The following is a 70,052-nucleotide window of genomic DNA, read 5'->3' on the forward strand; positions in this document are numbered from 1 at the left end:
AAGATCTGGAGTCCGAGGAAATCAGATAGCAGCTGGAAGTAAATGGCTTCCAGTTCTTTGGGCAGCAGCTCCAGGCTTTCTCTGTAACGGAAAGAAGGCCATGTAAGTGCAATGTAAGACAATCACTTATAAAAGTTAGGGGATTAGGTTCCTGGTTCCCGGCATCGGATTGGCGCGCACCGGCCCGTTGCGGCTCACTTGGGGAGTGAAACATCGGATGGAAGATCTTCCTCTCTGTCTCTCCTCTCTGTATATCCGGCTTTCCAATAATAATAAAATCTTAAAAAAAAAAAGTTATGGGAGTATCCAAGTTAGGGGACAGGGCAAATCACACGCTGCTCTTGGATGTCGCAAGGTGCCCCTCCCCCTCTGGTGCCAAGAAAGCCTTCTTCCTCCAGCAGGGAACCAAGACACAAAGCTTCCTTTCTCCTGCTGCGCTGGCATCCGAGAGAGTCACCCTGGGAGGGGGCACTACTGCATCACAGGAGGTCACCAGCCACCTGCAATGTCAGGAGAGCTGGTTGAAGGCCCTGCGGTGCCACCCCCGATCCAGGTCCCTGCTGATGTGACTGGAGAAACTGCAGGGAAGCCTGCCACCCACGTGGGCGCCCAGATGAAGGCTCCTGGCTGTTTGCAGCCAGTGGGAAATGCGCTTTGTGTGAAGGCGCTCTGCCTCCCTGTGCTTCTCTCGCGCTCTCTTCTCTGTTACTCTTTCAAATAAACAAATCATCTCAAAAAGTTTTTTAAAACCATCTAAAATATATGCTTAAATAAGATCCAGACTTTAATGACACAATATAAAAATGTTCATGGTTCAACAGGCAATGACTCATTATACCATGAACTAGGAAATTCATAAATTCCATAGAAAATAACAACCAATAGACATCAACAATCATGAAAACAAAAATATTTAGGATGTTTCTAACAAAAACCTTGAAGTGGCCATGATAAAAATGCTTCAGTAAGGCGCTACAAATTTTTTGTAAATAACGGAGGAAGTGAAAAATCTCAGCCAAGAAGTGCAAGACACACAGAATCAAGTGATTTTTTTCTAAGTGAAATACACAGTAATCAAAATGAAATGTCCGGAGAATGGACTCAACAGGACAGAGACAGGGGAATCAGTGGGTGGGAGAACAGATCCATAAAAATTACCAACTGAACAACAGAGCCCCTAGAGAAAGCAGCTTCACGCAGTGATCCTAATGCGCATAAGCCAACTGCCAAAAAGAAATGAGGCGGGCCTTGCAGCACAGGAGAGCCACAGCCTGCCCACACTGGTACCCATGTGGGCACTGGTTAGAGCCCTGGCTCCTTCACTTCCCATGCATGAGAACAGAGCCCTCATGTCCGAATCCTACTGACTTGACAAGAGACATGGAATATTTAATCAGAATAAAACATTAGCATTTCAATCACATGGCTTCAACATATGTGTATGTACAAGTGAGTGCTGAAAAAAAAATCTGAAACGTAGCATGTGCATTTTTCACAGCTATGTTTCTGTTTCCTTGCACAGTCAAATTAAAGCACACATGCAGAGCTTTCGGGTCCTGTGCACACACTTGTAGCTTAAAATGACCGTAAGACTCCATTTCTTAGTCTCATACATCTAGCAATCTTTTGGAAATACTGACTTGGGATCCTCAGGAAGTGTATGGTCGGCAGTAGAATTGCAGGCATGTTCATATTTACCTTTAACATTCTTTTTCAGACACTCCAACGCCGTGTGATTTAGTTCCTGTAAAGTCTTTTTTCCTTCAAGAAGCTGAGAATATTTTTGAAAGAAAACTGGAAAGGAAAATAAAGACGGCTCACTTTCCTCGTAGTATTAATTAGCCTTTCTTGTTGTTTCCTTGACTTGTTTACAGAACAAACAAAACAAAATGCCCAACTACGGGAATAGATGGATCCTGACCGGAAAGAAAAACCTTCCTCAACACTTAGTCAATGAATTCCTGATGCTGCTGTGATCGGAACTACACACGTGTCCAGCAATCTAGATCAGCAGTTGGTGTAGACAAGATAGGTCCATCACAGCGAGATCAGAGTTACTGTCCACTTTCTGCTTCAGGACTTCGTGTAAAATACATGTGGCTATTGCACCGTGGGGACAGGCCATTTAAGGTTTGTCTTTCAGAATGTAATTAGCTACTTCTGCATTCCTTTGGAAAATGGGGAATTTAAAAAGAAACCGAAATGGATCAGGAGAACATTAGCTGCTTCCTCTTCTGTGCTTTCTCCATGCTAACTGATTCTTCTTCACGTCTCCCCCGACTGCAAACGAGCCCAGGGATGGGCGTGGATGCAACAGTGCGGTTGCCACAAAGAATGCCCCATCTCGTATTGAAGTGCTTGGTTCAAGTCCCCACTCTTCTTCCCACCCAGCTCCCTGGGAATGCACACCCACCAAGGCAGCAGGTGAAGCCTCAAGTACTTCGGTTTCTGCCCTCCGCGGGGAGACCTGACTGAGCTCTGGGTCCTGGCTTGGCTGATTGGGTTCTCTCCTTCACTTTCTCGCATTCTCTCCCCCTGTCTCTCTCCTTCCCTTCCCTCAAATCAAATGAAAATTAGTAAATAATTTTTTTAAGTTAAAACTAGCCCACCTCTGTCTATAGAAACTGAGTTTTCGCTCTGTTCCCCTTGCCCCCATCTGTTCCTCAAACCACTGCATTGTGGCTTTTCTTAAACTGCTCCCCTAAAACCACATTGCAATTGATCGTCAGTTATTATTTAGTCCCCCCTAAAGTTCATATTGACTGATTTGGTTGTCTCTGTGGTAGAGTGGATAAGTGGGGTCCCTAACAGGTGCTTGAGCCTTTAAGAGAGGAAGTGTCTTTCTCCCAGGGTGTGTTCGTTATCCAGGAGCGGGCTGCTGGATGGCAGGTCCACCTCGCACTGTCTCCCTTCTGTACACACTCAGTCTCTTTTCTTCCACCGTGTTCTGAAGCCCTCAGCAGATGCTGAAGAGATGCCAGCCTCAGGCTCTCAGCTCTCCCCGACTCCAGCACCAGCTGCCCAAGTAAACCTCTGTTCCTTTTAGAGCATCCAGTCTCGGGAATCTTGTTAGAACGACAGGCAGTAGCCTAACACGATCAGTGTGTATCTTAGGGCCCTGTGTCAATAATCTTCTGATTAGACTTCTTACACTACTTGACCCCAACCGTTTTGTCTCTCAACTCTTGGGATCCTTCTCTTTCATATTTTTGTCTCACTTTCCTGGCAATTGCTTTCTAACCTTTTCTTCATTCATCCACCTCTTTTCAAATGGCAGTTCTCAACATCCCTTTCGTATGCTTCTCATACCATACCTTCCCTACCCCTTCTCACACTGTATCCCTTCCTGAAAGATGTCAGACATCCCGTGGAGTCACCTGCTTCCTGTATGTGAATGACTTCCGAAGACCTGGGTTGAAATCTAACCTAGCACATCTCCCACCATACACATCCCTCTGAGGTTTTCACAGTCACCTAAAACTCCACAAGCCCAAGCCTACCACTCATCCTACACTGCCTACTTCTTTGGAAAACGTCACAATTGCTGAGTTTACCCACAATTTTGAAATTGTTCTTTACTTCTCTGGCCACCTTATTTCTTATATCTCCAATTCCCTGAGTCTACCTCTTTCGCCATCCAAAGGATTTTCTTCTTATCCTTCAGTAACATAAGCTTTAGATCAGGCTCTGTTTCTCAATTGTATCATGAGTTAGCCTTCTAGGTTCTCTATTTGTCTCCAGTTTTGTCCTCATATAGCTATTTTCTAGACCTGTATAAAGCATTATTTCTATAAATCAAATTTGATTGCACACCAATTCCCTACTAGAACTGTAACATATTGCAAAATGGCCACAATGTTATACACTTTCTGGCTCAATACCCCTTTTGCAATGTAACTTTACATCATCTTCAAAAACAAAGCTTACTTCTCCACCACTTGGATCCAAGCTGCCTTTGGCAGTTGCTTTAACCAACAGAATGTACAGAAGCAACTCCTTATTCTTTTTCAAGCTTTCTTTTATTTTCATATTTATTACAACAATGAGGGGAGTGCAGACCCTGTGAGCCTCCTTGTCATCTCCAACCTGGATAGTCCATTGTAGCTACCCAGTGAGCAAGCCCAAGGTGGCCTGATGAATGATAACAGAAATAGTCCCTCTAACATTGCCTCCCTGGGAATCCGGCTTTCCTGTTACTGGTACTCAGCTGTATTTGTTGGCTCAGCTAATCCCCTAGCTCGGACTACTCTAAATGACCATCATGAGCTAAATACTTAGTTGTTGTTTTAGCTCACTAAGTTTGAGGTTGGTCGATAATTGATACAGATAACCTTTAGAAGCTCCACATTTTTCTGATGGCACACAGGGCTCCTCCTTAGCTGAGTCCTACTCATCTCCCCTTCCTAACACTGGCTTCTTAGTTGTCCAGTCAGCACCAACGTTCCAGCCACAAATACCAACATTTCTCCAAATGTTTCCATTCTCTCTTATGTCTGTCATTGTTGGTGCATAAAATGTACGTGCCAGTTCTAGATGCTACTTTTCCAGAAAGCCGAGTCTGGCCTTCTGTAGCTACCTCTCACCTGATGGGGAAAGAGCAGTCTGGGCCAGCACATAACACCCACCACACAATATTCTACCAATTGGCTCATTCATCCGTGCTGTTGCCAGGCTTTGTGTGGCAAGCCTAACATACAGATGACAGTCACACTGCTTTCTGAATGACCGAAGTCATAAATACAAAATCGCCCTAAACATACACTTGATTTTATACATTTTATAAATTCTGAAAGTCATATGCACAAATCCACCTATTTGCTAAATTGGCTTTTAGATCTCACATAATCTCCAGAAGAGCAGAAATGAATAGAATGAACATTTCCTGGAATATTTCTTTCCTTATCTTTCTTGTCTACCTGCCAATTTCAAAATGTAAGTATCTGTGTGCTCAGGTAGTAGTGATCTTAGAAATGCTATCCAAAGACACAGACTTGCTGCAGGAATATTGTCCTGCCCAGGTCAGGCGGCTGCTTGGGCAGCCCAGGAGCCAGCAGCACTGGGCAAAGCCCTCAGGCCACCCGGTGGCATGCTGTGGGGACTTGGAGCCGTGGCTTTGCAGGGGGCCTGGGGGATCACACAGGTGGGGGCGAGCAATGACCTGTGGGTTCATGCCCAGGTGAGGAATTACTGCTGAGGGACATCCATGAACAAGGCCACTGTTAGCGTGGGTAAGCGAGGGTCTGAGACCAAGTATTTTGGAGGGAGAGGGTCAGGCTTAAGTACCAGCACACAAGACCTGAGCTGGGGTAGTTAGCATCAGCCATCACCAAGCACAACTCACTGGCACACACTAAAGTCAAGGCAGGTGCCTACCAGTGAGAGTCTGAACAGGGGTCAGGTGACTTGGGATGGGCCATTACAATTGCTAGTATGTGAGAGAATCAGACTGGTAGCAGAATCTGTGGGAATATGCAAGTTTATTAGGTTCATTCTTGTGGAACTGTGATCTCTACTGGCATACCTGAGAGCTGAGGATGGGAGCAGGCCTGGCTGGGGAGCTACAGAGAAACTCCAGCTGGGTGGGGTTCCAACTGATGCAGATGAGAACTGGATTTGGAGGCAGTGGGCTGGGCTGGACATGGCTATAGCCTCCTTTGGCACAACTGTGGACTGGGTCTGGGAAGCAACAGACTGGGTAAGACTCCAGCCCCCACTGGTACTCATGAGAGCCCGGTTGGGTGTAAAATAGGTCAGACTAGGTCTTGACTCCCACTGAACTACACAAAAGCTGTGTCTTGGTGCAGACCAGGTAGCACTGGGCTGCAACAACCCACAAGAACCAGACTGGGTGTGACTGGTTGAGCAAGGCCACTGCTCCTGCCAGGACAGGAGGTGGACAGAGTCGACCTGGGCCAATGACCCACTGGTGTTCATGAGAACTGCCACTGGGAGGAGACCCAATAGAGGAGCTTGGGAAACTCCTTCACTGGGACACAGCCTCTATAGGAGAGCTCAACAAGCAAGGCAAGGAGCAGCCCAGACAGTGCCAGGTTACAGTACCCGCTGGCATCCACGTGGGTCAGGTCTGGGGACAGACCACTCTGGCCAGCACATAACAGCCACTGGCAGATCTGAGAACCAGGGCAGGGTGCAGGAGGGGCCAGGTTGAACCGTGACACCAGCCAGTTCACATTAGGGCCGGGAGAGCAATCAGGCTGGGGTGGGATAGGCTGCAGCACCCACCAGCAGGAGCTGGAACGGGCATAGACTAGACTAGTCCAGGTTGCTCAGTAAGACTGTGGATGCTGAGGTGAGCTGAGTCATGCCAGCCTGGACCCAGGCGGGGCCAGGTACGTGAGTCCCAGGGGCGGGGGATCTGACAGGGCTCAGGTCCTGGGGCTCACCTGCAAGGTGGGGGTGGAGGAAAGGTATGCTGTGTTTGTGAGCCCCGGGGCATAGGGTCTGGTGAGTCCCTGGCTCAGGCCCCTTGGCAGGCCATGAGGTAAGTGCCAGGTTTGAAAGCCCCAGCAGCAGGGGATCAAGTGAGGCTCAAGTCACCAGTGAGGCTCAAGTCACCTGGCTCAGGTTCCTGTGCTCACCTGTGAGGTGGGTGCCAGGTTCATGAGCCCTGAGGGCAGGGGATCTAGCAGGGCTTGGGTTGCCTGGCTTGGGTCCTTGGGCCCACCCACAAAGTGGATGCTGGGTCCCACCGGTGAGGTGGGTGCTGGGTTCATGAGCCCTGAGGGCGGGGAATGGCAGGGCTTGGGTCGCCTGACTCGGGTCCTTGAGCCCGCCTGCAAGCACACGTCTTCCTTGGTGAAGAGGGGGTGCAGCGGCTGCAGCCCCTGATCCAGTGCAGAATACCGCTGCCCATTTGGTACCGTAGCAGAAGAAGGAGAACAGACAAATTGGACAACTACCCCAGGCCAAGCGATGACAGCAAAAATCCAGGTGAATGGAGGCTTGAGGTCGGCCTTGTCAGCCAGTGGACATCGGGAGGGCTGCATCACCTTGCACTGGCAAAATCGACAGCATTTCAGAACTATCCCAAGCGCTTGAGCAAACCCCCGGAAGAAGCACTACACTGGGACCCTGGGTTGGTATCAGGTGGTTTCCCATCCCCGGGGCTGGGACATGCGGATTCCGGGTGAGGCTTCCCCCTTTACCGCTGCCCTTCCCCAAGAAGCAGAAAGAAGAAATAGCAAACTTGGAAACAATGTTTCATCCACTTTTCCCTAACCCTCGATCCTTCCCACCCTGATCAGCCATGTAATCGTCATCAAAAATTAAAAAAAAAAAATTTTAAATACAAGTTCGCGTTTGCTTGAGCAGTGTCTAACACAGATACAAGGCCCCCACAGATTCCACTCTGTAACACCAATGTGTGCACTCCTCAAATTGTGTTTATTCCTTTTTTTAGAGCAGCTAACGCCAAATCAATAAAAACTCCTCAGTGGAATCCCATGAATTATGCCTTCCTTCCTCACAATTCTAGGTAAGACTATCATTAAATGCTAGTTTCTAACGGAGACCTCTACTGACGAAGTCCGCTGGAATACTCACTAATAAACGCGACGAGGAACGAGATTGCCAACAGCAGGAGCAGCGCCAGCAAAGAGGCAGCAAGGAACTTGGGAAAACCAGGGTTACTTTTGCGAGGAGTCGTCGTCTGTCTGGGCGCTGAAAGGAAGACCAAGTTAGTGTTATAATGAACAGATGTTGGCTCCATTTCCTCTTCCAGCCTCTCTTCCTGTTTCTCCTTTGCTTGGATGGCACACAGTTTCCAGGAGGATGACATTTGAAATGACAATAAAATATCCATAGGAATAGGGATGAAAGCATAATGTTTGTTGTGGAAAGTTTAGAAAATACATAGAAACACAAGCTGCTGTCACTGAGAACAATTTTCGTAGTTTTGGTATATCAGTTATTTTTTTTCATTTTTTTTATTTTAGTTTTTTAATAATGGTTACATGGTTGATCAGGGTGGGAAGGATCGAAGTTTAGGGAAAATTCGGTGAATTCATTGCTTCCAAATTTGCCATTTCTTCTTGTTATTCCTGGGGAAGGGGAGAGACAAAGGGGGAAATCACTCATGACTTTCCACATGTCCCAGTACCCAGGTATGAGGAACCGCCACCTCATATCAATCCAGAGTCTCAATGTGTACATATTCCGAGGGTTCTGTCCAAGTGGTTTGAATCATTCTGGAATGCTGCCAATATCACTGATCCAAGGATGACGTCACCCTCCCAGTGTCCATTGGCTCCATTCACTGAGAATTTTTGCTGTCCCAATCTGTTCTTCTGCTACAGCCCCAAATGAGCTGCCATATTCTCCTTTTACAACAGGGCCTGTGTCCACTGCTCCGCCTTTTTCATTAAGTAGGACATGTTCTTGCAAGCGAGTCCAAGTTCCTGGGCCAGGTGTCCCAAGCATCACTGGCTCCCCCACCCCTGGAGCTCACAAACCTGACATCCACCTAGTAGGTGGGCCCCAGGGCAGCACGCAGCCCAGCTACAGGCACCTAACCTCGGGGATGGGGTGGTCCTGGAGGCCTGTTGAGCTTCAGCCCCACCAGGGATCCAGCGTGCTCAGCTGTATGTACCTGTGCCAGTATATCAGCCTCTAAAGAACACATTATGCAGACCTTCCTACGTAACTGACACATAATTAGTATTCTTCTCTTGTATACTTTTAGATAAAAATAGATAAGCAGTTCCAAATAAGACATAGACCTCCATTCATCCATGGGGAATCCTGCATCTGGGCTGATGGCTACAGAAACTGCCTAGTCTTTTGGCCTCCGTCTCTCCAGCCCAAAGGGACTAAGTCAACCTTTCAGCAACAACACGTTCTGCGTAGCAAACAGTGCTCACTGGTTCCTCATGTCTCAACTGTCCTGGTCGGCAAAGTTGAAGCTACCGGCTTCATTGTGAAATCTTTTTTCAACTGACTATATAACTACCTAACCCCTTCATGTTTTTCTACAGTTGGCTCACTCTTCCACGACCCCATGAGAGCTGACAACTTGCCTCGATCTTGTTTCTGAGCCTTCCCTTCATCCTTTGCCTCATAATCAACTCCAGCCATTAAAAAAGAGAGAAAGAGAAGAAAAAGAGAAAGGAAGAAAATAGTTTTTACCTGCAGCGGAGCCTGGATGGATGCCTGAGGCCACGGTTCCATTGTTGAACTTCACTTCAGCATAAGTGATTTCTGAAGCCATGTTTGACAAGAGATTTTCTGCTTTCTTCAGACAATGTCTCAGGCCTTGCTCAAAATACAATAAGCAAGAAGCACAGCGCTGGCAAGTGGTCGACTTCCTATGGTTCAACAGGGGAGAAGAGGTGCCATGGCAACCAGCACCCCCAAGAAATATGAGAACTGAAACCACAGCCGGGAGCCACTCTGTCCACACCGGCACTGGCTCCAGCCTCAGGACCAGCGCAGCATGAATCAGAGCCTTCAACCCCCTGACATGACTCTGCAAACACAGCAAAAGTGGGAACTCGGAGGGTGAGGGAAAGAAATAGAAAGGAAAGGAGAAGAGGAACCAAGCCTTCAAAGAAGTCTTGCCTGAGCTCTGCGCTTCGAACTTAGCATGAAATCTGCTTCCACAGGCAAGCAAACCTGGTGGCAGACAAACCCAGGCGAGGAAACACCCGCTGTTCCTCCAGTCATTGCTGGAGAATGGGATCGTTTCTTGGTCCCTCATTTGAAGAAGACCAGGGATGCGAAACTCACATTGCAACCATTAGACATTTGAGAGTCTCCATCCCCCAGCATAGCAGCGAGGGCAATGCCGGGTCTCACACACACAGAAGCTGCTGCTCTGTTGGCCCTGCCTTGCTGTGGGTTCCTAAGCAACTCCATCGTCAATCTCTCTGGCCACCTCCAGAACTCTGGAGATGACTTTCTTGACCATTTATTGGGGGAAGAAGCCATTCTGTAACCCCCGCTTCTCTGTCTCACCAATCCTCATCCATCTCAACAAAAGGCACTTCAGCTGTGAATGACTTTGTAAAATGTGTTCACCTTTATTTGCAAGTAAGAAACACAGAGAGACCAAAACAGAGAGCTTCCATCGGCCAGCTCACACCCCAAATGCCCGCAGCAGCCGGGGCTGGGGGAGGCCAAAGCTAACCTGGAACTCAATCTGGGTCTGCCCCTTGGGTGACAGGAATGCAGCCACCTGATCCAACACCGGCTCCATGAAGAGCAAGCTGGAACCAGGACCAGAACTGAACTGGATACCAACCCACACACTCCGATATTACACAGGAATGTCTCAAGCTGCCTCTTAGCCTTGGCACCAAAGCTCATCCCCATGTTTTTTTAAACACTTACTTATTGTTATTGCTATTTTCCATGAGACAGTTTTAGAGGTATAGGGATTCCTCCCCCACAGCGGAGCCCTCCCTCTCCGCTTCCTTCCTCCTCCTTTTACACCAATTCCTTGGGACCCTGCACCCATGTGGGAGACCCAGAAGAGGCTCCTGGCCCTGGTGAAGTGACAGTGAAGTGACAGAGATGTCTTTGATCGTTACTGAGTTCTTTGGTAACCGTCCCCCACTGCCACTGTATCTACCGCCACTGTGGCTACAACCAGAGCCCCCGTGACCACTTAAGTTTCCTACCTGAACAAACTGTTCCTGACCACAAACGCCATGGCCATGACCACCATCTCAGTGTCCGGGACCGCTGGGCCTCCAGTTGGAGGAAGCAGCAGCCATCCCTTGCTCAGACACGGCGTTTCCTGCCTTGACAGTGGTGGCCACTCGTGGTAGGGGATTCCTTAAATCACAGGCTTGTCACTGAGACCAAGGCTGCCGAAGATGACAAAAGCAAAGCGCCTCTTTCTGCCACTGCTATGGTCCGCCCCGATTTCAACCAGGCAGTGTTCCCAGGATTCAAAATAATCTCTTAGATAATGTTTGACAAGTGGTGAAGAAGCAAGAGCCAGAGAGAACGCACTCGTAGTTCTGTCCCTAAATGGCCGTCATGCACGATTGCTGGGGCTGGAGCCAGGGCACCAGGAGCTCAGTCAGCTCTCCCAAGCACGTGGCAGGAACCCAGCTGTAACGGGTTAGTTTGCAATATGGAAAATGTGTAGCACTGCAATACAGGGTTTTAAAGATCATTTCTGCACTCATGGTATTGATTACCAAGTCTAATCATCTGATCATGATACTGATTAAATCTGAAACAGAAAATCCATGCCATCTTAACTAGTATCTTGCAAATGATTAATGCATACACATACACACACAATGAGGAAGTAATTGCTGCTGGGTTTCTTACTGGTAGTTAAAGGCCATACAGGGGCTTCAGCAGCATTATGGCAACAGGACAAGGAGTGAAGTGTTTGTCACCATAGACCCAGTGCCGAGTCATGCAGCTCGGCTCTCCAAAGCCTTGTTATCCCTTAGTCTCCATTTCCTCATTAGGTGACTCCTCTCCTGTCTGCCCTGATCTAAGCACTTACCTCACGTCTGGCATGGTATAAAAGAAATGCCCATCATTGCCCTAAGATTTGCCACCAGTTACACACCCTGGTAGTGAGAATTAGAGTAGTGACCAAGGGGCCAGTGTTGTAGCACTGCGGGTTAAGCCGCCAACTACAATGTTGTTATCCTAGGTGAGTACCAGTTGGAGTTTCAGTTGTTGCACCTCTGATCCAGCTCCCTGCTAATGTGCCAGCCAGGCTCTTGACTTCAGCCTGGCCCAGCACCAACCACTGAAGCCATTTGGGGGAGTGAATCAGCAGGTGGAAGATTTCTCCCACTCTGCCTTTCAAATAAATAAAATCTGAAGTAATAATAATGATTGAAGCAGACTTTGACATGGAGCCCGCAAATACTGCATCCTATTCTAAGCGTTCTGATCATTAACTTATTTTTGTTGTTGCTGGAATACAGTGATGAAATACAAGGTTTACAACATTTGCCCTAAAAGGTCTAAAAGCCAGGACACCACGGGGCCAAATCGTGTCCCAAGGTCGTCTGTCTGCTTGGGAATGTGTGTTCCTGACCATTGTTCCTTACTGCCCATCAATGATCCATCCAGGGAAGCTGGTGCCAAAGAGGATTTCATTAAAATCAAGACATACATATCCCGTTCAAATACTGACTTAAAGCCTGAAGAGGCACATCCTCCTGGAATTCGTCCCTGCCCAGCAAACTCTGCATGAGTTATCAGTTTGGATGCCATTGGCAAAACGCCCCTGTGGATTTTCATTTCTTCTTCAATGCCTGCTGTGGGTGAAGCCTGATAGTATTCCCTACAATTGGGCCCAGCGGCGTGGCCTAGCGGCTAAAGTCCTCGCCTTGAACGCCCTGGGATCCCATATGGGCGCCGGTTCTAATCCCGGCAGCTCCACTTCCCATCCAGCTCCCTGCTTGTGGCCTGGGAAAGCAGTATTCCCTACAATTGCGCTGAAGTTGCTGGGGAAGCGTGCCCTCTAGTGGCCCCTTACTACTTTGCAGGGAGCCAGACGCAGCATCCATACAACCCTGTCTGTCTTGTTTCAAAGGCAGGAACAGGGTAAATCAAACCAAATCACATACGTTCTGGATCTGCACGCATTGCTGATTTTTTTTTAAAGATTTATTATTATTGGAAAGCCGGATATACAGAGAGGAGGAGAGACAGAGAGGAAGATCTTCCATCCGCTGATTCACTCCCCAAGTGAGCCGCAACGGGCCGGTGCGCGCCAATCTGAAGCCGGAAACCAGGAACCTCTTCCAGGTCTCCCACGCGGGTGCAAGGTCCCAAAGCTTTGGGCTGTCCTCCACTGCTTTCCCAGGCCACAAGCAGGGAGCTGGATGGGAAGTGGAGCTGCCGGGATTAGAACCGGCGCCCATATGGGATGCCGGGGCGTTCAAGGCGAGGACTTTAGCCAGTAGGCCACGCCGCCGGGCCCTGCATTGTTGATTTTAAGAGACAATGCGACGTGATCATCAGACTGATGGAGTCACACAGCAGGTCATATTGGACAATTACTGACTGATGCAGGTAATTCAAGCATGCCAAAACTTTAAATATATATATACTGTATCCACCTCTTAAGTCTTTCAAAGGTGAAATTGACAATTCTGGCAAAAATTGTAACTAAGTGCCAGACCATAAACTTGCTGTGAGGTCCATCACAAACTTATACATCCCCAGGATTAAGTGAGATGTATGAACTTTTATTTAAACTAGACCCACCAGTTTAAATAAAATACATCCTTTTTCCTTTCTCAAAGGAGCATGTAACTCACGGCCTCGGCTATGGACCACACACTTACACAATATACGTATTTCTTGTTTGGAGATTTACTTATTTTTATTGGAAAGACAGATATATAGAGAGGAGGGGAGACAGGAAAATCCTCCATCGGATGATTCACTCCCTAGGTGACCACAACAGCTGGAGCTGAGCCAATCTAAAGCCAGGAACCCAAAGTCTCTTCTGGGTCTCCATGCAGGTGCAGGGTCCCAAGGTTTTGGGCTGTCCTTGACTGTTTTCCCAGACCACAGGCAGGGAGCTGGAAGGGAAGCGGGACTGCTAGGACACGAACTGACACCCATATGGAATCCCAGCACATGCAAGGTGAGGACTTAAACACTAGGCTACCATGTCAGGCCCCACATTTATTTCTTTTACGTATAGTTAAGAGGTAATAAAAGAAATGGTTTTGTTAAAGCCCACCAAGGACCCAGTGCAATGGCTCAGTAAGCTAATCCCTCTCCAGGCCAGGTGCTTGGCCTGGCCTGACTTGGCCCACCTCCTGCCCTGGCAGGAACAGTGGCCAAGCCTGACCAGCCAACACACACTCTGGTTCTTACTGTTGGGTGCTACAGCCCAGCCATGTCTGGTCTACCTCCAGACCCAGTTCTTGCGTGGTTCAGCGGATGCAGAGGCCCAGCCCAGCCCATCCTACACCCACTCTGTCTGTCACAGGTGCTAGAGACCAGCCCAGCCTGGCACACTCCAAACCAAAATCACACCAGGCCAAGGTGTACTACAGCCATGTCCAGCCCCATTTGCCACCCCCATACTGACTTTTGCACTCACCAACAGGAACTACAATCCAGCTGGAGCATCCCCTTAAATTCCCAACCAGGCCTGCTCCCAGCCATAGCTCTTGCTCATGCTGGTGGTTGCTCCAACCCAGTCCGGCACAGCCCATCCCCCATCTTGGCCTTTGCCATAGGATGCTACAGCCTGGGGGCAAGCATGGTGCCTGGAAGGGTATTGGAATGGGAGCCATGAGGAGGAATTCCAATCACGGCAGCTAAGAGAGATGCCAAATACATCTGAGGGTTTGGGCTGGAGGAGCCACGGCCACGTTTCCGCCAAGGTTTAAGGTCCACTTCTCCGCGTGGCGGTACCCCAGGCTCGCTGTGGGACAGTGCAGGGACACGGTTCAGGCAGTCACCTCGGACGTGCTGCCTTAGTTCACCTAATGCTGCTGTAACAAAATGCCCCAGGTAATTGTTGAAAGATAGGATGACTGGCTCCCCGTTCTGAAGGCTGCGAAGCCCAAAACTGTGGAGTCAGGTCCGGCAAAGCCCTTCACGCCATGTCAGAAAACGCAAAGGCAAGACAGTGAAGCAGCCAGAGGCCAAGCCCACTCTCGCGCAAACTGCCCACTCGTGCGCAGCAGCCTCAGTCCATCCCAGTTCATTAGGCTTTGCCTTCTGACACTCCTGTGTTAGGAATGGGGTTTCCAGCACCTGAGTTTTAGTGACCCACTCAAACCACAGCATCTAACCTGGAAGGGTGAAGGGGAGAGGAATTTTAGAACATATAGAAAAAGCAGTGTGTTACCTAGAATACTTTAGTGTAGTCAGAATATATATATATATATATATATATATATACACACACACAAATATATACATACATATGTGTGCATGACTATCCACAAGTGTACTTAAAAATGTGTGAAAATGGATACTATGCAAACTCTATGTATGGATTTCAAAGCTTATTTTGAATTCCATTTTCCACACCTTGTTTGCATATCCTCACATGTTTGTGTGTTCTTGTGTCCAGCTTTATGGAGGCAGGACTGACAAGATTGCATGTTTAGGGTGTACAACGTGATGTTATGATTGAGGTATACATTGTAAAATGATTACCACAGCCAAGCTAATTAGCATGTACATCACCACATGTAATCATTTGTGTGCGTGTGTGTGTGGTAATATCTGGGAGCCCTTCTCTGAGTAAATTGTTACTAATATGATACGTTAACTGCAGGCTTTGGCTGCACCTTGGGACAGCAGCACCTACTGTGTGTGCCCATTACCTGCACATCCCCCCACTGTGTTCTCCATGTTTGACCTGATTACACATGCACAGGAACCCACGCAGTGTTTGTCCTAGAGCTTGCTCACGTCCTCAAGCGTCACCCACGTGGTTCCCTCCTCTTAAGGATGAATTCCATTGTACACAGGCGTTTTCTGGATCCATTTATCCCTCAACAAGCACTTGTGTATCTCGGGGCTTTGTGAAGACTTCTATGTGAAGCCTAACAGGGAAGATACCTCCTGGAAATCATGACTTATTTCCTTTTGACAAATTACTTCAAACTAAAAGATAAGGCTTTTTTTGATGCACAACTTAAAAAAAACTGCAGCTTTCATAATATGTATTGTCATACGCACGTTGAAGCTCCTTCATATAATCCCTCAGACAGACTACTGGCGCATCCGGTGGTGAATTTTTGAGGCAATCTGGTTCCTTATCCATAACGGATGTAACCAATTTAGATTCCCAGCAGTGTAGAGCTCGCATTTCTCCACACCCTTGCCAACACCTGTCACCTGAGCTTCTGGTACTCTCCATCCTTATAGGGGCCCACATGGCACCTTCTGCAGCTCTAATTTGCATGTCACTAGTAAGTACTACGCCCCAGGGCCAACCCCAAGCTTAAGATATTTATAATCTCCTTTTTCTTTCTTTGACCCTCTGGTTTAATGTCTATATTCTTGACAATTTCCCAGTTTTGCTCTTACTTAATTTCTAGTTCTTGCCATTTTGATAAGATGCTTGGTATTACAAGGGGAGTTCTGTTAGCAGAGCTACAAGCAGAGATCTAGTCTCAACTTCTTCCTTGAACAAAACCAACAGCCTGGGACGCCACTGCGGAGCAGCGGGCACAGGTAGTACCACAGGCCGTCGAGTTCCGGCTGCTCCACTTAGAATCCAGCTCCCTGCTAATCGCCTGGGAAAGCGGAAGACAGACCAAACACCCGGGCCCCTGCACCCATGTGAAAGACCCAGAAGCTCCTGGCTCCTGAGGTACCCAACTTCAGCCAGTGAAGCCATTTGTGGAATGAACCAGCAGCTGGAAATCTCTCTCTGCAACTCTACCTTCCAAATAAATAACTAAACCTTAAAAAAATAATAACAGCTATTAATGTGTTTTTATTGCCTAACATCCATATAGTCAATTAAATCTAAAAAGCAGTTCAATAAACAAAGTAAAAAACACACCATGGTTTTCCTTATTTTAATTACTATTGCACCAATACAGCATATGCTTTATATACATATATTTTAAACTTCAATTTCAATTTTTCAGCAATTCAAATACATAATATATTATCATCTTAAGAATACAAAGAAAACAACATGGAAGAAGACTGAGAAAATAGGTTCCCAACAGTTAGTCACCAGTGATGCTACAACCTTCCTTTAGTGTTCACTGGAATTGTAAATGTGTTGCCATGGCTCTGCAAGAGAGCTGTCGGGCAGGGCGGCAATGAACAGGATGGACCCAAAGGTAGCAAAAAGTTAACAAGGAAATCCGAAGAGTATATATATTTTAAACTAAATATAAGGACGCTGCTAAAGTGTACATACAGGTGCTGGGGGATGCTCCCGTTTCATCCTCACGGTTGCTCATTAGCAAACAAATGACACCATTCATGTGAGTAGGGCAGTTCTCTTCACAGCATCGTAAAATGGCAGCAGGGCAACGCGCGGGCCAAGTCAGTTGAGTGCTTTCAACCTCTCTGCTCTACAGATGTGGTTTTAGACTAAACTCTTCAACTTTCGGTCGAACAATGGGGCACAAATTAATGCTGTGCTTCAAACGCAGCAGCCGAAAAGGGCTGCGTGAAATTAAACACACCCGCAGACCGTCACTTGGAAAGCACGGCCACCTTGAGCCGCCTTCATCCCAGAAACGTCCAATGTCAAAGATGTTGCACTATTCAACCAACAGAAAGAACAGTGAAAGCGCCACCAACACAACCCTCTTATCACAGGAAGACGTGAAAACACACAGGGGTGACGTGGCCGCACCCACCGAGGATGCTCACCGAGCAGGGCAAGCCCGAAGGAGGCCCTATTTACAGCAGGGCAAACACGACTCTTCCCAACCCCTAGCTAAACCTTGAAATTGCAAATACTGAGTCAGCCTGCCCATTTGTGGGTCTGGGGTTGGTAAAGAAGGAAGTTCTAGGGTTCTCATCTCTCCTGAAATCGCTCAACAGGACTTCACAAACAGGCACACAGGGCCATGAGATGATTTTTTTTTGAAATAAGTTAAAGAACTTAAAGCACAGAAAACAAATGTACAGATGTTGCAGGTCACTTTCCCCTCAAATGCTCACTGGCCTTTGGAGCACAGCCAGCCAGGAGAACGGTTAACAGCCACGCTCCCCGCCCTGGCGGTCAGCAGGGCACAACACACACTCCCCCGGCTGCGCACGGAGAGCCAGCACAGGGACGGACCTCAATCAGCTCGAATGCAACGGAGAAGTTACGGAAAAGACTGTCCAGGAATTCGGTTCTTAGGAGGGAAGGGCTTCCTGACTTCCCTCACAGATTGATTGGTGCCCTCAAGGTCATTTTGATTCTTCAAGTCTGTCCTTAATGTCCTTCCAAAGCTGTTCAAAACTGGACCCAGTTGGATGGCTGTGGTGGCTGGCTTGGAACAGAGCTGCAAGACAGCAGAATATGGCCCACGGTCACCGTCCCATTCATCACTGACGAGGGTCCAAGAACTGCCGCCCAGAAACTTCCGGAGCTACACTTCACAGAAATAATACTCACCAGGGCCAGACAGACTCTACTCAGACCTCACCCTAAACTTTCCAATCCTACTCTCCCTAGAACTCCTATACGATGTCCTCTTCAACAGCTGCAAAAGACCTCTTTGCCTTTCCCACGGCAAAGCTCTCCTTGAGCAGGCATGCCTCCCAAAGCCCGTTACCTGGCCGCAGTGCTGAAGTCGCCCCACAAGTCATTGCTTGCAGAGACCGGTGCGGACGCCGGTGTCGGAACAGGCACAGGCGAATCCAAATCTAAGAGGATATCTGAGCAAAAGAGCAAAGAGACACAGGACTTGAAAACCCTGGAAATCAAACTGCACATTCACGTAGGAACCTGCAGCAGATGTTCCAGCAGCTTTAGTCAGAACTGTCAAATCCCTGGCAACAACTCAGAAGTCCTTCCACGGGGACACGGGCAGACACACTGTGGGGCACCCCATCACGGGGGATGCACTGTTCAATACATAAAGTGAAAACTTACAGATTCTAATATCTGCTTCTCTCATCTTGGGAAAATTCCCGAGTTCTACTGCTCTCACTCCTCAAATGAGAAGACTTTACTGCATCTGTTTATACTTCCACCAAACAGCACAGAAAATCTAAGCAGAGGCAGGAAACCAACTGTCCTCTCCCCTTCTCTCCAGCACCCTCAGGAAGACCCAGAAGAGGCGAAGCTGTCTTTCCTGAACAGCCACCGTATTCCATCACTGTGCCAGGTGCTGTCAGAGCACTCAATGCTCAGTCACAGAGCAGCCTCAGAGCTCCATGTTGTAGAGAAGGAAACAGACTCCCAGAATTCCAGCGGTGTTCACCAACCACGCTCGGACAGAAACCAGCAGAGCCCCAGTCAAAATCCGGTTCAGCCGAGTCCTCAGACCCGCGGCACTGCAGCAAGGACCAGGGAAGGGATGCTGCTAACAACACATGCTTGCTGCCAGAGACCCATCTGATCCCAAGACTCTGCACTCGCCCAAAGCCCTGGGATCCTTTGCCAGAGGCTACCAGAATCATCTCATCCATTCCTTAGCAAAAGCGTCGATGTTCCTAGTTAAACAGGCATTACCCAACTAAAATGTAACGGACAACTTCTCGATGGCGGGGTCCTCGATTTACCTGCGTCACTACCTCCGTGGCTGGCCTTTGGAATGGGGGGCGGGGTGACATGATTGCTGATGGCGACTGAGGAAGGCGGGGGAACGGTCACTTTGCTCCCGGGTGGGGGTGGCAGCAGGCTGAGCCCTCCAGTGCCTGCAGGCCTGGTCTTGGCAGTCCCTCCTTTCTTGGTTGTGATATTCTACAGAGGGATAAAAGGGAAATGAGAAAGAGATGCTGCCAGCTGATGAAAACACAGGGAAACACAGAGTTCTTGAAAAACGTACTCACCCCAATACTCAGTTTGATGGTCTGCCCTTCCTTAAAGCCCAGATCCAACTTGGGCCGACTGTCCAGTCCCTGAGATTCTTTGGAAATCTCAGATTCCTGTCTCACCCACCTTTGGGAAGAGTGAGTGATGTTAGCGTGGGGTTCCTGGAGCCAGAGTTGGACACTCACAGCTCAGTGTGTTTGGCTTATATGAAATAGAACTCTAAGGAGGAACACAGAACACACACCGACTCGGGGCTTCATCAAAGCAGGCCACGACAGCACCAAGTCCTCCGCCCCATGCTGGGGTGCTGCCTGGGGACAGGGGTGTCAGTTCCTTAGTCCTCCCAGGTGTCCCTCTGAGATGACTGAGGGACTGTTCCCAGCTCCAACAAAGCAGAGTTGGGTCTGCTACCAAGGCAGTAAACTGAAGGTGTGCCACAGCGCTCCAAGTGGGGGGCACGGCTGGGGGACCGCCGCAACAGGTGCAGCACGTGTCGCATTTGACTGGAACACAGGCAGCATGCGCCCCCCAGGCCCCAAGGACAACCCTGCTGCACGCCTCCCGCCACCTCCTAGACACGAGGCAAACCCCTCAGAAGCAGGAGCCAAAGACATGAGGGCTCTGAAACCCACCCAAGCTCTAAGGACGGGAACGAGACGCCGGAAGGAAACGGAAGGGAACAGGGAGATGCACTTTTGTAAGAAACTGCTTTCATAAATAATGACGCCAGGGAGCGAGAGAGCACGCCCCCCGAGAAGCCCCCCACCACGTCACTCACTTGAAGTGATCCTGCAAGGAGACATTGAAGTCAAAGGCATCCCCCCGATCTGAGAAGCCGATGCCAATGAACGCACTCCGCCCTGTGAAACAGACAGACCTCAGCAGGGCAGCGTCCTCTGGGAGGGACTTCGCCCAACGACCTAAGACGGCCTCAGCAGACTGGTAAATTACATTCTCAGAGTGCCATCCCGCCACAGCTTGCTTTTGTTAAAGAAGTTACTAGAACACAGCCATCCTGTTTCTATATTGTCCAGGTAGGCTTTCACACTGCTTTTACTCTGCGTGGGCACCGCATCGGCACAACTCATCAGTCGCAAAGCCCAGTGATCCACAAACCCCACATGACTCACGATCTGTCTGTTGGCCGAGCAGCGTTGACCCACTACGGAGACAAGATGGAGAACCACTGCCCCAGACATAAGGTGCTCAAGAGCAGGCCCGTGGAAAGCACCACAAAACATAAACATATAAAACATGTTCATTTGGGCCCAGCACAGTAGCCTAGTGGCTGAAGGCCTTGCCTTGCATTCACCAGGATCCCGTAAGAGTGCCAGTTCTAATCCCGGCAGCCCCACTTCCCATCCAGCTCTCTGCTTGTGGCCTGGGAAAGCACACAAGAATGGCCCAAAGCCTTGGGACCCTGCACCCACGTGGGCGACCCGGGAGAGGTTCCTGGCTCCTGGCTTTGGACTGGCTCAGCTCCAGCCATTGCAGCTGCTTGGGGAGTGAACCAGTGGATGGGAGACCTTCCTCTCTGTACACCTGACTTTACAATAAAAATAAATAAATCTTGTAAGATAATAAGTCCTTAGAAAGAGAGAGAGAAACTCATTGGAAACACACTGTCTTTGAAGTAATTATATCCCTGAACATTCCATGCAGAATCCCTTACCAGTACCATCCTGGATCCGGATTACAAAGTAGCGACTGGAGTCGGCCACTGTCTCCACAGCAAGGCCCGGATACTGTTCTATTGGTGCCTGAGCAAACAGCTCCCCTAAGAGGCAAGAAACAGACTCCTCTGAGCAAAGGCAGCCAGAAGCCAGGATTCCAATAAATAAATATTTCCATCCAGCCCCACCTCGAAGGTACTTATCAAAGCATGACAAACCGGTCTCCTTAACACATTAGAGGGCCCCCCCGCACAGATTACCTGAAACTTTATCTTCGAGTTTGATGTAGGCAATCTTCCCTTTCGAGGTGATCCGGAGGCGACCAGTCCAATCAGGCTGGTCTAACTTCCAGTCGGATGCCCTGGGACAGGAAAACGGAAAGCCAGTGTCAGGTTCACGCGTGTCAGGCCCGGGAGCCAGCGGATCTGTACTCCCCGCCATGAACTGCCGCTGAGCAAGAACAGCTCACGGCCTCCTCACGTCACAGTCCACAGGAAATAAAGAGCAACACCGCCTGAAGCTGACATGAGGCATCGCTAAGTACATGTGAAAACACAAAGTAAGGCAGGTGAGGACTGAGGCCGTCACAGTGGCGTGACTTCACACTGCAGACGATATTCTACAAACTACGGCTTTGTTGATCAGCCAACATCAACGCCTACTAGAGACGATTCCTGGGCAGCGGGAGCCCTGCCCAATCCTGCAGCACATCTTCCACGGAGCCGTGCTTGTTAAGTCACAGAAACTACTGCACGAGTTCAGAGCACAACCCCCCACAGCAGTTCTGCCTGTGAGGCTTGCATTGGGGCCCAGCGCAGTGGCCTAGCGGCTAAAGTCCTCGCCTTGAACGCACCGGGATCCCATGTGGGCGCCGGTTCTAATCCTGGCAGCTCTAATTCCCATCCAGCTCCCTGCTTGTGGCCTGGAAAAGCAGTTGAGGATGGCCGAAAGCCTTGGGACCCTGCACCCATGTGAGAGACCTGGAGGAAGCTCCTGGCTCCTGTCTCCAGATCAGCGCAGCACCGGCCATTGCGCTCACCTGGGGAGTGAATCATCGGACGGAAGACCTTCCTCTCTGTCTCTCCTCCTCTCTGTATATCTGACTTTCTTTTTAAAAAAATCAGCCTACTATAGGCTTACTGAGTATTCATTCCTTCCTGCGGCTGCCTTGGCAGGACCGACCAGATGATTCTGTGGGCACAGGCATTCCTTGCTCCTGAAAGAGCAGTGGAAGTAGAAGGGCAGTTTTACAGATGGGAAAACCATTTCCTACTCACTCGTAAATGTTTTCCTTTCACTGAAATTCTCCTCAGAAGGCTGATCAGCGAAAGTCTGGGCAAAAAGTGGGCCTCCACTAAACCACAGCCATCCATCCTCTCTCACCTTGTCAGCGACCCCGAGGGAAGTCTCCCCCAGGGGCAGCCTGGGAAGAAGCCGTGCTCATCACGCAGGCAGCTGACAGACTGTGCTGATGGAAACAAGGGAACAGAAAGCAAGCATCTGCTCAGCCCCACGCCCTCGCAAGGACTGGGGGGCGGGGGGCTCTGGCAAGGGGACAACATCGTCACCTGTTTTCCCAGATGAGGAAATGAAGGTTCAAAAAGAGGGAAAGTGATTTGCCAACAGTAAACCAGCAAACAAAGTCGCCCATTCTCCAAATTCGACCAGGGCTGCTCTCATTCACTATGCCAAAACAGGGATTCGTGGGGGAAGGCCTCTTGGAGACTAAGAAATGCCAACAGATGGGACACACACATAACCAGGAAACACAGTAGAGCGGACAATGAAGAAACTGTCTTGATGTCTCAGAGCAGCTGACTAACACTGACGGCTGAAGGCTGTGCGGACGGAAGTAGGAACTGAAGGCAGAATACAGGGGCGGGGGGAGAAGGCGTTGTTCAAGTAGAAGGGACAGAACTCACCTTACTACGTGTCATGCTCTAAACTCCTAAAGTTGTTGTTTTTAAACAATGTTCATGTGTTTAGGTTTCTCCACACAATGCCAATGTTTACAGTATTTGCTACGTGCAGCACTGGTGTACAAGTTCAAGTCCCAGCTACTCCACTTCCGATCCAGCTCCCTCCTGAATGCACCTGGGAACGCAGCGACAGATGGCCCAAGTGTGTGGGCCCCTGCACCCATATGGGAGACCTGGACAAATCTTCTGGTTTCAAACCAGCCCAGCACTGGCCACTATAGCCGTGTGGGGAGTGAACCAGCAGATGGAAGATCTCTCTTTCTCTCTGTGTGACTCTGCTTTTCCAGTAAAAACAAACAGGGCTGCCGCCTGTAACCTAGCAGCTAAGGTCCCCGCCACTTTCCATCCAGCTCCCTGCTTGTGGCCTGGGAAAGCAGTCGAGGACGGCCCAAAGCTTTGGGACTCTGCACCTGCATAGGAGACCTGGAAGAAGCTCCTGGCTCCTGGCTTCGGATCGGCACAGCACTGGCTGTTGCGCTCACTTGGGGAGTGAATCAGCGGATGGAAGATCTTCTCTGTCTCTCTTCTCTGTATATCTGAATTTCCATTAAAAATTAAAACTAAATCTTTAAAAACAAACATACAAAAACCCCTCACAACGCAGGTACTTGCTAGTATCCTCTAGTAAGAATACCTGGGAATGACCACTGAGTCCAGCCTCCTACCACCAGACCTTGCAAGGCAGAAATGATGTGCCATTTCTGGGTGTCTGCCACTCACGGCCTGGAGACCTGTGCTAGCCTGTTCCCAGCTTCAGTCTTGACCTACACCTAGCCATGGTGGGAAATGTTCAAGTTGTTCCCAGATCAGCCTGAAGAAAGAGGATAGGAAACAACCGATTACAGGACCATGAGAGAAACACCAGCAGGTGCTCCCCAGGAGAGGTGATTCCAAAGCGAGCCCCCCTACAAGGCAGCTGTGCCTGCCACCAGGAGCCCTGTCAGCTCTGCCCGGCCACTCTGAGGTCCGCAGGCCAGCTTCCCGCAAGCAGCTCCACATCTCTGCCAAGGCTACAACGCAGCTAAGGATGCACCATGGGGTCCAGGGCACACACAACAAACACCTGAACCTTTTAGCTCATGATACAAGGAGCCTCTACTAGAGAAGGTTAACTGCTCGGCCACAGCACCGATAAACAGCGAGTGCCAAAAGGACATCACGGCTGTGACGTGCGTCAGCGAGGGGGAGGAGAGCACCAAGTTAGATTAACAACTGCTTTAAGTCTTTCCTGCATTCTTTTGCACCCATCACATGACTTAATTCTCCACACACTCCTGAGAGGTGCCGAACATTAGTTCATTTCTTCTACTCCATACACTCACACACACACACACACACCCCTAGGAGTTGGAGAGGTTAGGCGACTTGCCCCCACACTGCAGAGGCCAGGGTACACCCTCTGATATCCTAACATCCACCCAGCAAATAGCTTTCAACTATCTGAGACCCTACAACATTCTCAGACTCCTAGTCACGGGACTGCAAGGTTGTCTGTTAGGCCCCGCAGCAAACAGACTGCATTCACGCAGCAGGGGGAAAATCTGCAGGAGAGGCCAAGAGGGGAGGAAGGGAGGGAGACAGAAAATACAGCAAAATCATCAAAAAATAAAAAAACACTGGAAAACCATGGAGAAACGTAAGATCATCACCTTGCCCATAGGCAAAACCAACAGCGGAGGATCACCCACCCACCAGTGGGCACGAGGTCCTGGAGGCGCGCGCGCCTGTGTGAACGAGGAGCCTGAAGGACGCTGGGGAAAGCCACCGGAAGCTGGCACGCGTGGACGTGGGTGACCGGCAGCAGACGGACATCCCCGAGGGGTCCCGGGGGAGGACAGGCGGGCACGCTCGCTGCAGGACGCCCACTCAAAGCCAACACCGGAGCCGACAGGACTGCCGCCACCCCCCGGGCCAGCGAGCTGACATGCCAGGCTGGCAAGGCACGGGCAGGAGGCCGCCGGCGCCCGCGTACCTGTAGCCGCGGTTCGAGGCCCGCGGTGGAATCCGGTACACGCTGACGTCAGGCTTCACACACAGAACGGACTCGTACTCCGACTCAGCCGCCATCTTGGCTCAGCACTCTGCGCCGCCGCCGCGGGAGGGGTGGCTGGGGCGGAGGGGCGTGGCCAGGCGCCGGCACGTCCTCTGCGTCACTTCCGGGAGACGCCATGCTGAAAACTAGGAAACGGTGAGGCCGTAGGGCTCGCCATGTTGGGAAATGGCAAGGATTCCTTCTTCGCGCGTGACTGGCGTGATGAACGTCGCCAGTCCCGGACAAGTGCGGAGGGAAAGCGCCATCTTGCTCCCGGCTGATGCCGGTCGTTGGTTTGCAACAACCAGGACCGTCTTCAAACCTGACGGGTTTCTTAGGAGAAACCGCAGTTTCTTGCCAGGGAAGTAGTTCCCGCCGGGTTGGAATCCCACACAGGGTACTTGCCAGGAATTATATGACCGAGTCGTAGCCAGACCAGATAGATTTTAACCCTCCGTAGTCCAACATACAGCTCTCCAGGCCTATTTGTCTGGCAACACCTGCTGGGCTCCTGGCTTCATCTTCTAGAATGGTTCACAGTACTTTCACGTACATTTCAACTACTTCTAAATGCAGTCAGCCCCAACTCCTTTTTTTCTTTTTTTAAATTTTGATTATCTTTGCGAGTTGATTAGGGCTCAAAAGGTCAAGGGCTACAGGAAAGTGGGGAAGACCATTGTTTCCACATTCCCTTTTGTCCTTCCTGTATCTAGGGGAAGTGGGGAGACTAGGAGAGAAGCCACACCCAACCTCCAACCATCCCAGGGTCCCCAATGTGCGGCATTTTTGGAGGGCACTGCTCAAGTGGTTTCAGTAGTTCAACTGTTCTGAATTGCTGCCAAGCTCGCCATACCTAGCATGATGAAATCTCTTCAGAATCCACTGGCTGACATAGTCCACCTTAGAGTCTCCACTTGCCCAGAGTTTCACTGCCAACACTTGGCTGGGGTAGTTGATCAATTTGTCCTGTCCTCTGTCCTCTGTTGTGGTACCAGGTGTCCTATGCAGGCTCCAATACATTACTATATTCCCCACGTACACATGGATATGCTGTCCACTGCTCCATCTAAGCCACTGAGGAGGCTCAGCTTTGACACATGCACTCCACAGTCAGACCAGAGAACCTACAATTCTCTTCATGGGTGGGGTTCTGAGTGCAGCAGTTCAATTGGGGGAGGATCCCCAAATAAACCACAAAACCAGAATTCTCATGGCCACCAGTCATTGTGATTGTGTGCTTTCCCAGGCCACAAGCAGGGAGCTGGATGGGAAGTGGGGCTGCCGGGGTTAGAACCGATGTCCACATGGGATCCCAGTGCATTCAAGGCGAAGACTTTAGCCATTAGGCCACGCCACCGGGGCCGATTTTCTAATTAGTAAAGTCCATTGTACCTTGTGATTTGTCAGAAGCATCTAACACTGTTAGACTTCCTTGTTTATTTCTGTTTCAGCTGCTGCCGCCCTACCAGCCCGGATAAACTTCCTTTTCTGTCTTTTTCCACAGTCATCAGCCCATAAGACTACCGTCATTTCCTGCTCTGTTCCAACTGTTCACTAAAGAACAAATGACACAATCACAATGACTGGTGGCCATGATAATTCTGGTTTTGTGGCCAGCTTTGCCCTCAGTACCCAGAGTGGTTTACTTTTTGTTCTGATTCCCTCCTGATGTTATTCCAAGCACTTCCGCTGTTTGCGAACCTGACTGCCTTAAACTTTCCCAAAGCGCGTGTGAACTCTCTCCATGCCAACCTGTTTAGGGTCCTCTTTGCTTTTCATCCACACCGGGTCATCGCCACCTGTCCTGGATTCTCTGCTCACCCACCTCCCGGGGGACTCAACTCATCACTTACTTATTTGTTAGAATTCCTATTTTCCATTCACTCCTTTCAGTACGTAAGTAGATTCAGGTTCCTTTCATGAAGGAAAGGAGGGAGGGAGGGAGGGAGGGAGGGAGGGAGGGAGGGAGGGAGGACGGAAGGAAGGAAGGACGGAAGGAAGGAAGGAAGGAAGGAAGGAAGGAAGGAAGAAAAGAAAGCCAAGAAGCCAAGATAGCCAGGCTGACCTGCAAGATCACCAAGGAAACCCAGCGTTTCCTGACATAACCAGTTCCTCGCAGGAAGGCAGAACCAGCTGAAGCAGGATTCACTCACTATTTTCATGCTGTCACTGCTGGTCACCTTTGAGGGAACTCTTGAACTGTTCCTTCCAGATGAATCCCCAATCGCAGTCCCTACAGTATGTCTCAGAACCAAAACATATGCTTTTTTTTTTTAAAGATTTATTCATTTTATTACAGCCAGATATACACAGAGAAGGAGAGACAGAGAGAAAGATCTTCCGTCCGATGATTCACTCCCCAAGTGAGCTGCAATGGGCCGGTGCACGCCGATCAGAAGCCGGGAACCTGGAACCTCTTCTGGGTCTCCCACGTGGGTGCAGTGTCCCAATGCATTGGGCCATCCTCAACTGCTTTCCCAGGCCACAAGTAGGAAGCTGGATGGGAAGTGGAGCTGCCGGGATTAGAACCGGCGCCCATATGGGATCCCAGAGCATTCAAGGCGAGGACTCCAGCCGCTAGGCCACGTCGCCGGGCCCAAAACATATGCTGTTAATGCAGGCAAGTTGGGAAGAGTGTTCAGATACTTGAAAAGAGTGGCCATCCCCAGCCCTCCCAATGTCTCGGACTTGGCTAGGCTGAAGCTGGGAGCCTGGAGTCCTTTGTCAAGCCACACCTGAAGTGTTCCCAGCCCATATGCTCTGTTAGCAAATGCTGTAGTAGACCCGCGGTAGATCCATGAGGCTCCAGCCATGGAAACGGCTGGAGGTAGCTAGGCTGTGTGCCAAGCATAACGTTTAAATTGATCTGATCATCAAGTGTGCGTCACTTTCCCTGTTCTGCTGGGACTTCGTCGTTTTTGTTTTGCTTTTTGATGGACAAAATATTGCTCCACTTTGCATCCATCTCCATGCTGCTTATGGCCTGGGACAGTAGCGGAGGATGGCCCAAGTCCTTGGGACTCTGTGCCAACATGGGAGACCCAGAAGAGACTCCTGGCTCCTGGCTTCGGATCAGCTCAGCTCCAGCCATTGTGGTCATATGGTCATATGGGCAGGGAAGCAGTAGATGGAAAATCTTTCTCTCTGTCTCTCCTTCTCCCTATAAACCTACCTTTCTAATAAAACTTTTGAAAAAATAAAAATCTCTCAACAACTTGGCTCCCCAACTTGTGCTCTTACTAGGACTTGCCATAACTGTGTGAATAAGCCTATGGCTTTCAAGGATGTAAATTGTACATATTCTTGCCACAGACGCACCTGCCATCCCCATCACAGGATACAACAAGAGTTGTCTGCTGCTGCAGCAGCAAAAGGCTACATGCCTCCTTCCCATGTCGTTATTTTCAAGATTTTCATGTTTTTTATATTTCATGGTTGCAGGGGACAGCTGAACGAGTTGTGCCACAACACCAGTCCTAAGCATTGTTTCTACATAGAAACAGAGTACAGGCTTATGGTAACGCACTTAGTGGCAAAAACCTCATGTTTGCAGAGCAGGTTAAGTATCCGCTTGCAGTGCCAGCATCCCCTTTGGAAGCCAGTTTAAGACCAGGCTGCTCTACTTCCCATCCACCTCCATGCTAATGGCCTAGAAAAGCAGCAGAGGATGGCCCAACTGCTTGTACCCCTGCACCCACCCACGTGGGAGACCCAGAAGAAGCTCCTAATTTCCTGGCTACAGACCAGCCCAGCTCTAGCCATTCCTACCATTTGGGGAGGGAAACAGTGGATCAAAGATATCTGTCTTGGAAACAGCGGGGATGCACCTATAACTCACTGGGTGGGACACAAAGATTAGTCACTCCTCACTGGGGTATTGAAGATTTCTCTGCACACCCCTCCTATAACTGTTCACCTAAACTGTTGTCATATGTCTTGTTATAGAGTTAGACTACCCAAAAAACAGCCAGGTTCAGAGAAACCATGCTTCAATGCTATAAACTGCTAAATACTAAAACTAAAATAGACATGAGACAGCTGAAAGGCAATCTATAGCCATTTTAAGGTGTATAGAACACGGTAGAATATAAACCAAAATGGAAACGTCTATGAAGAAGTCACAGGTTGTGGTTGAGAACCTGCATTTTCCTATTAACATATTGGTTAATCAATACCATGTCAATTAATGCCATAATGTTGTAATTGGTTGTAAATATTATGTTGAAGCTTTTAATTGATTGGGATGATACTCTGCTGGCTCTACCTTCAGACCAGAGATGGTCTCACCAAGAAACTATTGAACTTATCAGAACAATAAGATGCTGGACTTTATGCTTGATAAATACCTCCAATGAAAGAATGTCAAATGAATTTGAACTATGGAAATGCAATAAGGTGGAGCAATCCACCGTGGGGGGAGGGTTTTGGGAGGGGTGGGGGGAATCCCAGTGCATATAAAAATGTACCACATAATGCAATGTAATTAATAATAAAAAAAAGTTAAAAAAAAAAGTTTACGTGATCCAGTAAAAGTAAAAAAAGAAAAGATATCTGTCTTTCCTGTGTAAATCTGTTTCAAATAAAAACAGGCAGATGCCTGCTGCCTTTACGCTGGCTGGTGTGGGTGGCAGGTTCATGGGGGTATGAGAGTGTGGGCCTGCAGGAGTCTGGAGAGGGCATTCAGAGCCCTGGGGGCTCACGTCCAGGCAGGTAGAGCCAGCCTGGGGATTTTCCCTACATACTGGTCCTGGGCAGGATAGGAGCTGGATAGAGGTAGGGAGGGGAGAGCCCTGGGTTAGCTGCTGGCATGGTGTGCAGGTGGACCAGGCTTGGGGGATTTTGAATGGGTTTGGATCTTGGGTGGGAAGAGGGGTAAGGTCCCAGCCCAGCATACATGCGAGGAGCTTGGGACCCCAGTGGGTGGGCAGAGCTCCAGGCCAGTACCCCACCTCACTGGAAGACTGGGCTTTGGAAGACGTGGCTGGGGAGTCCATGCACTCCTAGACATAAAGACTGGATTGCTCAGGGACGAGGTAAAAGGCTGTGTTGCAGGTGAGGAATGACTTCTGAGGGATTCCCAATGACAAGGCCACTGTACTTGCAGGTAAGCAAGGGGACTGAAACAGAGCGGTTGGGCGGGGGGAAGCTGTAGGATCTTGCTGGGTCAGACCAATGCCCCACTCACGTGGGACACCTGAGTTGGGTTAATTAGCATGGATCACTGCTGACCACCACCCACTGGTGCTCACTAAAGCTAGGACTGGGAGCCTACCCAGCAGGGCTAGATCACACTACCCACCAAGGAGTGTCAGAACAGGGAACAGGCAATGTTAGGCTGGGCCATGACATATGCCAGCATGTGTGCATTCTCTAATACTGCTTCTGTTCTTATACCTGAATCTGATTGTATTGTAATTGGGGGAGGGGGCACTTTCAGAGGTTGGAATATGATTTCATTCTTAAAGTGCATACATTACACTTTCAGAAAAAAACAAACTGAACCAAGTCTCTGAGACATTGTCTAAAATCAATGGATTTGCACAGGACATTTTCCCTCACTCGTTTCATGAACACGCCTCTCTCCTAGGAACTTTCCATTGCCAAAGTAAAAGTAAAACCTGCTGAGGGGAAAGCTTTGGGTTGTGAAGGACTCATCTCTTGACCACATTCTGCATCCTGTAACAGATCTTGCAGAGCTGTCCTCTCCCACTTCTGTTTTTCTGCTTTCTTATCTCAGCTATGTAGACGTGAATCAGCGAGGGACTCCTCCTCCCCCGTGAAGTCAGGCAGTAGCCTGGGTCATGAAGCCAACTTATTCTCAGAAACAGAGAGAGGAGGAAGAGCTCCGCAGATCCCTGAGTCGTTCTTCAGGACTTGCTTGAGCTCAAGGGTGGGGAGCCAGAGAGAACTCACAGGGACCCCAGCCTGACCCCGAATCCTTCCGACCCTGTTTCAGTGTTTCGGTAAGAAAGACCGACCGCCAGATAACGCACTCCTCGCTGGCTTTGCTCATTACCGCCTGTTTCCCTCTGCTCCAACTGTTCTTTCATCTTGTGCTTGGATCTTTTTCGCAATCTTCTGTATTCTCTGCTGCTTCTTCTGGAACAGTGAGTGAATTCTGTGTCATTATCCCCCCCTCTCCTTTTGACCCTTGATTTCGGCTTTCTTGATTAGCTCTGTTTTATCAAATCATTCCATGCCTTTGAAATTCTTTTTCTCATTTGATTTCCACCTTTATGTTTTTTGTTGTTGTTGTTTTTGTTTACCCATTTCCGGCTGCACTTGACTTGGTCATCCTATCGCTAGTGTTTGGTTGTAGAAGTGACTTTTCTTTCCTGAAGGTAATTGAATTTTAGCTTCAGGATTTTATGTATCTTTTTCGTTATAGCTGGTCAATTCCGTTTTGAAAATCTAAAATATAAACATCCTGTACTAATTTTAAACATAATGGCATATTTTCAACTGAACAACTTGGACAGATGCAAAAAGCAAGCTTGTACTGAAGGACTTTTAAGCCTTCACTCACACATATACTCCTATTTGAATTATTTCGACTCAGATGATGTAAGGGCAATGTAAAACATTTGCAGCCAATGTGTGTTACTTAAAAACTATGCATAAAGTCAGTTCTCTCTCTCTCTCCTCTTTTAAACTTATTGAAGAGACAGATAGGGGAGGAAAGGCTTCCATCCACCGCTTCTCTGCCCAGATCCCCACAGGAGTGGGTCAGGGTGAGAGCCAGGAGCCCAATGCGGTTCTCCTGTGTAGGCAGTGGGGACCTCTTAGCTGAGTGATCACGGTTCCCGGAGGGTCTGCATTGTCAGGAAGCTGCCGTCAGCAGTCAGCGCTGCATGGAGACCCAGGTACTACGACATGGAAGGCAGGTGTTCTAGCTGCTGTCTCACTCACTAGTTCAAGCAGTTGCCACTAAATCAATCTCTCTCTCTATCTCTCTCTCTCTATCTCTATCTCTTTGAGATTTATTTATCTGAAAGTCAGACTTCCAGACTTCCAGAGATGAGAGAGAGAGAAAGGGGAAGAGAGAGAAACTTGCCATCCGCTGACTTACACCCCAGATGATCTCAGCAGCCAGGCAGGTCCAGGCAAAAGCAAAAGGCAGGGGTTTCATCAGGGCTGCTGTACAGGTCGCAGGGGCCTAAGCATTCGAGTCATCTTCCATGATTTTCTGAGGCCATTAACAAGGAGCTGGATCAGAAGGGAGCAGTTGGGACACAAACCAGAGCCCAAAGGGATGTTGGCACTGCAGGTGGCAGCCTTACTCACTATGCCACAATGCCAGTTCCCCTAAATCGAATTTAAAATTTTTGCTTATTTGGGTCCATCATAGTAGCCTAGCGGCTAAAGTCCTCACCTTGAACATGCCAGGATCCCATATGGGCACCGAGTCTAATCCCAACAGCCCTGCTTCCCATCCAGCTCCCTGCTTATGGACTAGGAAAGCAGTCGAGGATGGCCCAAAGCTTTGAGACCCTGCACCCGCGTGGGAGACCTGGAAGAGCCTCCTGGTTCCTGGCTTTGCATCGGCTCAGGTCCAGCCATTGCGGTCGTTTGGGGAGTGAATCATCAGATGGAAGATCTTCCTCTATGTCTCTCCTCCTCTCTGTATATCTGACTTCCCAATAAAAATATTTTTTTAATTTGTTTTAATTTGAGAGGTAGAGAGGAATAAACAGAAACAAAAACAGAGAACTCCTGTTTACTGGTTCACATCCCAAAGATCTGCAATGGCTGGAGCTTGGCCAGGAAACAGCCAGGAGCCGGGGACCCAACCGAGGCCTCCCACTTGGGTGGGAAGGATTTAACTCCTGATCCTTGCACCTGCTGCTTCCTAGGGTGCACATTAGCAGGAAGCTGGACCAAGCAGAGGAGCCAAGACTCAAACTCAGGCATTTATGTTTGAGAGGTAGGCAATCCAATCTTTTCTTTCTTAAAGATTTATTTCATTTCATTAGAAAGGCAGGTTTCCAGAGAGAAGGAGAGACAGAGAAAGACTCTCCACCCACTGGTGTACTCCTTAAGTGGCCTCAATGACAAAAGCCAAGACAATCCAAAGCCAGGAGACAAGAGCTTCTTCTGGGTCTCTCATGTGGGTGCAGGGTCCCAAGGCTTTCAGGGTCCCTCTACCGCCTTCCAGGTCATAGGCAGGGAGCTGGACGGGAAGTAGAGCAGCTGGGCTTCAAGCCATACAGGATCACAGCAGTTGCAAGGGGAGGATTTAGCTACTGAGCCATCATGCTGGGCCCACAAGCAATCCAGTCTTAACTGCTGGTCCAGATGCCTGACCTAATGTATCTTTAAATTCCAATTTTCCATGGACTTCTCGAAGTATCCTCTTCAAAGATATTTAAAACACAGCTCATGCCAGGTATCTCCATTTGTTTTATGTTGGACTTTTGCTCCTTTTAACCCTTGTCGCTTAGATTTGTGCAGTCCTTTCCCCTTTGTTAACAATTCTACAGATTTTTCAGTTATGTGATTCTTTTCAGTTAAAAAAAAAGTATTGATCTGACAGTCTTTGGGAAATTCCTAGTGATTATGTCAAAGTCACCTGATTTACAGTGTCAATGTCAAAAAGTCAAGTAGAAAGAAAGATGATTGCCAAGAATATTCCCTGCAGTCCTAGCATGCTTGATGCTCTGCTTCTGACCATTTCTGGTGGATTTACGCCTGAATCTATGTGGAAGGGCTAGGGGGGCAGTGGAGCAGGGTGGCTGGCTGTACCCACAGCAGAGCAAGGGGCTGTGCTAGGGCTTCAGAGCTTCCGTCCAGGAGTAGATAGAGCCACAGAAAAGGGACTGGGAATCACTTCTGCTTTTTTATCTTGTTGACACATCACTTTAGCTTCTGCTAACTATATAAAGTCCTGTGACAACATTTGCTTCACTCAGCAAAACTACTCAGAAGTCACAAAAATATTTTGGGTTCCTATAAAGAAGAAATGCAAAAAGTAAATACAGCCAATAAGAATTGGAGCTTAAAACCAAAAGTAAGTTAGAAGAGACCACAAAGGAACTAGAAAAACATTCCAGGTAAAACATAATGATTAAGAATTAGAATTTTTTTAAAGATTTTTTTTTTATTACAAAGTCAGATATATACAGAGGAGGAGAAACAGAGAGGAAGAGTTTCCGTCCGATGATTCACTCCCCAAGTGAGCGCAACGATTGGTGCTGTGCTGATCCAGAGCCAGGAGCCAGGAACCTCCTCCAGGTCTCCCACGTGGGTGCAGGGTCCCAAGGCCTTGGGTCATCCTCGATTGCTTTCCCAGGCCACAAGCAGGGAGCTGGATGGGAAGTGGAGCTGCTGGGATGAGAACTGGCACCCACATGAAATCCTAGTGGACGCAAGGTGAGGATTTAGCCAATAGGCTATCACACCAAGCCCACATTATATGGATTTGGAAATGAGATTGTAATTTTGATAGACATCTAAATCTATGCAGTAGATTTTATAAAATTGTTACTGTTTTATGATTTTTCATTTTATTTGCAATGGAGAGAGACAGAGAACAAGATCCTGCAACCTCCCTTCACAAATGGGCACAACAGCGGAGAACGGGCCAAGCTGGGACCAGCCCAGGTCTCCCACACCCAAGTGTTGGAACCCATCACTTGTCATCAAAGGTCCACATTAGTAGGAAACTGGGTCAGAAATAGGACCTCTGACGTAGGATGGGTTGTGGGGGGAGGATGTCCCAAGGAACCATTCAATTGCCACACCAAACACATGCCCCTTAAATTGTCAGAAAACATTTTTGTATGTCCCAGCGTAAGATCAAGAAATGCAAATTGAAACACAGTGAGCCTTCTTTGTATTTCCACACCGTTAGTTGTGAAGGCGAGAAATCGAAGAGTACAGGTCAGGTGCGATGGCCTGATGGCTAAATCCTCGCCCTGCATACGCCAGGATCCTGTATAGGCACCTGTTTTTGTTCCGGCTGCTCCACTTCCAATCCAGTTCCCTGCTTGTGGTCTGGGACAGCAGCAGAGGATGATCCAAAGCCTTGGGACGCTGCACCCTATGTGGGGGATCCAGAAGAAGTTCTGGATTCCTGGCTTCGGATTGGCTTAGCTCTGGCCATTTGCAGCCACTTGGGGGAGTGAACCAACAGATGGAAGATCTTCCCCTCTGCATCTCCTTCTCTCTGTATATCTGCCTTTCCAATAAAAAGCAACAAATCTTTAAGAAAAAAACAAGTCTAAGAATATGCATGTATTTTAAAGATGCTTTCATCAGCAACATTTTCTTTCACTATTTTTTTTCGCAGTTTAGCCATGGAATCTTTCTCTGCTGAGACCAATTCCACTGAATTATCCTCGCAGACACTGGATGACCCCCACATCATTCTCTCTATGGTCATTCTCGGCCTTACTTTTTTGTTAGGGCTGCCAGGCAATGGACTGGTGTTATGGGTGGCTGGCCTCAAGATGCGGCGGACGGTGACCACAGTCTGGTTTCTCCATCTCACTGTGGCGGACTTTCTCTGCTGCCTCTCCTTGCCCTTCTCCCTGGTTCACTTGATTCTCCAGGGATACTGGCCCTATGGCTGGTTCCTGTGCAAGCTCATCCCCTCCATCATTGTCCTCAATATGTTTGCCAGCGTCTTCCTGCTCACGGCCATCAGTCTAGACCGCTGTCTCGTGGTGTTCAAGCCAGTCTGGTGCCAGAATCATCGCAGTGCCAAAAGAGCTGACATTGTCTGTGGGTGCATCTGGGTGATGGCCCTTATCATGTGCATACCCGTGTTCATGTACCGGGAAACAGACACCTTCAAGGGCCATTGTCGTTGTGGCTACAATTTTGCTCCGTCCAGTTCATATGATTATTCAGGCTTTCCCTTTCTTGATCCATATCTACTGGGAAACACGTCTCTTCACAACTTCAGTTTTCAGCTGCCCGAAGAAATGAATAATGTGTTTGATCCTTCCTCTTTCCAAACAAAGAATCAGCTTTGGACCACAGATCTCCATTCTCAAGCACCTCAAAGACCTTCTGGAGACTCACTCCGAAATCCATCCACTCAACCTCCTTGGGACACTTTATTTAAGCCTACCAGCGTGGTTCCACCAACAACCCCCAGTGGGCTCCCCGTGGAAGAGCACAGAATGAACGTGCTGGGTCACTCTGGTGCTTTTCTGGCTACTGACTTAGAACTTCTTCCCAGCACTTCCAGCAATTCTTTATACACATCTGAACTATCGCAATATTTCCAGTATAGCTATTTAGATGAATTCACCTACACCCAACCCACGCTAACACCCCTGTTTGCAATAACCCTCACAAGGTTGGTGGTGGGTTTCCTCCTGCCCTTGGTCATTATGGTGACCTGTTATGGCTTCATTGTCTTCAGAACGAGGCAGGGTCGCTTTGCCAAGACAGGAAGCAAGACTGTCCGGGTGGCTTTGGTGGTGGTGACAGTCTTTCTTGTCTGCTGGGCTCCATATCACGTGGTTGGAGTCCTGTCATTGTTTGCTCATTCAGCTCCCTTTATGACAGCTTTGGCGTCCTGGGACCATTTATCCACTGCTTTAGCATCTGCCAATAGTTGTTTCAATCCCTTCCTTTACGCCCTCTTGGGGAAAGATTTTAGGAAGAAAGCCAGGCAGTCTCTGCAGGGCATTCTGGAAGCAGCCTTCAGTGAGGAACTCACACCCTCCACCAACTATACCCAAAGCAATGTCATGTCAGAAAGAAACAGTGTCAGCACCACTGTCTGAAAACACAGGACGGGCAGCCTAGGCGGGGGTTCCAACTAGCGTGGGGTCCTGGAAGGATGAGGGATACGGCGAATAGAAGAATCCAGAAACCTTCCAACAGTCAACGTGGTGTTTCTCCAAGGATGAACCCAGACCATGGCCCTCAGCATTATCCAGAACTTGTTAGAGACACAGCTTCTCGAGCCTGATCCCAGACTGAGCGATCACCATCTCTGGAGAATGGGGCCTGAGAGGCCTAACAGGCCCGCACGTTTCTGATCAACATATATTCTGAGCATCACTGTACAAATTAATCTATTGCTACCTTAAACTAAGCCACAGGAGAATACTGCAAAGCTAATCTGCTAGATCTTTTCATCATTATAGTTTTCCTTCATATCACCAAACTTCCCTTTCAGATTTCATTTAAAACAGCAGATGATGGCCCAAGTGCCTGAGCCCCATGTGGGAGGCAAGTAAGGCGTTCCTGGCTTCTGGTGTCAGGCTGATCCAGAACCAGCTGCTACAGCCATTTGGGGAATGAAAAAGCATGTGGAAGTCTCTCTATCCCTTCTGTTACTCTGACTTTCGAATAAATATTTCTTAAAATACCACCAAGTGTTTTAATTATTTTATTAAGATTTATTATTTTTATTGGAAAGTCAGGTATACAGAGAGGAGAGACAGAGAACGATCCTGTGTCCTATGGTTCACTTCCCAAGTGGCTTCAACAGCCAGAAATGAGCCAATCTAAAACCAGGATCTAGGAGCTTCTTCCGGGTCTCCCACGCGGGTGCAGAGTCCCAAAGCTTTGACCCATCCTCTACTGCTTTCCCAGGCCACAAGCAGAGAGCTGGATGGGAACCACGGCCGCCAGGATATGAACCAGCACCCATATGGGATCCCAGTGCATGCAAGGAGAGGACTTCAGCCACTAGGCTACCGTGCCGGGCCCCAAACATTTTAATTATTAATAGTATTTTTCACAGCTGAATTATCTGAATATATCTTTTAAAGTTTTTAAAAACTAATCTCTTTGGGGAGGGGTGGGAGAACCCAAGTATCTATGTAACTGTGTCACATACTACAATGTAATTAATGAAGTTAAATAATAAATAATTAAAAAAAAAACAAACTAATCTCTATTGTTGCCAAAGTAATTCATGTACATAGTTTAAAAGAATTCCATATTGATCGTGAACTATAGGAGCCCTCCTATTCTGTTCTGCCCAATGGCTCTCATTTCCCAAAGACAACCTGGGTGACAATTTTAGACTTTTCTTGAATTTGTCACGTTTCTAAATCATGTGCTTATTTCGATACAATGCTGCTTTTGTAGATAGGACTTCTTGCTTGGAAAAGTGAAGATATTTATTCAAATCCTCACAACTGTTGTTTACGGATCACAACACTCATTAATAACCTACTTTCATCTGCTCGTGATCATATTTTTCTTGTCTTCTCTCTCTCTACATACAATCATTTATACGTTCATTTCTATCCTTTTTTTCTGTATTATCCAACTCTCACTAACTTCTCATTTTTATGTATGTATAAACTTCTATGTATTAAACCTCTGAAATATCCATGTACCACAACCCATCCTTATCTGACTTTAACACAATGGTTTAATCTAAAAATAGTGACTTATTATTTGTTCGACAGTTCAGGTGATCATCTGGACTGCAGATTTTATTATAAAGCAGAACATTTTTAAATGTAATTTCAGTACTATTTTGCCTGTTCCATGTGTGGATGTGTTGCATGTGAATAAAGCCCTATGCTCATGGCTGCATGCTAGGCTCACTGAATCGTGACCCCTTTAAATTGTTTGACCTTTAAAATACATCCTAACCTGGCAAAGTGGAACAAACAGCTCTCAGGGATGACATGCCTGGCTATGCCAGACACCTGTCAGGATCTGGAAACGCCAAGACACGTCCTGTCAGACCCAGGGTTAGTGTTTAAGATATCAGGATGAATAACTTGGTGCAGTCCCAGAGACTTAACGTACAACAAATGAGCAACGGGCATTTCCAGACTCCTTGTGAGAGTTCATTTACTTCTGAAGAAATTCCTACAGTTCAGACTTCCCTCCCTTCAGAGGTGAGAAACACTGGCGAGTACCTGGAACTGTCTTGGTCCCACTCTTCCCCAGGAAGTCCCAGATGGGAAACAGCTTCCTCCCCAAAGCATAAGATCCTGGTTTAAGCTATCACAGGAAGCAAGCACCTTGGCAGTGTTCTCCACACCAAAGCGTGAAGGACTCTCCCAACAGGAACCACCAGATTCAAGGGTATCTGAAAAGAAGAATGGTAACAGCCTACCTGTCACTCCTCATCAGTCTTCCACAGATGCCAGTGGGCAGGTGTTTGGCCCAACCATGAAGATGTTGCTAGGATGTCCGCATCCTGTCTCCGAGTTCCTGAGCTCAAGACCCAGGTGCCCTCCAGACTGCTAATGCAGATCCTCAAAGACAACAGGGGATGGCTCAGGGCAGGGGGAGATGCAACTGCGTGCCAGGCCCCTGGAGTTGGCGCGGCCCAGTGCTATTTGTGGGCATTTGTAGAAGGAACCAGCAGGCGCAAGGTTATAGCTTTCTCCGTGTGTAAATGATTTTCTGCCTTTCAAATAAAAGAAATCAAACATTAAAAATCATTGTTTTAAATCTCAGGGTTCCCTAATAAAACTCAGTAGCAAGAGGTGCAAGAGAAGGGGGGCTAGAGACCGACTGAAATCAAAAGCTTTCATTTTTCTCCTTTGCTACTCTAGGAGAAAGAAATTTGAGACCAGTACCAGTAAAACTATAAACATTCTTTTTTTTTTTTTTTATTAAGAAAGCATGCAAAAAAACAACAACTTGTGAGACCATACACCCCCCTTCCCAGCCTGCACCAATGCAAAGCATTATGGGTGGTATGAAGGACTCACCAACCAGAAACACGGGGGTTGAGGAGAGGAAGGCTGGGATGGGTGGACCTACACCAAAGAATTGTTCCTTCCGACCCTCTCCTCCATTGTCTCCCTTATTTCCTCTTCTAGGCAGTGAGCTCTGGCAAGTTTGCACACATCACCTGATACAACAACAATAACTACACATCATGTCCAGCAACGCAGGACCAACAAGAAAAAGTAGTATTCTTTCTGTTTTATGGGAAAGAAGGGGAATTGAGGTTCAAGGGGCGTCATGGCTTTCCCGTGCCACTCAGCAGGGCCGCCCTCCAGGGAGTGGAGCTGGACTCTCAGGAGGCCGGAGGGCCAACGTCCAGTCCCAGCCCTCGGCGTCAGTGATGCCGGCTGCCCACCAGGGCTCTCAATTCATGAGACTAGGTTGGGGGAGACAGGTGAACGGGGGGGCACTGACACAGATCTCGCCTACCCCTGCAGACAGGAGAGGGATCTGGGAGGGAGAGGGATGGAGGAAGGAGTGTTTGTGAAAGGAAGATGCTGGGGAGAACCGATGGGGGACAGTGTGTAGGATACACCTTGGATGGAAGGAATAAGGAAAAGACGCCTCACAAAGGGACGTGGGGCGAAGGTATTTTTACCGCCCTCTAAGAAAAAAATCTCCTTTTCCTGACGGAAAAGATTAGGCCATACTTCAACCCCACAAAGGACTCTCTGACATCATGAGAGATTGAAGCCACTGTCTCCCCCTGCCCACACACTTTCTTATAAAAGGCTTCAGAGAAATAAAGTGCTTGTTAGTTACCTGCCCTGTCTGCCCGTGAACTTCAGTCTCACTGGGCTACTTCAACCAACTCAACAATAACCCCCTCGCCCTTCTCTGGAAGGGAAAAGCAAGAGAACAGAGAGCCAAATCCCTCGGAAATACAGATACATCAAATAGGAACAGGAAGCAGAAATCCCAGAGGGTGGCCTTGTCCATGTCATTCAATTCTGTTTTGCATGTTTCATAAAGTGGAAATTTAGTGAAATAAAAGGTGGAGGCAAAATTCTTCTTCCCTCTCATAATGAAAATTCACTCACTGAGTACACACCAGGGACTTTGCGGCAAGAAATCATGGCCGCCCTTGTAAAAGCAGCCACCCTGACCCCATTCCGCTGTCTAGGAGTCCCTGCTGGTGTTCATGGAACTCCTACCTCTAGATTATTTATTCTTCTTTGTGAATTTCCTTCACCTTTAAAAGACTAACAGCAAAAACTTCAGCCCCTGGGCTGTGGATCCCAAGACAAGCATTTATCTCTATGGATCAGTAACTGCCGTACGCCCTACCTACTCCTGTCCTAGCTCTCTCTTCCTCTCCTGCCCCTCCTCCAACCAAGATGAGTCCGGCAGGGAAAGGAGAGGATTCCCACCGTGTCCAGGACATGACAGAACACGCAGTGATAATGTGTTACCTTTTCTCTCCTGAGAATCTCAGAAAATAAAAACAGGTGGAAAATTTGGACACACCATCAGAGGAGGACAAAATAGTATTTGCTGAATGAAGGAAAAAAGATGGACAATTTGCAAATGCAAGAAAGAGCCACAGTGAATTTTCACAGGGAAAAAAAATGTCTTGGAACGTCAAAATGATTAACTTGAAAGCGTTTCTGAGAAGCTGAACCTACGGGGAGTAGCTGACCTCATGCCCTACCATAGAAGCAGAGTTTGGGCTAGGACCAATCCTACCTTCTTGGAGAATGGGCTAGGACAGGAATAAACCAACGGATGCCTATGTGGCAGGGCAGTGTCCACCCACTTCCGCACACTATGTAGTCTGTCACTTCTCCACAGCGTTCTACTTGTCCCGGGCCAATCCCCGTTCCATGAGTCACTGACTGTGACCTTCCTGCACTGCCATCAACACTCTCACCCTTGACAGGGAAGGAGTGCTGTCGGAGGCGCGGACTGAAGGGACACAAGGGCAAGGAAAAGCTCAAAGGGCAGGATTAGCACCATTGAGGAAAACCTGCTGATTCATGGCTGCTGGGTGAAGTCCTGCCCTGAAACAGGGACAGGAACCAATTCAGGCCCCGAGGGTGGAAAGGCCACAAAGTTTCTCAAGAAGAAAGTTAAGTCAGAGTTTGAAATCTGTCACGCCCTTATCTTCTAGCCTGACGGTTTTAAGTTAGCAAGAGGTGGACATGGTCTATGGTGTCAGGTCGGGAAACGGGGGACGGCATACAACCAACAACAACATCAGAAGAATTAAAGAATCAGGAGAAACCAGGAAAGAAGAGAGAAGAACGAGGTGGGGCAGAGAGGGTACCCTCGGCAGCATCTTGCGGTGGCTTCTCTGACAGAGAAGAAAACACAGATGATTATATCTATGTACAAGCGGGGGCGAGGGGAGACTGAGCCGCCTCGCGCCCACTGCCGGACTTCACCACCCGCCCTGGGCTGATGTCCACACTGTGTGACGCATTAAGTGATCAAGTCCCAGTCGAAGTCGTCGGGGATCTCCTCGCTGGCACCGGGAGGTGGGACCGGGGGTCGAGGGACCATGTGGTGTGCTGTCGGGAAGAAAGAAAGAGTATGAAAGGAGCCTGGATGAGAAGCGCCTTCATGAGTGTGGAACAGTGTTCATCCCCAAGGAACAGGGAGCAGCAGCCCAGAGGTAGGTCAGTGGGAGGCCACCACGTTGGTGAGGTCTCAGGAGATGAACCAGGGCAAGCCAGGGCAAAATATGATACTTCTGGGGGCCCTGATCACCTGGCCTGGATCCTTGGCCCACCTGCATGCTGGCAGCCGGATCCTTGAGCCCCAGTGACTGGGGGTCCGGTGGGGCCTGCATTGCCTGGCCTGCTTGCATGGTGGATGCCAGATCTGTGAGCCCCAGGGGCGGAGGGGAGGTCCAGCAGGACCCAGGTCACCGGGTTAGGATCTTTGAACCAACTATGAGAACTGGTCCTCCTCAGTGGAAAAGATGGAGTAGTGGACAGCTGGCCCAGACTTTCAGGGAGGCTATGGCAGCCCATTGAACTCCACGGGGAACATCTGTACCATCCCAGAGGAAGGAGGACAGAAGAAATTGGACAACTACCCCAACCAAACGATGACAACAAATATCTGGGCAAATGGAGACTCTGAGTTCAACTATGTCAGCCACTGGACAATGAGAGGGTTCCCTCAGCCTTGGATCAGCCAGACTGACAACATTTCAGAACTATCGAAACCGCCCGGGCAGAACCCTTGGAGTATGTGCCACAACACCGGAACCTTGGCTTGATACTGAGTGACCATTCTCCATCCCTGGGTACTGGGGTGGTTAGGAGGCTGGGTATGGCTTCTCCCCTTATCCCTCTCCCGCCACCCATGAAACAAAAAGGAAAAACAGAAAATGTGGAAACAATGATCACACCCACTTTTCCCTAACCCTTGATCCATTCCACTCTGAACCAACTATGTTAACATCATCTAAAATTAAAAATCAATTTTAAAACATATGATACTGTTGGGCCTGGTGCTGTAGCCTAGTGGCTAAAGTCCTCACATTCCATGTGCCAGCATCCCATTTGGGCACTGATTCGTATCCTGGCTGCTCCACTTCCCATCCAGCTCCCAGCCTGTGGCCTGGGAAAGCAGTCAAGGATAGCCCAAAACCTTGAAACTCTGCATCCACATGGGAGACCCAGAGGAAGCTCCTGGCTCTTGGCTTTGGATTAGCTAAGCTCTCGCCATAGTGGCCACTTAAGGAGTGAACCAGCAAATAGAAAATCTTTCTCTCTGTATCTCCTTCTCCTTGTAAATCTGCCTTTCCGATCAAAATAGATCTTTTAAAAAAATATATGATACGTCCCCCACAAGCTACCCTGTGTCACTATGATAACATGACATACAGCTTACTTTATCACATGAAACACCAGTGCAGAAACTCGCATTTCTATCCCAAGAACAAATAGTCCAGCATCACTGGAGAAATGTAAAATACTTGCCATTTGGCAGCCTGACCACAATGATTTTTCAAAGCTGTATTTAAACATGAATTAGTTGTTTACTTGGTACTATCCATGGCAGGTTAGTGCCTCCCAATCCAGGACCACTGACAAATGGTCAACCCATAGGAAAGAGGACATGGGTTTGAAGCAGGCACGTTTGTACTGACAGATTCATTGTGTTTTTTTCAACTAGAGCGTCCAAAGCTTGGCAGACAATGCGGAAACAAGAGAGAGAGCCGAGCTATCCTTCGCCTTCACCTATCTCTGTATGCTTTCACCTCCTCTTAGGGCTACAGCTACAAGGCAATGTCACAGGAAATCTGTCTTCTTTCGTCTCCCCTGATACATGCCTTCCCAGCAACCAGCTCGTCCTCCAGCCTTGGGAATCATGAAGACTCACCCCCTCTGACAGGTACAGAGGAAAAGGCAAAGACAGACTCAGAGTCAGAACACAGCAGCACAGTTCCTCAGGATGGACAGCACTTTGCTGGTGGTAAACCATGCTCCCTGGCTCTTACCTGGGCGACTGTATCCTGCTGAGTCCTGGGTAGAGATTGGGTACATTGGTGATGGGCCAGGGTAGAGGTGGGGGCCTTGTGGGTGCCCGTAGGAGTTGACTGCCAAAGCAAGGAGGAGTTATGTGATGGGGGAAATCATTGTAGTCAACAAAGCAAGCAGAAAAATAAAGTGCCCTTCTTCGCAAAGAGCTTTTTCTCCCTTCCCTGCCCTAGTCAGTAGCTCCAGTCTGCAAAATGATTCTCTGCAGAAGTTTACTGCTCTTTGTGCTTGACATGAAAAGGCAAGGATCTAGAACTGTGAAATACCAAAGATACAAGGGTACCAAGTCAAAAACACAAGCACCAAATCTCTCTCACTTTACCGGTTTGCAGACTTCGTCAATGTAGAGAATCACCACTCCACCAGCTATGATCTGGGTAGCGGTTACTGACACGAACAGAACAGGGAAACCTGAAGTACCTGCAATCTTCCAAACTGAGCATAGTTCAGTACAGAACTTCACTAACTGAACAGCTGTGTAGCCAACATGGCTAAAACTAGTCCCACTGCTCAGTTTGGAGCCTAGCTCATAAAGCGATTTCTCTCAATTCTCTTTCAACCCCTTCCTCCCCTTCCTTTTCAGCCCTCTTCACCTCCTTGGCAATTTGTTTTGTGCAGTACCTTGGTTCATGCCTGGCTCCTGTTTGCCACTGGTGAGGGCACAGGAGTCGGCAATACGGGCAGGGGCTGGTGGCCGGTGGGAGCTCCCTTGCGGGGGCACATGACCAGTCTGAGTCAGGAAGTGGTTGAGGGAGTCGCACAGATTGGCAATGTGATGCTGGTCGAGGGTCCAGTTCTTCTGTTCTGCCTGTCGGAGACTCTCCATCAACTCTGCAGATAGGGAAACAAAGGATCCTCACCTTGCAGAGGCACTGGAGCCCCGCCCACCTGTTTCACTGGCCCAGCCACATCACAAATGAACACCACTGACAGTAAGCACAACTACAACAACAATGGCAGTCCATATCAAAATGCAGGTTCCAGTCCCAGCTGTTCCACTTGGCCTAGCTCCCTGCCCATGTGCCGGGGAAAGCAGTGAAGGATGGTCCAAGGGCTTGAGCCCCTAAACCCAAGGGATCAGGATGAAATTCCTGGCTTCTGGTTTTAGTCTGGCAGTCTAGGCTTTTGCAGTCATTTGGAGAGTCAACCAGTGCATGGAAAATTCTCTCTGTCACTCTGCCTTCCAAATAAATAATTTTAAAGCTGTCCCCCCAAAAAACCACCTAAAAAAAGCATCAACAATAATAATTCACATCTTTGAGATCTGCACATTTTGAAATTCTGATTAGAATAGCCACTTTACTGATGAATAAAACAGATTTTCAAAGTGACTGAGTGGATCAGCCATGATCACACTGTGAGGAAGTGGTGACAAACCCTAAAATAGGGGACCAGGGCTTGTGCATTTCCATGAAACTTTCCCCTCCCCAAAACAGAACTGTCTAGAATAAGCCATGCCATATCTGAGTTAATGTGAATCAGTTTGAAAACAACATCGATATCACACACCTGGGAAATGATGACAGCCTTAATGCTGAGACCTCGGCTAACTGCCTGCGTCGTTCCCAGCTTCCACTAGACTGTCCCACACACCACGCTCCCTCTTCCTCCCTCCAGACGGCACCCTCACGCACTCACCCGAGAACTGTGACTGCTCAATGCTGGACCAGTTGAGCCGATTCACCATCTTGAAGCTTTCCTTTAAGGAGTCAATGTTGGAGCACCAGTCAGGAGGAAAGGCTGCAGAGCGGGTTGGAAAGTAGGTGGGAAGAGCCAGTTAACAGACACGAGACTGACTGCCAGCAAGACTCGGCATCCACACGAGCATCCAGACACTGTTGGATCCTCCCTCCCTCTGTGCTCCAAGTATAACTCAGCTCACACACAGCCTCTGATGTAACACAACCCCAACCCATCTGAGAATTCCATGGCATGCAGCGCTGAGTAGCAATGCCCATTCCCTCAGGGGAGCTCCCACGGGAAAACAGTTCCCTACCCCTGCCAACCACCTCTCCCTTCCCAAGCCAGAACAAGAGAGCCACCCTGCTTCCTCACTCACCAAAGCCAGTACTGTTGATGGGCGCCTGGCCTTGGGCCTGCTGCTGTGGCGGTGGCGGCTGCTGGGTAGGGTGGGAGTGGGCATGGTGCTGCTGAGGGTGGTAGCCGCCGTGCTGCAATGGGGGCGGATGCAGGGCCAGCACAGGCGATGGCCCATAGCCCTCTGCCCCGGCTTGCTTTCCCCCTGATGGGGTACAGCCCTCTGGGCTTGGGGTGTGCAGTGGAGGGGCGCCTCCTACAGTCGAGGGGCCCTGGGCAGGTGCCTGCTGGGGCTGGGGCTGGGGCTGCTGGGGAGGCGGCTGTGGTGGTGGTGGAGGCGGTTGCTGCTGCTGCTGCTGCGACGGCGGCTGCTGGTACATGTAGTAGTTGTTGGAGGGCGGCATGTCCCCCAGGAGAGACGAAAAGCCTGCAGGGTTGAAAAGGAGTGCGCAAGTGACAGCATTTGTCAGTAAATGTGAGTTTCATATTTGGATCACGAACTAGCAAATGAAAGATCTTTCTCATTCTCTTTTTCTGTAATTTTGCCTTTAAAATAAAAACAAAATTTCTTTAAAACGGGGGGTGGGTTTGAGGCCACAAAACAGCCTACTAAGCTTCCACCTGCAGCACTGGTATTCCTTACGGGCACTAGTTCAAGTCCCAACCATGCTCCCTGCCAAAGTGCCTGGGAAAGCAGCAGACAGCCCCGCAGCTCCGTGGGAGATCTGTGAGAAGCGCCCGGCTCCCGGAGCTTGGCTTTGGCCTGGTTCAACTCCAGCTACTACAGCCATCTGAGGAGTAAAGCGAGGATGGGAGATCTCTCTCTGTGTGTCTCCTTTAACTCTGCCTTCCCAACACAGATAAATAAAGCAGGATGGGCAGGAGAGAGCTGGACACTGAAGCCAGGGTATTTACTCACAAACCTGGGCAAGCATTACTGTGTTGTCCTTGCTCCAGATCATTTTCTACTTTTTTCTTAAGTTGTTTTCTTTCATTGGACGAGCAGTTTAACAGAGAGAAAAGCAGAGACAGAAATCTTTCATTCACTGGTTAACCTCCCAAGTAGCTACAAAGACTAGAGCTGGACCAGCCTGAAGCCAGAACTCCTTCTGGGTCTCTCCCGTGGGTGCAGGGGCCCAAAGATCTAAACCATCTTCTGCTGCTCTCCCAGGCACATTAGCAGGGAACCGGATAAGAAGTGGAACAGCTGGGACTTGAACCATACAGGATGTTGGCATCCAGGGCAAAGGCCTCGCCTGCCATGCCACAGTGCTACCCCATTTCTTCATTTCCTCTTTCCTTTTCTTTTTCCTCCTGTTTTTTCTTTCTTTCTTCTAAGATTTACTTATTTATTTAAAAGGAGGAGCAGTGACAAAGAGAGAGAGAGAGAGATCTCCATCTGTTGGTTCTAACCCTAAATGTCCATAGCAGCCTGGGGTGGCCTAGGAACCCAAGCTGTGTCACCTCCGTTACCTGTGTGGGTGGCAGCGGCCCCCCATCCTGAGCCGTCAGCTGCTGCCTTCCACTGGCAGGAAGCTGGCATGCAGAACTCAGGCATGCCCAGAGGCTCCCCAACTGCTAGTCACGCCGCCTGCTAGAAGACATCGAGACGAAGCGAGAGCCCTGCCGCCATGACTGCACACAAGGGGGCGCTGGGCCTTCCTGTGCGACACACTGAACCTGTGTAGGCAGCAGGCACTGGTGCAAATACAAACAATTGGGTAGGACTCACTTTTTGGAAAATATATATTAATTGTCTTGGATTTCCTCTTTTATATTTTAGGAGATCAATATCTAGAACTGTGTTCCAAGACTGAGAAATGAATCGAACTGGGCCCGGCGGCATGACCTAGCAGCTAAAGTCCTTGCCTTGAACGCCCCGGGATCCCATATGGGCGCCGGTTCTAATCCCGGCAGCTCCACTTCCCATCCAGCTCCCTGCTTGTGGCCTGGGAAAGCAGTCAAGGACGGCCCAAAGCTTTGGGACCCTGCACCCGTGTGGGAGACCTGGAAGAGGTTCCTGGTTCCTGGCTTCAGATCGGCACAGAACTGGCCATTGCGGTCACTTGGGGAGTGAATCATCGGACGGAAGATCTTCCTCTCTGTCTCTCCTCCTCTCTGTATATCTCACTTTGTAACAAAAATAAATAAATCTTTAAAAAAAAAAAAAAAAAAAAGAAAAGAAATGAACCTAACTTAGTTGTTCAGCGGATGGGAGGTACAAATAAAGGGGCCGGGGTATCACGCTAAGCCTCTGACTACAGAGCCAGCATACCAAATCAGCACCAGCTACACTTCTGATCCAGCTCTCTGTTAATCTCCTGGGAAAGCAGTAGAGGATGGCTCAAGCTCTCGGGCCCCTAGAACGATGTGGGAGACCTGGAAGAATCTCCTGGCTCCTGGCTTCGGACTGGCTCAGCTCCAGCCATTGTGACCATTTGGGGAGTAGACAGAAGATCTCTTTCTCTCTATAAATCTGCCTTTCCAATAAATCCTTAAAAAAAAGATACAGGGGGCCCGGCGGCATGGCCTAGTGACTAAAGTCCTCGCCTTGAACGCCCCGGGATCCCATATGGGCACCGGTTCTAATCCCGGCAGCTCCACTTCCCATCCAGCTCCCTGCTTGTGGCCTGGGAAAGCAGTTGAGGATGGCCCAATGCCTTGGGACACTGCACCCGTGTGGGAAACCCGGAAGAGGTTCCTGGTTCCTGGCTTTGGATTGGCGCAGCTCAGGCCATTGCGGCTCACTTGGGGAGTGAATCATCGGACGGAAGATCTTCCTCTCTGTCTCTCCTCCCTGTATATCTGACTGTAATAAAATGAATAAATCTTTAAAAAAAAAAAAAAAAAAGATACAGGGCCAGAGTGGTAGCCTAGTGGCTAAATCCTCGCTTTGCAACCACCAGGATCCCACATGGGTGCTGGTTCATGTACCAGCTGCTCCACTTCCCATCCAGCTCCCTGCTTGTGGCTTGGAAAAGCTGTCGAGGATGGCCCAAAGCCTTGGGACCTTGCACCTGCATGGGAGACTTGGAAGAAGCTCCTGGCTCTTGATTCAGATTAGCTCAGCTCTAGCCACTGGGCCACTTGGAGAGTAAACCAGCAGACAGAAGATCTTTCTGTCTCTCCTTCTCTCTGTAAATCTGCCTTTTCAAATAAATAAATCTTTAAAAATTATAAATAAATAAAACTTTCACCAAAAAAATGCAGGAACTATGAGATCAGCATTGTTGCACTGCCTGCGACATTCCCTGTGGGCACTGGTCTGAGCCTTGGTGGCTTAGGTTCTGATCCAGCTGTTAATGCACCTGGAACCCAGTGGAGGATGGCCCTAGTGCTTGAGCCCTTGAACCTACGTGGGAGACCCAGACGAAGCTCCTGACTCGTCGTGGTGGCCTGGCCCAGCTCCAACCATTGCAGCCCTTTGGGGAGTAAACTGGAAGATGCACCTCTCTGTTTCCCTCCCTCTCTCTCTGTAACTCTACCTTTTAAATAAGTAAAATGAATCTTCAAAAAAACATACAGGGATTGTGGAGAGAGAGGCGATGAGAGGCGATAATCTCTCAAGGAGATGCCCAATAAGAACTTTCAGTCATTCTTACATGAGCAGCAGGGAGATTTGCACAGAGACACGCTCTTAGCTGACACTAAGGAAGTGTTATTGATTGTAGGGTGTGGCATGTAGGTTACTAACAGGAAATTCCAACTGAGCGATGCCAACTGCAGTTGTGTTTGTGAGGACACTGTCATGATTTCTAGGAATTACATTAAATCACCCCAATTTTTTAAAAAGGGGGTAAGAGAAACAAGTTTAACACTAGAGTTGGGACACAAGGGAGTTTCTTATGTTCTTCCATACTTATGTACCTGTTTGAGGTTTTTTCATACGGAAAAGTAACAGAAACATAGATATGCTGAAATAGAAGAGCAAACTGCTCTCACAATAAAACAGGAATTATCCCCCCCAATCGCTGGCGAGGGTAGTTCTGCTGCCATCTAGCGGTCACCCTGGGGATGCCAGCAGCCATAACAGCCCTGTCCTGGGTTCTAGAAGCAACCTTCAACTCACTTTCTGATGCTAATAATCCAGCCCACCTCCTGACACAGGAGACAGTTATAGTCCATGACACACTTCCTCTAACCAGCGATCAACCTCCTGCTGTGTTAAAAATAAGAAACTGGGGTGGTCATTTGGCACCAGGGTTAAGACAGCTTGGGATATGTGTAGCTAATATTTGGATGCTCAGGTTCAGGTCCCGGCTCCACTTCCTGTTCCATCTTCCTGCTAATGCTCATCCTAGGAGGCAGCAGATGTGGGCCCAAGTACCTGGAGCCGTACCACCCCAGCACCCACTGAGCTCCGGGCTCCGGGCTTCAGCGCAGCCGAGCCTAGCCCTGACTGTCCTGGGCATCGGGAGCAAACTAGATTGATCGGTCTCTTTCTTTTTCTCTCTCTGCCTTTCAAACAAAATGAAAATAAAAACTAAAAATCTTAATACATAAATTTTTTTAAAAAAAGAAAGAAAACAAAACAAGAAATAAGGGAGCAGAGAGTACTTCACCATTCGTTAAGTAACCTTGGGATTCCACTCGCTAGGCCAGCCCGACTTACCGTGCTGCGACGAAGAAGACCTCTCCAGCATGGATTTGTAGAGGTTGCGGAAGGACCAACTTAAATCCTGAAAGTTGATCTCTGAGTAGGAGAATTTGAAGTCGTGGTTGGTGTTATAGAGGGGAGGGGCGCCCTCGGCACCTTCTCGGCCCGGAGCCCCTGAGGCCACTGTTCCGCCATCCACGGCTCCTGTGCCCTGAAAACCAGCAGGTGGAGTCCTGACCCGTGCCCAGCCTGAGGGCGCAACACAACCCTCCCGGGGACACCAGACCCTCCTGATGTCCTCTTCAGCTTCTAACTGCTGCATGGCCCAGCAGCACTTTCTCACCATCCTGGACCCGGTCTCTCTCTCTCTCTCTCTCTCTCTCTCATAGCTCTCCCTCTGGTCTCTAACTGTCCTCTTCCTAGGTCCCATGCAACCCTCTTTCTCTCTCACAGAGGCTTTGGCTCCCTTTCACTTCTTCGCACTCTCCCTCCAGGTCTTCTCTGAGTTCTTACCCCATAGCTGTCTTTGACTCTCTCAATCTCTCCTCCCCTGCCGTCCCCTCCAGCCCGACCTTCTCTGCATGAGGCATCACAGGTACCTGCACACACACACACACACCCCTGAACATGCTCAATCAGTCCATCCAACCAGCCCTGCCCCATGCCTCTGGCCTCCTGAGCTTCCTACCTGGCTATAGCTGGCGATGGAGGTGGGGCTCTGCAGTGACATCCGAGGGTTCCCCTCGGGAGGCAGTGAGGCTTCCCCGGTCCCTGGAATGCCTCCCCGTGGGCTCTTGTTTGCTTCCTGCTCCGGTGAGTCTTGGGACAGCTGAGGGTCACAAGCAGAAGCTGAGCACACTTCCAAGAGCCCTGGGTGCACCTCCGCTGGAACCCACACTAGCCTGGGGAAACACTGGGCATGCAGGAGGGGACTGGGCTGGGGCGCACCTCCCGGGGAGGTGGGACTTACATCATCATCTGGAGGGTGCCTTCTCTTACGGGAAATGTCAGGGCAGGTGTCGATGGTCCAGTAGGAGCCCTGGAAAGAGAAGCCGACATCGTGGAGAACAGAATGGTTGCACACAGAAGCTACCCCACTTGGGAGTGAACACGGTGGCAGGATTGGCACACGCGTGTGTCAGTCACGCGAAGAACAGGGCTGGACATTCACACAGCACCCTGAGCACACTGGGTGCCACTGTGGACATCACCACACGGCCCCTGGGGACCACACGGCCCCTGGGGACCACACACAGCCCCTGGGGACCACACACAGCCCCTGGGGACCACACAGCCCCTGGGGACCACACAGCCCCTGGGGACCACACACAGCCCCTGGGGACCACACAGCCCCTGGGGACCACACACAGCCCCTGGGGACCACACGGCCCCTGAGGACCACACAGCCCCTGGGGACCACACGGCCCCTGGGGACCACACACAGCCCCTGGGGACCACACACAGCCCCTGGGGACCACACAGCCCCTGGGGACCACACACAGCCCCTGGGGACCACACAGCCCCTGGGGACCACACACAGCCCCTGGGGACCACACAGCCCCTGGGGACCACACACAGCCCCTGGGGACCACACGGCCCCTGAGGACCACACAGCCCCTGGGGACCACACAACCCCTGGGGACCACACACAGCCCCTGGGGACCCCACACAGCCCCTGGGGACCACACAGCCCCTGGGGACCACACAGCCCCTGGTGCAGGACTACAGGGAAGAACGGACCAGGGCTGCAAGTGTCCCGAGATCACCCAGCCCTTCTCGCGATTCAAGCAAATCCCTCAGACTTGAGCTCTGACATCTGGCAGGTGGAGAGAAGGACCTGGGTCTTCTCCCTTAGGAAGGTGAAAACCGGGGCTGTGTGTGTGGAAAGGACTCTAAACTATAAAGTTCACTTTCTACATCTAGAAAGAAGTACCAGTTAAAAGTATGGGGACATTGGAGTCTACTTTACTGTACACAGTTTTATGTAAAGGTTAAAAAAAAAAGATTGCACGACTTTCTCAGTCACCCATTCCAAGGAGGGGCTCACAGCCATGACGACACGCTCTCCCTCGGAGGAAATCTCAGGATCCTCTCCGACAAGCTCAGTATACGACAAGAGCCCAGGCCCAGCGTGCCCACCGCTCCACTCTCGCGGCTACCCGTCCCATCCATTCCAACAGCAGCGGCTCACCTTCCCAGGGTCATCCCGAGGTCTGGGCACCTTCCGGAAACACTTGTTGAGGGAGAGGTTGTGCCGAATTGAGTTCTGTGGAAGCAGAGATGCAGGTCAGATCTGAACACTGCACAAGGCGGACAAGTCTCCCTAGGATACACAGGGAATCCAAGAAGACATAATATGACAGTACAAAGTCCAAACAGCTGTGCAACTTCAGCACCTCTTGACACTGACCGAGGGAATTATTTCGGTCAGATACAAGAGCGATGATGACACAAGAAAAATGCAGACATAAACTGATACGAGCTAATGGATCTGAATTTGATTACCAGGTGTCTCTGAAAAGTTGATTTCCAAGTCTCCAACCTTCCCACCCAAAGGTCAACAGGGACAGAAATGCTTCCAAACTCCCACGACTCTATCAAGAGCAAACCAGCTATTTAAATCAATTACCAAGAAACAAAGTAGGAGTAGAACAAAGGCTTTGTTTTCTCAATGGTTGCCCCGAACGGCCACACACAGAGGACAAAGGTGTTGCACGGCCCTGGCAGGTGGGGTTGGGGGCTGTGACAGCTGGCAGGGACCTGACAGAGCATTTGGAAAAGGTCACGGAAATGGAATTTAGGAGTAAATTTATCATAGTGCACAAGAAAAAAAATTCTGAAACGCACACACTTAGAATTTTCACCATTAAGACCTCTCCATGAACTGTCTCAAGTCACCTCCTACGCAAGGGTTTGTACTTTTTCCTGCACCATCTTGTAATTCCATTTTTCAGGAGCGTTTGGAAGAGCCCTTTTTTCCGCACAGGGAACACAATGCATTTGCCAGTCTCCAGCTCATCGTATGGCTTGTACGTCAATGGGTGATTTACTAAGAACATGAACTCCCCACGCCTGCTCCACCGCTAGCAAGTGACCGGCTCCAGCCAAGAGCCTCAGCTGCTTTACGGCCTGGGAGACACGGCCTGGGAGACATGGCTTCGTCCCCAGCTCCAGCAGAACAATGCAGCCTCTTGTTTCTTGCTTGGTGAACCAGCTGCTGGGAAAGGACTTCCTGGGGTTTGATCTTCTTATTCTCTAATTTTGCCAAAAATGAAGGGGCTAAGAAAGTCTGCTGGGATTGTCCACCACACCTGCCAGGTGGGAAGAGCAAGGACAGCAACGAATATCTGTGGGCGGAGGGAGGGCAGAGGCTAACGCTCCGTCCTGAGAACAGCACCCTGCTATTCCCGTAACTACACTGATGGCTCAGAATCATGCAGCCTCCTAACACACTGCAAGCACTGCTCCTCCGGAAGAAAAGGAGACAGTAGAAGAAAGGGGATTTCAAGCTTATACATCTCTGAGTTGAGGTAGAGTGAACTGGACCTGAGTACAGAAACAGAGAAAAGCCGGGAAAAAGGCAGGAGATCATAAAATAAAATTAGCCCAGGAGATGATGGAGGTAGTCAAGGAGTCGCACCTTCCAGCCAATGCCAGCATTCTTGTAATAGGGGAAGTTGTCACAGATCCAGCGGTAGATCTCACTCAGGGTCATCTTCTTGGCCGGGGACGAGTTGATGGCGTAGGTGATGAGGGTGGCGTAACTGTACCGTGGTTTGCCATCCTGGTGGACTGCCGCGTCATCTTTGCTCAGGGTGGCGTTGGGGTCCGTGGGGGACCCTGGTGCACACTTGCGGCTGCCCCCTGGTGGCCCAGCCTGGGAAGCAGAGCCAAGCTTCTCAATGGTGGCTCGGAGGGTCAGTTGGGGCAGCCAGTCTATGGAGGTGAGGCTGCTCTCCAGGTCGGACGCCATGGCACCTCTGGGTTCTGCAGGGAAGAGGACAGAAGGTAGAGGAATGTGGTTCCCAGGGGCACGGAATAATCAAATCCTAATATTTACGGGAAGTGGAGTTCTTCCCACTAGAATTCCCCTAGGAGACTTGTCTCTCAGATGGCCCTCAAATCAAAGGTCCCAGGACCCTAAAATAAACACACACACATACACATCATTAACCTTGTACCAGCTGATAAGATTGCTATTCTGCTTTTTTAGAAAGACTAACGGAAAGGGAGCTCCCACCTGCTGGTTCATTCCCCACAGGCCCTCAGTGGGCGAGGCTGAGACAAGCCGGAATCCGGAGCTGGAAACCCATTCCAGATGTCCCCTGTGGTAGGAGGAGGGGAAGTCCTCACTGCTGACCGCCAAGTCCTGCGTCAGAAGGAGGCTGGAGGCAGGGCCTGAATCAGGTACCAAACCCGGGCCCTTTGATAACGGACACAGGCATCTCAACTGGTGTCCTAGCCATCGCGAGCCTTTCCACACCTTCCTTCCTAAAGTGGGGCTGGACCACCTGAAGGGCAGAGTTCAAGGAAAGATCAACCCCCACACCCTGAGACTCCTTTCTTACACCCCGACAACATACTTTAAAACTATAGAGGAGGGGGCTCGGCAGCATGGCCTAGTGCCTAAGGTCCTCGCCTTGATCCCACGTGGCCGCTGGTTCTGGTCCCGGCAGCTCCACTTCCTCTCTATCTCTCCTCCTCTCAGTATATCTGACTTTGTAATAAAAATAAAAAATAAATCTTTAAAAAAAAAAAAAACTATAGAGGAGGGCCCAGTATAATGGCTCAGTGGCTAAAAGCCTCGCCTTGCTTGTGCCGAGATCCCATATGGGCACCGTTTCATTTCCTGGATGCTCCATTTCCCATCCAGCTCTCTGCTTGTGGCCAGGGAAAAGCAGTAGGAAATGGGCCTACACTCGTAGCGGGGAGACCCAGAAGAATCTCCTGGCTCCTGGCTTCGAATCAGCTCAGCTCCAGCCATCACAGCCACTTGGGGAGTCAACCAGCAGGTGGATGATCTTTCTCTCTGTATCTCCTTCTCTCTGTAAATCTGCCTTTCCAATAAAAAAAAAAATCTTAAAAATAAAACTGTAAAGGAAAACTATAGTTTGGAGCTGACGTCATGTCAGAGTGGGCTAAGCCTTCACCTACAGCACCAGCATTCCATATGGGCACTAGTTCGTGTCCCGGCTGCTCCACTTCCCATCCAGCTCCGTTTACAGCCTGGGAAAGCAGCGGAGGATGGCTCAAGTGTTTGGGCCCCTGCACCGCCATGGGAGACCCAGAAGAAGCTCCTGGCTCTGATTTTCAATTAGCTCAGTTCTGGCTACAGCAGCCATTTGGGGAATAATCCAGTGGGTGAGGAGATTCTCATTCTCTCTCTATTCTCTCTCTCTCTCTCTCCCTCCCTCCCTTCTGCGTGTGTGTGTGTGTATTTCCTTCTCTCTGTAGCTCTGCTTTTTGAATAAAAACAAATAAAAATAAAAAAAAATATGTAGAAAAAAGTTTTAAAAAACAAAAACACTCAGCCTATAAAATTACCTGCTATCTGTTTAATGGGACCCTTGCTACTTTTTCTTACAACCTCCACCAATATAAACGTCAAGAAAAAGTCTAAATAAACCCTAACAAATCACGCACCAGCACTTCTAACAAAGCTCCACCTCGGAAAGCTGATGAGCACTCGCGCTTTCTACGTCACACACGGCCATGTGAGGCACAGGTCACCTGCGACAACCAGCTAAGGACAGATGGTACAAGGCAGACATACACAACGGTGGCACACACACAGCGATGGCCATCAGATTCACAGCATGCGTTACCGGCAGAGCACCGAGTCACACACAGGAAACAAATCCTGAATTCGTGGCTGCCCTCACAGCCATCCCCTGCAAGCTCCCGCCCACACACACCAACACCAGGAAGAAGTACGCACCAAGAACCTCCCACCTCTGCCGGCCTGCCTGCCGGGCTTCACCCAGCCAGGGAGACACCCAACTGCGTGCACCGGTAACAATCAGATAGCCTGGCTAAAAATAGCCACTCTGGGGCCAAGAGCGGGCTCTCCTTCTCCACCCTCCTCCTCCCTTCTTCCTTCCCGGCCAGGCCCAGAACAGCACGGCACTGCTCAGAACGGCAAGGCACGCAGGCTCATTGGCCATACCTCCATGCACTCCTGGAGCTGCCAGGCAGCCCACGTCTGGTGTTTGCACACCCTGCTGCCACCCACACCGCCTGGGTGCTCCTGCTTGGCAGAGAGGCAAAGCTGGAGGGACGTCCCCGTGGGGGAAGGCGGGGTGCTGCCTGTCCTGCGGGGTCTGGAAAGGCTGGCATGCACCACTCGGTAGCCATTTGGCACTCCCTTGGAGCTGATGCCAGCAAGCCTTCAGCACTTGCTGCCTAACAGGTTTGTGCCTGCACAGCCTCCAGATTCCAGCCAGCATTTCTCCCTCAGTCCTACCAGGACATTCTTCCCGAGCAGCCAGGGCAGGAACACCCGGCCCAAAGCAGCACTTAGGGGAGCTCCAGGTACAGAGCAGGACACAGCCGGCACCCAGCACAGACCCACGCGCTGGGGAGTTTCCAGTTGCACCAGGGACGTGGTGACTGTGTCCGCTCTCCTGGACTCCATCTTCAGTCCCAGGCAGCGCGTCTTGGCTCCTGGAAGATCAGGATTCACACTTGCTTCCCTGATCCTTCTCCGGCCAACCCCAGCCTGTGCTCCTAAACTCCAAGACACCCAGTTCCCTAGGCTGAAGGGAATACCCCAGGGCCCGAGTCAGGGAGAGCGGTGCTCGAGGGCCTGTGGGACAAGAGCCCCAATTGCAACCCAACAAATGTCTGATAGAAAGCAGGCAGAGGAAGGGGGTTCCCCTTCCTTCTGAGCTCTGCCTCGCCCCACCCCCTGCCGGCCACCCTCCTGTCAACCCACTACACCCAGATCCCCTAAACTATCTGGAAACTTGGAAGCTTGTAAGGACACTTCATCACTCCAAGAAGGCTCCCGGCTTGCAGCACTTTACCAAGTCAGGACACCCCAGCCTCCCGGGTCACAGCAACGGGGCTAGCGGCAGAATCACAGCCAGCTTGGAGCTGAGTCATCCCAGCCGAACAGAAACCAGTCCTCCATGACCTGGGCTCTCCTGGGTTCTCCTCCGAAGGGCCTCCCACTCTCTACCCCTCCTGGGAAAACAACATCCCCAGGAGATCTCACCGTAGGAGTGAGTGCTTCACCTGATCGACATTCCATTCCCAACAGTGGGCAGGTGCCTAGGGGGGAGGGTCCCCAGGATGAGGGCCCTTCCAGAACCCAGGGGCACAGACCAATCCCCATGTATCCCCTCAGCCCTCAGTGGGTTGTTTCATGCCCTTGCCTACCCTTTGCCCAACACTAGGTTAGGACACCGAGGTTAAATTTAACCTTCTTCCACCGCTCTCCCAGCCAGCCCTACACACAGTCCCAGCACTCAAATACTCCAATCCCAGTCTTACCAGCTGCAAGAAGCCTGCATGTTCTGATCCTTCTGCTCTCTCAGCACCACTCTCCTTTAACCCATCCCACTTCCTCACCCTCCTCACTTCCCCATTCTTGTAGGGTGGCCCAGCGCATCGTGGGACCTTGGCATTGGAGAGTCCTGGGTTCCATTCCTGGCCCTGACACTGACTCACGGAGTGTCCCTAGCCGTCTCCGGCTCTCTGAGGGAAGTCCTGGTGCCTCGGTTTCCCTCTTCAACAAAAGGGATGGAGGCAGAAACCCTGCTACAGCTTCCTCCCTGGAGGGAAGTGAATGAAGCTTAATGAGCTCGTGGCTGCCACACATTCCACGCTCCCCAAAATAATGGCACGAGGCAAATGTTCAGGGTTATTATTAGAAAGGCAAACAAGAGCCACTTCCATTTCTCAGTGCAACCCTCTCTCCCTTTCCAGGTGGGCCTCGGGCCACGGGGCTTGGGCAGAACCTGAGTCAAGCTGCATTCTTCCTCGTGTGCTGGAAGACTGAAAGGAAATACCCAGAGAACCGGGGAAAGGCAGCCAAAGGACAGGCCCTGTCACATCCTTAGGACAGCCGACCACAGGACGTGGGGGGAGCTTTGAGGGTGGGGAATGGCAGAGAAGACAGCTGGCCAGACCCTCCGTGGGTGTGAAAGAGTGATACTGGGCGAGAGGCATACGATTCCCAAGAAGGTGAGCAGTTTGCTTCCCATTTAATCCCCAAGGCCCAGAGCAGGGCCAGAGTCAGCGGCTACAGAGTGGTAACCTCCAGGCCACGGCAGGCTCGTGGGATCCAATCTGGTGTAGCTTTCAAGCCTGTTCCCCAGTTCTTACTGGCTCTGCACCCTCCGGCAAGTTTCGTCCTCTCCCACACATGTGCAACTATACCTTCAGACGGCTTGCGGTGAGGATTCGTCTTAATATTTTTCAGTGACTCAATAAGTGCTAGAGAAGTGTAGCTCTGATTATTTTTCGAAGGGGAAAACTATTTTTGTTGTTGTTAGAAATTCAAAAACAGTAAAGTGGCAGGTAGGGATGTCCTTGGAGGCACGGGAGGTTGTCAGGGATGCTGGCAGCCTCTATCAAAATCCTGCCTCTGCTCCCAGGGCAGCTTCCTGCCGTTGCGCACCTGCTGCGGGTAATGCTCAGGTGCTTGGGTCCTTGTCACCGTGTGGGAGACTCAGACAGATTTCCTGCTGCTAGCTTTAGCCTGGCCTAGCCCTGGCTGTACCGGGCATGTGTGGAATGAACCAGGAGATGAAAAATCCCTCTCTCTCTGTTGCTCTACTTTTCAAATAAATAAACTTTTAAAGAAAGAAAATCAACAGGACACAGAGACAAGCCTAGCAGCAGCAAGACCGAAATGGTTTGCGTTACAAAACCCGCCCCGCGTGTGCAAACTGCTTCCCAGGCTGTCAGAATCTCAGACTTGCCCTTTGCAGTTAGCACCACCACAGCGTTGCTGAATGCTAGGAAAGGCCCAAGAACGCAGGAATGGAGAACAACTCCTGCCGTTCGGAGGGAAGAGGCACATGGCTGGAAGACTACATCCTGCAAATCGCAGTTAAACCAACCTGCACCTGCTGCTAACTGACTCGACGCAGCCATGGAAAGCCGGGAAAATGCAGTGCACACAGGGCCAATTAAATGGGATGGCCGCGGCCCTGTAGGCTCCAGCAGAGCGCACGCTGAGCCACTGAAGCTGTACTCTGCAGGGCAAGTGTGTGGCTCAGCCGCAGAGATGCCACTTGCAACACTCACATTTCACAGCCATCCTGGCTCAGCTCTGGATTCCAGCTTCCTGCCAGTGTGCACTATGGGAGGCGCCTGGGGAGCCACCATCTCTGGTGGTGTTGTTAGGATTAAATACAGGCCTGGTCCAACCTCAGCTGCTGGGTGCTGAGGAGTACCCCAGCTCAGAGTCCCATCCCTGCCCCTTCCAGACACATCAGAGTTGGACCCTATCCTGTCACACAGCACTTCGTCAGGAACGGGCAGAGGAGGCGCCTGCACATGAAGGAGCCCTCGGATTCTGCAGAAATGAAGCTCTTTTCACTCCCAACCTGAGGCTGCTCAGGATGATGGCCACACAGCAGTCATGAGAACTGCCACCTGCCAGGCGCAGGCCAGGCATCCCTACCACCTTCTCCAGCTTCTGCTTTTAGAAGGCTACACACACACATTTCTAGATGATCAGAGTGTGGTCTGACGCACACACAGGTGCTGGCCTTCACTCACACACCCACTCAGAACCCAGAGGTACAGCCACACTCACCCAAATGAAGAAACGCAGGCATATCACCTTAGAGCACAACCGTACAAACCTGTGAGTGACGGCCACGGCACATACCCTGCTAACAGAACAAAGTGGAGGCACCCGAGGACTTGCGCTACCTGGCCATGGCTCAGACAGAGGCCAGCATGAAAGCCCATCAGATGACGCCTCCTCCGCGCCTTGGTCTGCTGTATGCATCTGGGCATGCACATATTACATGCCTCATGTAATGTCGCCGCTTATGGCCAGGTGAGAACTCAGCTAGCAACCTCAGGGCTGGCCTGAGCTGTCAGGGTCTCCCATTCCTTTCTGCTTTTCCTGGAGACTATAAGATCTGACAAGTCTCTGTCTTACAACGCAAGTTACAGGGACTCCAGAACTACAAAAGAAGCAGGAAAGGAGAAGACGGGACATAGCAGGTGCTTTCCTGGAAGGAAATTCTACTACACTCCTAAGAACAATCTCTCTGGTGGTGCAGCCTGAGTGCGCAGCTGGGAGGCAGCTAAAAGGCAGGCCTCCTGTCTTCCTCTCCACGCTCTGACTTGTCCTCAGGAGTCCTGGGCCAAGGGCAGGCATCCTGGGGTCGGGGGAACGTGAGCCCAGGCACCCAGGGGTCGCCACACACATTTCCTCTTCACGACATGAGAGATTTCCATTTCCCTTGAGATGTAAGGGTAGAGGGTTCGTATACTCAGAACTGGGACTATTGGCTGAAGGGGGCCTCTCCGTGTCTGAGACGGGCCGACAGCTTTGCAACTTGCCAGAGGGGACGGTCCTCACAGGGGATGCCTCCAGATGACCCAGGCCTTGCCGCTCAGACAAGGCAGGCACACAGCCACCACCCTGTCTTTGGAAAGGCCAACTGTAGGTGGAGAGGCCCGTGGACCACCACTCCTGGGCACCTGGCTGGGAGGAACTGTGCTACTACAGGCCCCCAGTGGTGGGGAGGTGAGGCGGGGGGGTCCCAAGAATACAGCTGTGTCCCAATGTCCTATGTTCTCTGCATGGAAACGTCCACATTACCACCCCGTCAATCCCCAAGCCCCTCCCTTTCCCTGTAGCCAAGTGCTGGGTTGAGTCCCAGAGTGTCTGGGACACACATTCAAACCCCACGGGCCCCTCTGAGAGCCCTTCCCCAGCAGAGGGACAGCCAAGCCCCACCATGGCACCCCCAGCCCCCTTCGTGCCCACAACGATGACCACCCACAGGTGGAAGGCGCAAGAAGACACTGACCTCTCTTAGGTTCCCGCCTGGAGCGAGGGGACCACCAGTCCTGGAGCTGGGGGCTGGAGGGCTCCCCCTCTTTAGATGGGTGTCATCCTCAGCGGCTCTTCCCGGCTACCTGGCTGGGCCTCCTGAGCCAGAGGGGGCGCAGGGTCACGCGAGGATGGGGAGGACCAGCTGGGCAAGGTGGCACACCCCCGGCGGCCTCTCTTCGGCTCTCTGGGGAGGCGGCCTCTCCCGGCCAGGAGCTGTGTCTTCCCCCAACAAGTGGACCTTTTTCGTGGCTGGAGGGCTCCTTCCGCCTGTGGGAGCCCCGCGTCTACGAGGGCAGTGCCCAGGTAACCCCCAAGCCCACGTCTGGGTCGGAAGAAGTTGAGGGTGGCAGTGACGGGAGCGCAGCAAGCAGGACCTCCCCACTCCAGAAAGGCTGACAGGCGACTCCTCTGGGGCGCTCCGGGGGCGTCCTTGGCTCGGGTGGACACAGCCCCCTTTCTCTTCGCCTCCCAAATCCCCGACGGAGGGCGGCGGCGACACTGGGGCGGGCTTCCTCCAGCAAGGTCCCCCCCTCTTCTACTTCTGGGGGTCTCCTCCCGGGCCGGCGTGGGCGCGCGGGCGGGGTGGGGGGGGGGCGTCCTCGCCCCTACGAAGCACAGACGGGTCCCCAGCAGGGGTGTCTTCTTCCCCTCACCCTCGTGGTCGTGGGGGGTCTCCTCGCCCACACGGGGGTGGGGGGTGGGGTGGGTGGGGACAGGCAGCTCCGGCCCCCCCCCCACTCCCAAGCTGCCCCCAACAGGGTGGGGTTTTCTCACTCCCCGGTTCTCCGGGAGCTGGCCTGGGCTGCAAGGGTTCCGGGGAGGCCGCGGCTCCGGGACTCGGCGTCCCCGGCTCCGGCGGCGGCGGCGGCCGCTCCTCCTTCCAGTCCCGTCCCGTCCTGTCCGCTCGCTCCCCTCGCTTCGGGCGCGAGCCGGGGGAGCTCCCGGGCTCTGCCAGCTCTCAGGCTCAGGCCGGTCCGGGGGCTCCCGCAGAGCCAGAAGGCGGCGGCCGCCGGTGTCGGGGCTCGCGGCTCGGCTCCGCTGCAGGCCCCGGCTCCTCCCCGGCCTCGGCGCCGCACTCGGCGCCCCTCCCCCGCCCCCGCCCGCCGGGCCGCCGCCGCCGCCGCCTCCCGGCGCGGGTTAAGGAGGCGCGGGGCGGCGTCGCCGCGCCCAGGGCTGTGCGCTCCCGCGCGGCCCACGGCGCGCCGCTCACCTCAGGCCGCGGCCGAGGAGCCCCCGGCCGCAGGCCTCCTCCGGGACACTCCGCCCCGCACTGTCTCTTGGGATGGACACACTAACTCCGGCACGCTGACCTTTTGTCATTCTATTGTACTGCGCGTACAGAGGAGCATTCTGGCGTGTTTCTCAGAAAAGGGCTTGCATGGGCTTCCTCTTCCCCCACCCACCCCAATCCCCCCACCCCCGGCCACCCAGTCAGTGTATACACGGGTGGCAAGGGATTGGGGCGAGCCGAATGGGACCACCCTGGTGGCGTCTTGGGGTTCAGCTCCTTGAATAAGTGAAAACATGCAGGCCTCGTGAGCATGTGGGACAGGGAAATCCGGAGCTCTGGTTCTTGCCCCGGGGCCCACCTTTGTCAGCTTGTGTGGGGCCCCACTTCGGGGCACCTAGGTTAGTGAGCACGGAGGGCACTTCCTTACTCTGGCCTGCACCCCCCCCCCAAAAAAAAGGCTGCAGCAAAGGTCAAAGGTGATACATGTTAGCATGCTGTTTACATTGGGCGGGATGCGAAAGAATACGACATGCCTTGGTCGTACACTTGACCAAACTATAGAACACCTCTTTCTGAGCAGCGAGGGGACGTACAATGAGCTCACAGCGTGTCACAGCACGCCCCCTCAAAGACAGACAATGCCATGCCCTGTTTCCTGCTGGAATCCAACTGTATTCATCCTCTGCTTTTATGAAACTTTTCTCAAAACTATTCTACTTGTGTCACATAAAATAGGTGAGGACAAGAAAAAACAAAGTTTATATAATCATTGAATTTCTCAGAACAGACAAAAAGGCTGCATTCTCAAGATCACGCATTTATATGGCCTTCGGATAGTCTTTTTCTGGGCTGGCCGAGTATATGATAACATACCTCGTTGAAGGTTTGTTTATGTATCACAATTATATTTACAACATGCTGAACACTTCAGATGTGTTACCCATTTGTTGCTTCTAGCAATCCCGTCATCACCGTGATTATACCTCTGTGACGGATGGGCACGTTATGGTTTAGAGAGACTGCCCGTGTCTGAATTCACATAATTAGCTCACATAATTCACCCGTGGTTCACCTAATGAGTAGTAGTAGCAACAGTGAGACTTACCCAGGAACGCCAAAGCCAGTCCCTTCACCTCCGACCATTGCGAAAAGCCACTCCCCCCCCTCAGCTGAAGATCCTGCTGGAACAGAGGAGCGTGGCCAAGCCTTCTCTTCCTCGCTGGCTCCCAGGAGCCACTAGAAGGCTGTACTCCTCCCCCCCCCCCTTGGAGGTATTAATTAACTCTTCCCCCACACAAATAGTTGAACGCCGAATCTTTACATTTGTTGGGCATTTCATTTTTTCCTTTTTCAACGCTTTAAGACATTTCCTAGAGGGCAGGGGTGGGGGATAGAAGTACTAGAAGATTAGACTCCCCTTTCCTGGAAATCTAAAAATTCTGTATTATAGCTGCAGCATTGTGGGTAACCAGAAAACCAGAAACAACCTAAATATTCTGACTAGAATAAGTGGTAAAAAATTTTACTAAAAATAGGAAATGTGTTCACTTTATACACATAGAAAAGATTTTGCTGCCCCTGTATAATAGAATGCTATTAGAATTTATTTTTTTAAAGATTTATTTATTTTTATTACAAAGTCAGATACACAGAGAGGAGGAGAGACAGAGAGGAGGCGCTGTAGTCCGCTGATTCTCCCCAAGCTGCTGCAATAACCAGAATGAAGCCAATCCCAAGCCAGGAGCCAGGAGCCTCCTCTGGGCTGCTGCAATAACCAGAATGAAGCCAATCCCAAGCCAGGAGCCAGGAGCCTCCTCTGGGCCTCGCATGCGGGTGCAGGCCCCCAAGGCTTTGGGCCATCTTTGACTGCCCTCCCAGGCCATAAGCAGGCAGCTGGATGGGAAGCAGGGCCGCTGAGACTCGAACCAGCACCCATATGGAATCCTGGCGCATTCAAAGCAAGGACTTTAGCCACTAGGCTACCACGCTGGGCCCAGAAACCATGTTTTTAAAGTTTGTATAATTGTGTAGTTATCTTTTGAAATATATGTCCGCAAGTATATGAGTATAAATTTCTGTATGCATCCTTGCTCAAGTCTTCCTTGAGTAAAACTTTGTCATAATATTGACAACCAGTACCCACAATACACACATGTTGAAAGCATTTATACAGACCATAGTATTACACAAAGCAGACTATGCGGCTAAGACTCAAATGTTCAAATCTCAGCTTTAATATGCAATAACTGAGTCCTTGGGTAAGTCACTTACAGTAAAACAGAAATGACAAGAGAACCTACCGCATAGCGAAGAACTGTGTGAGAAGGGGAACATCCATAGATGAACAGAGGCTTAAAAGACACAGGAACCAAATGCAGTATGTATTGTCCAAGAGACACGCCCACTGAGTACAGTTTATGGTTCTTTTCTCTTTAAAGATTTATTTATTTTTCTATTGGAAAATCAAATATACAGAGAGGAAGAGAGACAAAGATCTGTCTACTGCTTCTATCTGAAGCCAGGAGTCTCTTCCGGGTCTCCCACACGAGTGCAGGGTCCCAAGGCTTTGGGCTGTCCTCAACTGCTTTCCCAGGTCACAGGCAGGGAGCTGGATGGGAAGCAGGTCTGTTGGGATTAGAACTGGCACCCATATGGAATCCTGGCACATGCAAGGTGAGCACTTTAGCCGCTGGGCTACCGCACCGGGTCCAGTATGTGGTTCTTTGTGCAGGATCCTGAGTAGAAACAACAACTGGGAAAATATTATGAGATGACTTGTGAAATTTCAGTAGTGACTCAGCGTTATTGCTAAAGTTTATGTATTACTGGGGCTGTGTTTGTGTTGTTTTTTTTTTTAGAAAATTTTATTTTTTTAAATGCATCATGGACTACTTAGGCTTGAAATAACAGAAGTCAGCTTCAAAGTTACCAAGTGATGGAGGAGAGGGGAATTGATGATACAAGAATGGCTAAATGTTGCTGGTTACAACTTTTCAAAAAATACTGTTCTGTACTTTTGTATCTGTTTGGTCAACTTGTTTATAATTCTGTTAAAAATGCTGGAGAATAGGAAGGACTGTTTGCTACTGCTTCTGTGTTTTGTGCGTGCAGTGTACCTCATTGGTTGTTCACAAGGCTTGATTAAGACCCATTTTCATTTGCACACTATCTTGGAGCACTCACACCAAGGGATGCTCTTCATTTTAAAATAACCTGCGAGGTGCCGCCTCCATTCCCCCTTGACGGTGCGCCACCGCGCAGGAGGGAACCTGCAGCCAGCGAACATCAGGTTCTCGCTCCCTTTCAGCTGTGATCAGGTTTAGTAGGGGAGAGATTAGCCAGACACACGACTCCTTCATACGCAGGCATCAACTTGAGCACGCGTTTGCACAACAGAAAAATTCTTGCTGCTACTTTAAAAGGTCATCTCTGAGGGGAAAAAAAAAAGAATCTCAAGCTTGGAAAGGCGATCTTGCAGTACCAAGTACCCTACCTTTCTCGCCTTTCCTTTACACGGCTGCTGCAGGAGAGCGGTCTACAGCCAACCTGCTGCGTTTTCCCTGAAAACCAGACTAGCTCTGGCGAGAAGGCAAGCTGTGGAGGCAGAAGGGGTGCATCCCAGGCCTGGCCACTCGATCGTCCCGGTCCACCTTAAGAAGCTTTCTCCTCTCCCCAAAGCGAGCAGGCCCTCGGCTCCTCCCAGCCCCGTGTGGGCTCCGGCCCGGGAACGTGGGGCAGGGAGGAGAGACGCACTGAACGGAAAGCCTGGCGCCTCGGCCGCGGGGTCTCCCTTCCCACGCCGGGTGGAGCGTGGGAAGCCCGGGCCGTGTGGGGCTGGGATCTCTCCAGGGATGCGAGTGCAAAATGTGAGCCGTGAGGGGCCCATCCTGAGGCGGGTCGGAGGAGGGAGACACCTGCGTCCCTAACGCACGGGGCAGCCGCGATCGTTCGCGAAGACTTAAAACTTCCCAGATTTGCAACGCACCTTTTCCAACCATTTCCAAAAGAGGGGGCGAGTTTTCCATTTCCCGCCCCCCAATTCCCTGTCCTCGTTTTCATTGGCTGGGTTTTGGGTGGGCTGGGCCCAAGCTTGCTGGCTGATTGGTTTGGCCGATCATCTATCACAGCTTGACGCAGACGAGGGGAGGAAGTGAAGACTATTTTGGTACCTCCTATCGCAACTGACGATTGGCTGAGATTTACAGTGACGTCAAGCGAGGCGTAAAATTGTCACTACAGGAAGGACTTATTGGCCGCGGGTTGGGACTCGGGAAAACCCGCCCGACTCTGGCATTTTGTAGGGAAGGACCAAATTGGTTGAAACCCGGAAATGAGTTTAGAATGAAGGGAAACGAAGGGGAATCCGCAGCACCTTCGCGGCCCTCAAACAAGGTCATTTCCTGCTTGGGATCGATAGTTTCCTGTTTACTTCTCCGCAGTCGGCGGCTGCGCTGCCTGTCTGGAATATGTATAATTAAATTCGTATGCACCTTTGGTTCCAGGCTTACCCAGAATCTATGTTACCTAAAAATGAATGAACTAGAGGAAAAAAAAAAAAAAAACACTGGCTTTAAATCCGGCCAGTGATGAAGGATGGGAAAGCAGGCGTTAATATTGGAGAACTAAGGCTCACCGTCGTTGCAGCCTCCAAGCGGGGCCGGGGCGAGTGGTTACTAAAGAAACCATTGGGACAATGCCTAGAGAACGTGAAGGCAGGAAACTGCGAAGATCTGCCCAAAGGGAAGGGCTTACAGAAACCTTTGCTGGGTGAGGACTGCGTTTTGTTAGCCGTTTCTCCTACCTAGCATGGTAGGATGAACTGCAGAGAGCGCTAAGACCCTTGTATAATACGCTGGATGCATCCTGCAAGATGTCAGAGGTTTCGAATAGTGTTTACACCCATTCTACAACCCTGGAAAAAGTGTTACACCTTTAGTGCTTACTCTAGTCTGAAGCTCAGGAGTCAGTTGGCTTCCCGACCAAGCTAGGAAGCTACCTGGCAGAGGAAAATACTGCCTTAAGACCTTCAAACTTTGAAGGCAGATTGCCTCCCAATCTGCCTTCATAGAAAAAAAAAAAAAGAAAGAAAGAAAGAATGGATGGGATCTGTGAAAAGACGCCATCTGCACCCACAGAACAGAAAATCAAGTGGAGACTTGAGCGATACCATGTATGCTATGTTCATGCTAGAATCTTTCAGCTCCCAGCATGACTGTAGGAGGGCACTTCAAGTCCCTTGCAGCAAGTGTTAGATCTGTGTTTGGGGTCCTGCTCGGCGCCTTCGGGTCCCATGTGTGAGTGACTAGGTTGGATTTCTCACTGGCTGCAGCTCCCAATTCCAGCTTCCTGCCAGTGAAGGAAGGGTCCTGGGAGGGAGGCAGCAGGTGAGGGATCCAGGACTTAGGTCCCTGCCGCCTGTGTAGGAGTCCCAGACTGATGATCTGGCTCCAGGCCAACCCGGCCCAGCCAGACTCCAGCCATTAGGACCGTCTGTCCAGTGAACCAGTGGATGGCAGTACTGTTTCTTTCTCTGTCTCATTCTCTCTCTCTGTGTCTCACAAATAAGTATTTTTAATAATTTAGATGGAGAATTTTTTTAAGTTCATAGAAAATGGAAAGTCAAGTGCAAAAAGAATTGGAAGCGATGTGTAAGTTTTTTGTGCTACACACTTCCATGAACTGTATCTACAACACTTGAACTTTTTTTTTCCCCAGTGCAGAATTTTTCTTGCACCTAACTTTCAACAGTGCCTTAACTACTCAAAACTGCTCTGGCTGGCCTGGTGCTATGGCTCAATGGCTAAATCCTCGCCTTGCATGTGTCAGAATCTCATGTGGGTACCAGTTCGTGTCCCAGCTGCTCCACTTCTCTTCCAGCTCTTTCTTATGGCTTGGGAGAGCAGTCAAGGATGGTCCACGGCACCTGAATTATTTATAATCACCTGCACCCGCCTGGGAGACCCAGAAGAAGCTCCTGGCTCCTGGCTGTGGATTGGCTCAGCTCTGGTCGTTGCGGCTATATGGGAGTGAACCAACAGTGGGGGTCTCTCCTCTTCGTAAATCTGATCTGCCTTTCCAATAAAACAAAAAGAAAAAAAAAGCCCACTGCTGTGACTACTGGTGGCATGTGGGTTAATCCTCCACCTGTGGTGCTGGCGTCCCATGTGAGCGCTGGTTTGAGTTTCAGCTGCTCCTCTTCTGATTCTGCTTCTTGCTTATGGCCTGGGAAGGCAGTGGAGAAGGGGTCTAGTCCTAGGGCCCATGCACCCACATGGCAGACCTAGAAGACACTCCTGGCTCCTGACTTCTGGCTGCTACCTTCTGGCTCTGGCTACTGGCTTTGGATCGGTTCAGCTTTGGTTATCGTGGTCATTTGCAACTCCCTGCTTGTGGCCTGGGAAAGCAGTCAAGGATCAAGGACGCCCAAGACCTTGGGACCCTGCACCCGCATGGGAGACCCGGAAGAGCCCCTGGCTGCTGGCTTCAGATCGGCGCAACAGCACCCATTGGGCTCACTTGGGGAGTAAATCATCGGACTGAAGATATTCCTCTCTATCTCTCCTCCTCTCTATATATATCTGACTTTGCAATAAAAATAAATAAATCTTTTTTTAAGGTATGGAAAAAAACACTTTGAAAAGGAGCATGTAATGAAGTTGTTAGCTTAAAAAAAAGGAAAACATGGATGTCTCAGCCCCCTTCTCATTTTTTTGTTTAATTGTTTGAAAGGCAGAGAGAGACAGATAGGTATCTTCTCTCTACCAGCTCATTTTCCCAATGACTGCACTTGTCCGGGCTGGCTCAGACCAAAGCTGTGAGCCCTTAGCCCAATTCAGCTCTCTTGCAGTGGTGTGGATCCATGTTCTCATCACCCATGGTTTCTTGGGGTCTGCA

At 50.2% G+C, this 70,052-nt stretch overlaps 4 protein-coding genes across 5 annotated transcripts in view; 1 reads left to right on the forward strand and 3 right to left on the reverse strand.

Moving 5' to 3' along the window:
- Positions 1-9,484, reverse strand: part of LOC101521273 (C-type lectin domain family 4 member A) — a 14,916-nt gene extending 5,432 nt beyond the window's left edge. Inside the window, exons 1-4 of the mRNA XM_004596414.2 lie at positions 9,145-9,484; positions 7,564-7,680; positions 1,699-1,794; positions 1-81 (exon numbers count right to left, since the gene is read on the reverse strand). The exon at positions 1-81 is cut by the window's left edge and continues 71 nt beyond it. Of these exons, the coding sequence (XP_004596471.2) occupies positions 1-81; positions 1,699-1,794; positions 7,564-7,680; positions 9,145-9,226 (376 nt within the window). The 5' untranslated portion in view covers positions 9,227-9,484. The remainder of the gene's footprint in view (positions 82-1,698; positions 1,795-7,563; positions 7,681-9,144) is intronic.
- Positions 9,485-17,438: 7,954 nt separating this feature from the next.
- On the reverse strand, positions 17,439-25,189 carry NECAP1 (NECAP endocytosis associated 1). Its single transcript, XM_004596418.2, has 8 exons — positions 25,045-25,189; positions 21,354-21,454; positions 21,093-21,197; positions 20,199-20,280; positions 19,438-19,546; positions 19,168-19,348; positions 18,216-18,318; positions 17,439-17,942 (listed from the first exon to the last, which is right to left on the reverse strand). Exons 1-8 carry the CDS (start codon positions 25,137-25,139, stop codon positions 17,894-17,896), a joined length of 825 nt encoding a protein of 274 aa, XP_004596475.2. The 5' UTR covers positions 25,140-25,189; the 3' UTR covers positions 17,439-17,893.
- A 5,679-nt stretch (positions 25,190-30,868) lies between these two features.
- C3AR1 (complement C3a receptor 1) lies at positions 30,869-37,420 on the forward strand. 2 transcript variants are annotated; one of them, XM_004596419.2, is made up of 2 exons: positions 30,869-31,067; positions 35,393-37,420. In XM_004596419.2, the coding sequence occupies exon 2, from the start codon at positions 35,400-35,402 to the stop codon at positions 36,840-36,842; it is 1,443 nt and encodes a 480-aa protein (XP_004596476.2). In that variant the 5' UTR covers positions 30,869-31,067; positions 35,393-35,399; the 3' UTR covers positions 36,843-37,420. The 2 variants fall into 2 exon arrangements, with proteins under 2 accessions (XP_004596476.2, XP_058512022.1); XM_058656039.1 differs by having other exon boundaries at positions 35,509-37,420.
- Positions 37,421-41,257: 3,837 nt separating this feature from the next.
- Positions 41,258-54,932, reverse strand: FOXJ2 (forkhead box J2). Its single transcript, XM_004596420.2, has 10 exons — positions 54,539-54,932; positions 53,090-53,164; positions 51,869-51,937; positions 51,587-51,727; positions 50,914-51,109; positions 46,324-46,728; positions 45,903-46,004; positions 44,886-45,095; positions 44,225-44,323; positions 41,258-42,281 (listed from the first exon to the last, which is right to left on the reverse strand). Exons 1-10 carry the CDS (start codon positions 54,869-54,871, stop codon positions 42,193-42,195), a joined length of 1,719 nt encoding a protein of 572 aa, XP_004596477.2. The 5' UTR covers positions 54,872-54,932; the 3' UTR covers positions 41,258-42,192.
- Between the last annotated feature and the right edge of the window lie 15,120 nt (positions 54,933-70,052).

The sequence above is a fragment of the Ochotona princeps genome, chromosome 27 (genome assembly GCF_030435755.1).
Source record: "Ochotona princeps isolate mOchPri1 chromosome 27, mOchPri1.hap1, whole genome shotgun sequence".
Taxonomy (NCBI): Eukaryota; Metazoa; Chordata; class Mammalia; order Lagomorpha; family Ochotonidae; genus Ochotona; species Ochotona princeps.

Coding starts and splice junctions, on each gene's coding strand:
- NECAP1 (XM_004596418.2), bottom strand. CDS start 25,139: ATGGCGGCTGAGTCGGAGTACGAGTCCGTTCTGTGTGTGAAGCCTGAC. Junction 21,455..25,044: donor GCCTCGAACCGCGGCTACAG/GTACGCGGGCGC, acceptor TTCCTGTCCCAG/GGCATCCGACTGGAAGTTAG. Junction 19,547..20,198: donor TCCTTGCAGGATCACTTCAA/GTGAGTGACGTG, acceptor CTCTTCCCAAAG/GTGGGTGAGACAGGAATCTG.
- C3AR1 (XM_004596419.2), top strand. CDS start 35,400: ATGGAATCTTTCTCTGCTGAGACCAATTCCACTGAATTATCCTCGCAG.
- FOXJ2 (XM_004596420.2), bottom strand. CDS start 54,871: ATGGCGTCCGACCTGGAGAGCAGCCTCACCTCCATAGACTGGCTGCCC. Junction 46,729..50,913: donor GTCTTCTTCGTCGCAGCACG/GTAAGTCGGGCT, acceptor TCAACCCTGCAG/GCTTTTCGTCTCTCCTGGGG. Junction 45,096..45,902: donor TGAGCAGTCACAGTTCTCGG/GTGAGTGCGTGA, acceptor CCCTATCTGCAG/AGTTGATGGAGAGTCTCCGA.